Genomic DNA, 72,089 nt, shown 5'->3' with positions numbered 1-72,089 from the left:
CCCTGGTCAGCACTCCTTGTCATCATTTGTTAAAGCAACATGTCATAGTCATGGGGAGAGACATGTTGAGCAACTCTCTTTATTCAGATGAAAATGAACGGCCAAAATTGATGGCTTGCCCACTCATGTATCACTGTGGAAGGAGCCGAGATACCCTTTGAAGGGCTAGTGGATAAAGATGATTATGAAGTTCATGGAAAATAAGATGATTTCCAAATGAAAATGAAAGCCGACCAAGGGAAATATCCTATGGCTTCACTCCTATGTGGACCATGAGGAATACCATGGACATGAGTATTAGGAAGGGAAAACGAAAGGAGAAGAATTCAGACAGGGAGACGCACCAGGAGAGACTCAGGCTCTGGGGACCAAGCTGAGGGTTACAGGAGGATAGGACATGCCATAAAGAGGGAACTGGTTAATGGGTATGGAATTAGTATGGCATTGTATGAGGATGAGCACTTGGTTGTATATGCAATTAAAGAATCAGGGAACACTGTGTCAAAAAAACGTAGGATGGATGAAAGCCTGGGTTGCCGAATATATATAAAAAAAAAATAGTGAATAGAAACCCAAACAGGTCGTTGCACATGGAGATGAAGAAAGAAAGGGAAGAGAAATGAATTCTACTCTATTATCGTAATGATTAAAATGTATGAATTTCGTTTCCTATAAGGTCCTTATGTGAATTGGATCTTTGGACATTGTAAATTATAGTCTTCCCTCTTCTTACATTTTGGGAAAAGATGAGAATAGCCGACATTACCCTTAAATGTCTCAAATTATGGACCAGGGAATTGATTTGAACCTGGCTTTCTGTGAGTTGTGAGATGTTTGGGGACTTCTTCAAAAGACCCCAAAGCTGCTTCCAAAGTCATTATCTGAGAGGTCAGATATGTATGACTCATGATCTTGCCATGGTAGTGCGTATGTGTCTTGGAATTTATCCTTTTCTATCCAGTACTGCATTTGCTGGCATCCTTGTGTGGAGGGTTTTTTTAAATAAGGTTGTTAATTAATTTTTTAATTAATCAATTCTTGATAGGTAAGGAGTTAACTTATCCAGTTTGGACTATTTGTTACTTTGATTCTCTAAGCTATTGTTTTTTATGGTATTTTCTCAGAATTTTGATTCCATGAGTGCTATTCCTCACTTGATCCCTAACTTCCGTGGGACTCTTTTAAGTGTGTGTGTGTGTGTGTGTGTGTGTGTGTGTGTGTGTGTGTGTCTGTGTCTCTGTGTGTGTGTGTTTCACAAAACGCAAAAAAAAAAAAAAAAAGATATTTTAAGTGATTTGAAGCTGCTCTATTCCAGATCACAATTCACCTTCAAACACAGTGGAAACTCTCATTACATCCCGTTTGGCCACATTTCCTGCATTGAATGTCCCATTTGATCTACTTTTAGAAACGCAGAATCTGACTTCCCTGCCTGGAACAAACATCAAATTTTGTGTGCCTTGTTGGAGTCTAATTGCCTGTCACTTTCTTGCTTTTTCACAAGTTTTTTCTCCCATGAGTGAGTGAAATCGTATGGTAGTTGTCTTTCTGTGACTGACAGTTATGTCACAGCCCAATGCTCTCTCCCTTTCTGCCTCATGTCACAAGGAGAAATAATGCCTTCTTGCCTATGGCTCCATAAGAGTCCACAGTTCATTTGGAGGACAGGGAGATGGGAGAAGTGTCAGGGAGCTCCAGGCCTGTCTTCAGCCATCAGCACAACCAGAAGGTGACGACATCAATGGAAACATGGCATAAATGGACCTGAAGCCTAGAAATCACACTCAACAGAGAAAGAGAGAAGTCACAGAGGCCATGGTAGAAGGGTGTAGACAGGGCTGCTGGGAGAATTGGACGTTTGGTGCTTCAGAGGTCAGGGAGCCATGGCCACAGACAAAGGACCAGGGGAGAGAAGCACACTTAGAACCCACAATTTGAATGTTGACCCATAGATGTTGGCTAGAATTGGAGAGTGTCTGAAGGACATGAGTTATTGAAACCCAAGGGTTTTGAGGCCCGCGGATTCCAGGTCAGCATGCTTTGCAATCATATAGGCCAGAGAACACTGTATATCTCCTGTAGAGGCCACCTGCAAGCAACCAGTGAAGATAGCCTGGAAACCATGATCAGACACTATACCTGTTGACACCGTGGTAAAATTATTATTTCTGTGGGTGTATTCATGATGCACAATGTTGGTGGAGATGCCTCGATGGGCGCCATAGATACTCGGGCTCTTCGACTGCCAGCATCAAGACTGAGAAGTAGCCACATTCAGGAACGTGAGGACATTAGCTGCCCAACTTGCAATCACGATTTCCCAAACCTGGAACACTGTTGGGACTGCCTTCTTCAGGCCACGTTGCTTAGTCACAGGAGAACAGAAAATCCTGCAGGGCACTAGAAGAAATCCCTGCTCACATCCTCTCACCTGGCCACAGAATTCAGCAGGCCCTATGTTTTGTGGAGTGGATTGAAAGTTACATTTCACAGGCAAACCATATTTGGCCCAGACACCAAACACTCTGAATGGAATGCAAGGATATCCTCTGCAGAGGACGAGCCCAAGGAGAGTGGACCGCCACAACACAACAACAGAGGGCATGTCACACACACCTGAGCCTCTCTCAGGAGCCAGCCCTTGGGCACTCCACGAGCTCTTCTTCCTAAAGAAAAGATCTTCAGGTTAGATAACAGAATGCGTGTTTCGAATACAGAAAAGACAGAGACCTTTTGTAGATTCACGTTTTATTCCTAAAACTGGCCCAAAAGCCTTTTCCAATGCCTTCTCATCGGGACTGGTGCTCTAACAACATGCTCCGTTATTGCTCCTGTGAGCTCCAAACAGATGAGTCCATCCTGGGACTAAGCTTCTAGGGTGTAGGGTCGGCCTCTAATGTTTGTTCGGCTGGGAATATTGGGAGGCATTTATGGCACGATGTCTGGAGATGCAAGAAGAATTCGTGTCCTCACTGTTGAAGACTCCAGACATGTCTTTCGTATGTTTGCGGGTGTTAACTCTGAGCTTTCCTCGGAGGGCGGGGGGCGCTTTTCCTGGTCAGAAGCATCCTGATAGGGTGTGAGGGCCATGATCATGTATATGGCGTGGAGTTCCCTGTGTGAGGCTGCTTGTACTCCTGACTCTTTCTTGAACTTACCTAGGTAAGATGGAATTGTGGATTCTTGCCGTTCTCAGTAATCCAGAGGGGTGGTGGTGACAGTCACGTCCAAGACTACAAGTTCGACAATGCGGAAGGTGACCCTTAATCACTTCACAAACTCTCTTGGGGAAATCCCCAGGCGGCTCCATCTGTTTGGAGTTATTAGATACTCCTGGCTGACCCAGAACTACTCCAGACAGGTGAAGTGATGAGGCGTTGTTTGGTGAGGAGTGTTGCTAGGACCTCAGAGGTTTGTGACATCACAGAAGCTGACTTCACTGAGCAGCAAGTCCATTCTCATGATATATTAGTCCTATAGTCTATAGGGCTATAGTCAAAAGACCTTGGAAGGAACAAGAAAGAGCCTTGTTAACCTGATCATGAACTCAGGTGGTCTTTTCTGTTTCTTTCCCACTTCCAATTTCTATACAAAGAGAATAGAAAATGATGCCCTGTATACCATTTGTTAGACCAACGAATCTCCAGAGAGAGCAAGGTGTTCCTATTTCCACTGCAATTTCTAGAGATCTCAATCCACAGCGAGGCCTCTTGGCTCCCATTAGGTCTCTGGGAGGTTGGATATCCTTGGGTGAGAGGATCCATTCTTAGCTTCTGTTCACTATGTTTTCTCGGGTGTAAGGCCTGCCTTTGATGCTTGTTCAGCTTGGAAGGCGAGGGAAGGAAGAACGGAAGGAGAATCACAATTACAGGAAAATTGTCAGGGCAGGGATGCATTGTGTTGTCCGTGTCCTTATCTGCTAGTGTAATGAAACAGCAGTCCTAAGGGATGAAAGCTCGGTCTACCTGACACTACCTTAAACACCCTTGCAAAGGCTTCATGGAGAGTGAAATAATGTATGATCGCTACCCCAAAAGAAAGAGCCCTGGTCAGCACTCCTTGTCATCATTTGTTAAAGCAACATGTCATAGTCATGGGGAGAGACATGTTGAGCAACTCTCTTTATTCAGATGAAAATGAACGGCCAAAATTGATGGCTTGCCCACTCATGTATCACTGTGGAAGGAGCCGAGATACCCTTTGAAGGGCTAGTGGATAAAGATGATTATGAAGTTCATGGAAAATAAGATGATTTCCAAATGAAAATGAAAGCCGACCAAGGGAAATATCCTATGGCTTCACTCCTATGTGGACCATGAGGAATACCATGGACATGAGTATTAGGAAGGGAAAACGAAAGGAGAAGAATTCAGACAGGGAGACGCACCAGGAGAGACTCAGGCTCTGGGGACCAAGCTGAGGGTTACAGGAGGATAGGACATGCCATAAAGAGGGAACTGGTTAATGGGTATGGAATTAGTATGGCATTGTATGAGGATGAGCACTTGGTTGTATATGCAATTAAAGAATCAGGGAACACTGTGTCAAAAAAACGTAGGATGGATGAAAGCCTGGGTTGCCGAATATATATAAAAAAAAAATAGTGAATAGAAACCCAAACAGGTCGTTGCACATGGAGATGAAGAAAGAAAGGGAAGAGAAATGAATTCTACTCTATTATCGTAATGATTAAAATTGTATGAATTTCGTTTCCTATAAGGTCCTTATGTGAATTGGATCTTTGGACATTGTAAATTATAGTCTTCCCTCTTCTTACATTTTGGGAAAAGATGAGAATAGCCGACATTACCCTTAAATGTCTCAAATTATGGACCAGGGAATTGATTTGAACCTGGCTTTCTGTGAGTTGTGAGATGTTTGGGGACTTCTTCAAAAGACCCCAAAGCTGCTTCCAAAGTCATTATCTGAGAGGTCAGATATGTATGACTCATGATCTTGCCATGGTAGTGCGTATGTGTCTTGGAATTTATCCTTTTCTATCCAGTACTGCATTTGCTGGCATCCTTGTGTGGAGGGTTTTTTTAAATAAGGTTGTTAATTAATTTTTTAATTAATCAATTCTTGATAGGTAAGGAGTTAACTTATCCAGTTTGGACTATTTGTTACTTTGATTCTCTAAGCTATTGTTTTTTATGGTATTTTCTCAGAATTTTGATTCCATGAGTGCTATTCCTCACTTGATCCCTAACTTCCGTGGGACTCTTTTAAGTGTGTGTGTGTGTGTGTGTGTGTGTGTGTGTGTGTGTGTGTCTGTGTCTGTGTCTGTGTCTCTGTGTGTGTGTGTTTCACAAAACGCAAAAAAAAAAAAAAAAAGATATTTTAAGTGATTTGAAGCTGCTCTATTCCAGATCACAATTCACCTTCAAACACAGTGGAAACTCTCATTACATCCCGTTTGGCCACATTTCCTGCATTGAATGTCCCATTTGATCTACTTTTAGAAACGCAGAATCTGACTTCCCTGCCTGGAACAAACATCAAATTTTGTGTGCCTTGTTGGAGTCTAATTGCCTGTCACTTTCTTGCTTTTTCACAAGTTTTTTCTCCCATGAGTGAGTGAAATCGTATGGTAGTTGTCTTTCTGTGACTGACAGTTATGTCACAGCCCAATGCTCTCTCCCTTTCTGCCTCATGTCACAAGGAGAAATAATGCCTTCTTGCCTATGGCTCCATAAGAGTCCACAGTTCATTTGGAGGACAGGGAGATGGGAGAAGTGTCAGGGAGCTCCAGGCCTGTCTTCAGCCATCAGCACAACCAGAAGGTGACGACATCAATGGAAACATGGCATAAATGGACCTGAAGCCTAGAAATCACACTCAACAGAGAAAGAGAGAAGTCACAGAGGCCATGGTAGAAGGGTGTAGACAGGGCTGCTGGGAGAATTGGACGTTTGGTGCTTCAGAGGTCAGGGAGCCATGGCCACAGACAAAGGCCCAGGGGAGAGAAGCACACTTAGAACCCACAATTTGAATGTTGACCCATAGATGTTGGCTAGAATTGGAGAGTGTCTGAAGGACATGAGTTATTGAAACCCAAGGGTTTTGAGGCCCGCGGATTCCAGGTCAGCATGCTTTGCAATCATATAGGCCAGAGAACACTGTATATCTCCTGTAGAGGCCACCTGCAAGCAACCAGTGAAGATAGCCTGGAAACCATGATCAGACACTATACCTGTTGACACCGTGGTAAAATTATTATTTCTGTGGGTGTATTCATGATGCACAATGTTGGTGGAGATGCCTCGATGGGCGCCATAGATACTCGGGCTCTTCGACTGCCAGCATCAAGACTGAGAAGTAGCCACATTCAGGAACGTGAGGACATTAGCTGCCCAACTTGCAATCACGATTTCCCAAACCTGGAACACTGTTGGGACTGCCTTCTTCAGGCCACGTTGCTTAGTCACAGGAGAACAGAAAATCCTGCAGGGCACTAGAAGAAATCCCTGCTCACATCCTCTCACCTGGCCACAGAATTCAGCAGGCCCTATGTTTTGTGGAGTGGATTGAAAGTTACATTTCACAGGCAAACCATATTTGGCCCAGACACCAAACACTCTGAATGGAATGCAAGGATATCCTCTGCAGAGGACGAGCCCAAGGAGAGTGGACCGCCACAACACAACACCAGAGGGCATGTCACACACACCTGAGACTCTCTCAGGTGCCAGCCCTTGGGCACTCCACGAGCTCTTCTTCCTAAAGAAATGATCTTCAGGGTAGATAACAGAAAGCGTGTTTCGAATACAGAAAAGACAGAGACCTTTTGTAGATTCACGTTTTATTCCTAAAACTGGCCCAAAAGCCTTTTCCAATGGCTTCTCATCGGGACTGGTTCTCTAACAACATGCTCCGTTATTGCTCCTGTGAGCTCCAAACAGATGAGTCCATCCTGGGACTAAGCTTCTAGGGTGTAGGGTCGGCCTTTAATGTTTGTTCGGCTGGGAATATTGGGAGGCATTTATGGCACGATGTCTGGAGCTACAAGAAGAATTCGTGTCCTCACTGTTGAAGACTCCAGACATGTCTTTCGTATGTTTGCGGGTGTTAACTCTGAGCTTTCCTCGGAGGGCGGGGGGCGCTTTTCCTGGTCAGAAGCATCCTGATAGGGTGTGAGGGCCATGATCATGTATACGGCGTGGAGTTCCCCGTGTGAGGCTGCTTGTACTCCTGACTCTTTCTTGAACTTACCTAGGTAAGATGGAATTGTGGATTCTTGCCGTTCTCAGTAATCCAGAGGGGTGGTGGTGACAGTCACGTCCAAGACTACAAATTCGGCAATGCGGAAGGTGACCCTTAATCACTTCACAAACTCTCTTGGGGAAATCCCCAGGCGGCTCCATCTGTTTGGAGTTATTAGATACTCCTGGCTGACCCAGAACTACTCCAGACGGGTGAAGTGATGAGGCGTTGTTTGGTGAGGAGTGTTGCTAGGACCTCAGAGGTTTGTGACATCACAGAAGCTGACTTCACTGAGCAGCAAGCCCATTCTCATGCTATATTAGTCCTATAGTCTATAGGACTATGGTCAAAAGACCTTGGAAGGAACAAGAAAGAGCCTTGTTAACCTGATCATGAACACAGGTGGTCTTTTCTGTTTCTTTCCCACTTCCAGTTTCTATACAAAGAGAATAGAAAATGATTCCCTGTATACCATTCGTTAGACCAACAAATCTCCAGAGAGAGCAAGGTGTTCCTATTTCCACTGCAATTTCTAGAGATCTCAATCAACAGCGAGGCCTCTTGGCTCCCATTAGGTCTCTGGGAAGTTTAATATCCTTGGGTGAGAGGGTCCATTCTTAGCTTCTGTTCACTATGGTTTCTCGGGTGTAAGGCCTGCCTTTGATGCTTGTTCAGCTTGGAAGGCGAGGGAAGGAAGAAGGGAAGGAGAATCACAATTACAGGAAAATTGTCAGGGCAGGGATGCATTGTGTTGTCCGTGTCCTTAACTGCTAGTGTAATGAAACAGCAGTCCTAAGGGATGAAGGCTCGGTCTACCTGACACTACCTTAAACACCCTTGCAAAGGCTTCATGGAGAGTGAAATAATGTATGATCGCTACCCCAAAAGAAAGAGCCCTGGTCAGCACTCCTTGTCATCATTTGTTAAAGCAACATGTCATAGTCATGGGGAGAGACATGTTGAGCAACTCTCTTTATTCAGGTGAAAATGAACGGCCAAAATTGATGGCTTGCCCACTCATGTATCACTGTGGAAGGAGCCGAGATTCCCTTTGAAGGGCTAGTGGATAAAGATGATTATGAAGTTCATGGAAAATAAGATGATTTCCAAATGAAAATGAAAGCCGACCAAGGGAAATATCCTATGGCTTCACTCCTATGTGGACCATGAGGAATACCATGGACATGAGTATTAGGAAGGGAAAACGAAAGGAGAAGAATTCAGACAGGGAGACGCACCAGGAGGACTCAGGCTCTGGGGACCAAGCTGAGGGTTACAGGAGGATAGGACATGCCATAAAGAGGGAACTGGTTAATGGGTATGGAATTAGTATGGCATTGTATGAGGATGAGCACTTGGTTGTATATGCAATTAAAGAATCAGGGAACACTGTGTCAAAAAAACGTAGGATGGATGAAAGCCTGGGTTGCTGAATATACATAAAAAAAAAATAGTGAATAGAAACCCAAACAGGTCGTTGCACATGGAGATGAAGAAAGAAAGGGAAGAGAAATGAATTCTACTCTATTATCGTAATGATTAAAATTGTATGAATTTCGTTTCCTATAAGGTCCTTATGTGAATTGGATCTTTGGACATTGTAAATTATAGTCTTCCCTCTTCTTACATTTTGGGAAAAGATGAGAATAGCCGGCATTACCCTTAAATGTCTCAAATTATGGACCAGGGAATTGATTTGAACCTGGCTTTCTGTGAGTTGTGAGATGTTTGGGGACTTCTTCAAAAGACTCCAAAGCTGCTTCCAAAGTCATTATCTGAGAGGTCAGATATGTATGACTCATGATCTTGCCATGGTAGTGCGTATGTGTCTTGGAATTTATCCTTTTCTATCCAGTACTGCATTTGCTGCCATCCTTGTGTGGAGGGTTTTTTTAATTAAGGTTGTTAATTAATTTTTTAATTAATCAATTCTTGATAGGTAAGGAGTTAACTTATCCAGTTTGGACTATTTGTTACTTTGATTCTCTAAGCTTTTGTTTTTTATGGTATTTTCTCTGAATTTTGATTCCATGAGTGCTATTCCTCACTTGATCCCTAACTTCCGTGGGACTCTTTTAAGTGTGTGTGTGTGTGTGTGTGTGTGTGTGTGTGTGTCTGTGTGTTGTCTGTGTCTGTGTCTCTGTGTGTGTGTGTTTCACAAAACGCAAAAAAAAAAAAAAAGATATTTTAAGTGATTTGAAGCTGCTCTATTCCAGATCACAATTCACCTTCAAACACAGTGGAAACTCTCATTACATCCCGTTTGGCCACATTTCCTGCATTGAATGTCCCATTTGATCTACTTTTAGAAACGCAGAATCTGACTACCCTGCCTGGAACAAACACCAAATTTTGTGTGCCTTGTTGGAGTCTAATTGCCTGTCACTTTTCTTGCTTTTTCACAAGTTTTTTCTCCCATGAGTGAGTGAAATCGTATGGTAGTTGTCTTTCTGTGACTGACAGCTATGTCACAGCCCAATGCTCTCTCCCTTTCTGACTCATGTCACAAGGAGAAATAATGCCTTCTTGCCTATGGCTCCATAAGAGTCCACAGTTCATTTGGAGGACAGGGAGATGGGAGAAGTGTCAGGGAGCTCCAGGCCTGTCTTCAGCCATCAGCACAACCAGAAGGTGACGACATCAATGGAAACATGGCATAAATGAACCTGAAGCCTAGAAATCACACTCAACAGAGAAAGAGAGAAGTCACAGAGGCCATGGTAGAAGGGTGTAGACAGGGCTGCTGGGAGAATTGGACGTTTGGTGCTTCAGAGGTCAGGGAGCCATGGCCACAGACAAAGGCCCAGGGGAGAGAAGCACACTTAGAACCCACAATTTGAATGTTGACCCATAGATGTTGGCTAGGAATGGAGAGTGTCTGAAGGACATGAGTTATTGAAACCCAAGGGTTTTGAGGCCCGCGGATTCCCGGTCAGCATGCTTTGCAATCATATAGGCCAGAGAACACTGTATATCTCCTGTAGAGGCCACCTGCAAGCAACCAGTGAAGATAGCCTGGAAACCATGATCAGACACTATACCTGTTGACACCGTGGTAAAATTATTATTTCTGTGGGTGTATTCATGATGCACAATGTTGGTGGAGATGCCTCGATGGGCGCCATAGATACTCGGGCTCTTCGACTGCCAGCATCAAGACTGAGAAGTAGCCACATTCAGGAACGTGAGGACATTAGCTGCCCAACTTGCAATCACGATTTCCCAAACCTGGAACACTGTTGGGACTGCCTTCTTCAGGCCACGTTGCTTAGTCACAGGAGAACAGAAAATCCTGCAGGGCACTAGAAGAAATCCCTGCTCACATCCTCTCACCTGGCCACAGAATTCAGCAGGCCCTATGTTTTGTGTGTTTTGTGGAGTGGATTGAAAGTTACATTTCACAGGCAAACCATATTTGGCCCAGACACCAAACACTCTGAATGGAATGCAAGGATATCCTCTGCAGAGGACGAGCCCAAGGAGAGTGGACCGCCACAACACAACAACAGAGGGCATGTCACACACACCTGAGGCTCTCTCAGGTGCCAGCCCTTGGGCACTCCACGAGCTCTTCTTCCTAAAGAAATGATCTTCAGGGTAGATAACAGAAAGCGTGTTTCGAATACAGAAAAGACAGAGACCTTTTGTAGATTCACGTTTTATTCCTAAAACTGGCCCAAAAGCCTTTTCCAATGGCTTCTCATCGGGACTGGTTCTCTAACAACATGCTCCGTTATTGCTCCTGTGAGCTCCAAACAGATGAGTCCATCCTGGGACTAAGCTTCTAGGGTGTAGGGTCGGCCTTTAATGTTTGTTCGGCTGGGAATATTGGGAGGCATTTATGGCATGATGTCTGGAGATGCAAGAAGAATTCGTGTCCTCACTGTTGAAGACTCCAGACATGTCTTTCGTATGTTTGCGGGTGTTAACTCTGAGCTTTCCTCGGAGGGCGGGGGGCGCTTTTCCTGGTCAGAAGCATCCTGATAGGGTGTGAGGGCCATGATCATGTATACGGCGTGGAGTTCCCCGTGTGAGGCTGCTTGTACTCCTGACTCTTTCTTGAACTTACCTAGGTAAGATGGAATTGTGGATTCTTGCCGTTCTCAGTAATCCAGAGGGGTGGTGGTGACAGTCACGTCCAAGTTCGACAATGCGGAAGGTGACCCTTAATCACTTCACAAACTCTCTTGGGGAAATCCCCAGGCGGCTCCATCTGTTTGGAGTTATTAGATACTCCTGGCTGACCCAGAACTACTCCAGACAGGTGAAGTGATGAGGCGTTGTTTGGTGAGGAGTGTTGCTAGGACCTCAGAGGTTTGTGACATCACAGAAGCTGACTTCACTGAGCAGCAAGTCCATTCTCATGATATATTAGTCCTATAGTCTATAGGGCTATAGTCAAAAGACCTTGGAAGGAACAAGAAAGAGCCTTGTTAACCTGATCATGAACTCAGGTGGTCTTTTCTGTTTCTTTCCCACTTCCAATTTCTATACAAAGAGAATAGAAAATGATGCCCTGTATACCATTTGTTAGACCAAAAAATCTCCAGAGAGAGCAAGGTGTTCCTATTTCCACTGCAATTTCTAGAGATCTCAATCAACAGCGAGGCCTCTTGGCTCCCATTAGGTCTCTGGGAGGTTGGATATCCTTGGGTGAGAGGGTCCATTCTTAGCTTCTGTTCACTATGGTTTCTCGGGTGTAAGGCCTGCCTTTGATGCTTGTTCAGCTTGGAAGGTGAGGGAAGGAAGAAGGGAAGGAGAATCACAATTACAGGAAAATTGTCAGGGCAGGGATGCATTGTGTTGTCCGTGTCCTTAACTGCTAGTGTAATGAAACAGCAGTCCTAAGGGATGAAGGCTCGGTCTACCTGACACTACCTTAAACACCCTTGCAAAGGCTTCATGGAGAGTGAAATAATGTATGATCGCTACCCCAAAAGAAAGAGCCCTGGTCAGCACTCCTTGTCATCATTTGTTAAAGCAACATGTCATAGTCATGGGGAGAGACATGTTGAGCAACTCTCTTTATTCAGATGAAAATGAACGGCCAAAATTGATGGCTTGCCCACTCATGTATCACTGTGGAAGGAGCCGAGATACCCTTTGAAGGGCTAGTGGATAAAGATGATTATGAAGTTCATGGAAAATAAGATGATTTCCAAATGAAAATGAAAGCCGACCAAGGGAAATATCCTATGGCTTCACTCCTATGTGGACCATGAGGAATACCATGGACATGAGTATTAGGAAGGGAAAACGAAAGGAGAAGAATTCAGACAGGGAGACGCACCAGGAGGACTCAGGCTCTGGGGACCAAGCTGAGGGTTACAGGAGGATAGGACATGCCATAAAGAGGGAACTGGTTAATGGGTATGGAATTAGTATGGCATTGTATGAGGATGAGCACTTGGTTGTATATGCAATTAAAGAATCAGGGAACACTGTGTCAAAAAAACGTAGGATGGATGAAAGCCTGGGTTGCCGAATATATATATTAAAAAAAAAAAATAGTGAATAGAAACCCAAACAGGTCGTTGCACATGGAGATGAAGAAAGAAAGGGAAGAGAAATGAATTCTACTCTATTATCGTAATGATTAAAATTGTATGAATTTCGTTTCCTATAAGGTCCTTATGTGAATTGGATCTTTGGACATTGCAAATTATAGTCTTCCCTCTTCTTACATTTTGGGAAAAGATGAGAATAGCCGACATTACCCTTAAATGTCTCAAATTATGGACCAGGGAATTGATTTGAACCTGGCTTTCTGTGAGTTGTGAGATGTTTGGGGACTTCTTCAAAAGACTCCAAAGCTGCTTCCAAAGTCATTATCTGAGAGGTCAGATATGTATGACTCATGATCTTGCCATGGTAGTGCGTATGTGTCTTGGAATTTATCCTTTTCTATCCAGTACTGCATTTGCTGCAATCCTTGTGTGGAGGGTTTTTTTAAGTAAGGTTGTTAATTAATTTTTTAATTAATCAATTCTTGATAGGTAAGGAGTTAACTTATCCAGTTTGGACTATTTGTTACTGTGATTCTCTAAGATGTGTTTTTTATGGTATTTTCTCAGAATTTTGATTCCATGAGTGCTATTCCTCAATTGATCCCTAACTTCCATGGGACTCTTTTAAGTGTGTGTGTGTGTGTGTGTGTGGGTGGGTGTCTGTGTCTGTGTCTGTGTCTGTGTCTCTGTGTGTGTGTGTTCACAAAACGCAAAAAAAAAAAAAAAGATATTTTAAGTGATTTGAAGCTGCTCTATTCCAGATCACAATTCACCTTCAAACACAGTGGAAACTCTCATTACATCCCGTTTGGCCACATTTCCTGCATTGAATGTCCCATTTGATCTACTTTTAGAAACGCAGAATCTGACTTCCCTGCCTGGAGCAAACACCAAATTTTGTGTGCCTTGTTGGAGTCTAATTGCCTGTCACTTTTCTTGCTTTTTCACAAGTTTTTTCTCCCATGAGTGAGTGAAATCGTATGGTAGTTGTCTTTCTGTGACTGACAGTTATGTCACAGCCCAATGCTCTCTCCCTTTCTGACTCATGTCACAAGGAGAAATAATGCCTTCTTGCCTATGGCTCCATAAGAGTCCACAGTTCATTTGGAGGACAGGGAGATGGGAGAAGTGTCAGGGAGCTCCAGGCCTGTCTTCAGCCATCAGCACAACCAGAAGGTGACGACATCAATGGAAACACGGCATAAATGGACCTGAAGCCTAGAAATCACACTCAACAGAGAAAGAGAGAAGTCACAGAGGCCATGGTAGAAGGGTGTAGACAGGGCTGCTGGGAGAATTGGACGTTTGGTGCTTCAGAGGTCAGGGAGCCATGGCCACAGACAAAGGCCCAGGGGAGAGAAGCACACTTAGAACCCACAATTTGAATGTTGACCCATAGATGTTGGCTAGAAATGGAGAGTGTCTGAAGGACATGAGTTATTGAAACCCAAGGGTTTGGAGGCCCGCGGATTCCAGGTCAGCATGCTTTGCAATCATATAGGCCAGAGAACACTGTATATCTCCTGTAGAGGCCACCTGCAAGCAACCAGTGAAGATAGCCTGGAAACCATGATCAGACACTATACCTGTTGACACCGTGGTAAAATTATTATTTCTGTGGGTGTATTCATGATGCACAATGTTGGTGGAGATGCCTCGATGGGCGCCATAGATACTCGGGCTCTTCGACTGCCAGCATCAAGACTGAGAAGTAGCCACATTCAGGAACGTGAGGACATTAGCTGCCCAACTTGCAATCACGATTTCCCAAACCTGGAACACTGTTGGGACTGCCTTCTTCAGGCCACGTTGCTTAGTCACAGGAGAACAGAAAATCCTGCAGGGCACTAGAAGAAATCCCTGCTCACATCCTCTCACCTGGCCACAGAATTCAGCAGGCCCTATGTTTTGTGTGTTTTGTGGAGTGGATTGAAAGTTACATTTCACAGGCAAACCATATTTGGCCCAGACACCAAACACTCTGAATGGAATGCAAGGATATCCTCTGCAGAGGACGAGCCCAAGGAGAGTGGACCGCCACAACACAACAACAGAGGGCATGTCACACACACCTGAGGCTCTCTCAGGTGCCAGCCCTTGGGCACTCCACGAGCTCTTCTTCCTAAAGAAATGATCTTCAGGGTAGATAACAGAAAGCGTGTTTCGAATACAGAAAAGACAGAGACCTTTTGTAGATTCACGTTTTATTCCTAAAACTGGCCCAAAAGCCTTTTCCAATGGCTTCTCATCGGGACTGGTTCTCTAACAACATGCTCCGTTATTGCTCCTGTGAGCTCCAAACAGATGAGTCCATCCTGGGACTAAGCTTCTAGGGTGTAGGGTCGGCCTTTAATGTTTGTTCGGCTGGGAATATTGGGAGGCATTTATGGCATGATGTCTGGAGATGCAAGAAGAATTCGTGTCCTCACTGTTGAAGACTCCAGACATGTCTTTCGTATGTTTGCGGGTGTTAACTCTGAGCTTTCCTCGGAGGGCGGGGGGCGCTTTTCCTGGTCAGAAGCATCCTGATAGGGTGTGAGGGCCATGATCATGTATACGGCGTGGAGTTCCCCGTGTGAGGCTGCTTGTACTCCTGACTCTTTCTTGAACTTACCTAGGTAAGATGGAATTGTGGATTCTTGCCGTTCTCAGTAATCCAGAGGGGTGGTGGTGACAGTCACGTCCAAGTTCGACAATGCGGAAGGTGACCCTTAATCACTTCACAAACTCTCTTGGGGAAATCCCCAGGCGGCTCCATCTGTTTGGAGTTATTAGATACTCCTGGCTGACCCAGAACTACTCCAGACAGGTGAAGTGATGAGGCGTTGTTTGGTGAGGAGTGTTGCTAGGACCTCAGAGGTTTGTGACATCACAGAAGCTGACTTCACTGAGCAGCAAGTCCATTCTCATGATATATTAGTCCTATAGTCTATAGGGCTATAGTCAAAAGACCTTGGAAGGAACAAGAAAGAGCCTTGTTAACCTGATCATGAACTCAGGTGGTCTTTTCTGTTTCTTTCCCACTTCCAATTTCTATACAAAGAGAATAGAAAATGATGCCCTGTATACCATTTGTTAGACCAAAAAATCTCCAGAGAGAGCAAGGTGTTCCTATTTCCACTGCAATTTCTAGAGATCTCAATCAACAGCGAGGCCTCTTGGCTCCCATTAGGTCTCTGGGAGGTTGGATATCCTTGGGTGAGAGGGTCCATTCTTAGCTTCTGTTCACTATGGTTTCTCGGGTGTAAGGCCTGCCTTTGATGCTTGTTCAGCTTGGAAGGTGAGGGAAGGAAGAAGGGAAGGAGAATCACAATTACAGGAAAATTGTCAGGGCAGGGATGCATTGTGTTGTCCGTGTCCTTAACTGCTAGTGTAATGAAACAGCAGTCCTAAGGGATGAAGGCTCGGTCTACCTGACACTACCTTAAACACCCTTGCAAAGGCTTCATGGAGAGTGAAATAATGTATGATCGCTACCCCAAAAGAAAGAGCCCTGGTCAGCACTCCTTGTCATCATTTGTTAAAGCAACATGTCATAGTCATGGGGAGAGACATGTTGAGCAACTCTCTTTATTCAGATGAAAATGAACGGCCAAAATTGATGGCTTGCCCACTCATGTATCACTGTGGAAGGAGCCGAGATACCCTTTGAAGGGCTAGTGGATAAAGATGATTATGAAGTTCATGGAAAATAAGATGATTTCCAAATGAAAATGAAAGCCGACCAAGGGAAATATCCTATGGCTTCACTCCTATGTGGACCATGAGGAATACCATGGACATGAGTATTAGGAAGGGAAAACGAAAGGAGAAGAATTCAGACAGGGAGACGCACCAGGAGGACTCAGGCTCTGGGGACCAAGCTGAGGGTTACAGGAGGATAGGACATGCCATAAAGAGGGAACTGGTTAATGGGTATGGAATTAGTATGGCATTGTATGAGGATGAGCACTTGGTTGTATATGCAATTAAAGAATCAGGGAACACTGTGTCAAAAAAACGTAGGATGGATGAAAGCCTGGGTTGCCGAATATATATATTAAAAAAAAAAAATAGTGAATAGAAACCCAAACAGGTCGTTGCACATGGAGATGAAGAAAGAAAGGGAAGAGAAATGAATTCTACTCTATTATCGTAATGATTAAAATTGTATGAATTTCGTTTCCTATAAGGTCCTTATGTGAATTGGATCTTTGGACATTGCAAATTATAGTCTTCCCTCTTCTTACATTTTGGGAAAAGATGAGAATAGCCGACATTACCCTTAAATGTCTCAAATTATGGACCAGGGAATTGATTTGAACCTGGCTTTCTGTGAGTTGTGAGATGTTTGGGGACTTCTTCAAAAGACTCCAAAGCTGCTTCCAAAGTCATTATCTGAGAGGTCAGATATGTATGACTCATGATCTTGCCATGGTAGTGCGTATGTGTCTTGGAATTTATCCTTTTCTATCCAGTACTGCATTTGCTGCAATCCTTGTGTGGAGGGTTTTTTTAAGTAAGGTTGTTAATTAATTTTTTAATTAATCAATTCTTGATAGGTAAGGAGTTAACTTATCCAGTTTGGACTATTTGTTACTGTGATTCTCTAAGATGTGTTTTTTATGGTATTTTCTCAGAATTTTGATTCCATGAGTGCTATTCCTCAATTGATCCCTAACTTCCATGGGACTCTTTTAAGTGTGTGTGTGTGTGTGTGTGTGGGTGGGTGTCTGTGTCTGTGTCTGTGTCTGTGTCTCTGTGTGTGTGTGTTCACAAAACGCAAAAAAAAAAAAAAAGATATTTTAAGTGATTTGAAGCTGCTCTATTCCAGATCACAATTCACCTTCAAACACAGTGGAAACTCTCATTACATCCCGTTTGGCCACATTTCCTGCATTGAATGTCCCATTTGATCTACTTTTAGAAACGCAGAATCTGACTTCCCTGCCTGGAGCAAACACCAAATTTTGTGTGCCTTGTTGGAGTCTAATTGCCTGTCACTTTTCTTGCTTTTTCACAAGTTTTTTCTCCCATGAGTGAGTGAAATCGTATGGTAGTTGTCTTTCTGTGACTGACAGTTATGTCACAGCCCAATGCTCTCTCCCTTTCTGACTCATGTCACAAGGAGAAATAATGCCTTCTTGCCTATGGCTCCATAAGAGTCCACAGTTCATTTGGAGGACAGGGAGATGGGAGAAGTGTCAGGGAGCTCCAGGCCTGTCTTCAGCCATCAGCACAACCAGAAGGTGACGACATCAATGGAAACACGGCATAAATGGACCTGAAGCCTAGAAATCACACTCAACAGAGAAAGAGAGAAGTCACAGAGGCCATGGTAGAAGGGTGTAGACAGGGCTGCTGGGAGAATTGGACGTTTGGTGCTTCAGAGGTCAGGGAGCCATGGCCACAGACAAAGGCCCAGGGGAGAGAAGCACACTTAGAACCCACAATTTGAATGTTGACCCATAGATGTTGGCTAGAAATGGAGAGTGTCTGAAGGACATGAGTTATTGAAACCCAAGGGTTTGGAGGCCCGCGGATTCCAGGTCAGCATGCTTTGCAATCATATAGGCCAGAGAACACTGTATATCTCCTGTAGAGGCCACCTGCAAGCAACCAGTGAAGATAGCCTGGAAACCATGATCAGACACTATACCTGTTGACACCGTGGTAAAATTATTATTTCTGTGGGTGTATTCATGATGCACAATGTTGGTGGAGATGCCTCGATGGGCGCCATAGATACTCGGGCTCTTCGACTGCCAGCATCAAGACTGAGAAGTAGCCACATTCAGGAACGTGAGGACATTAGCTGCCCAACTTGCAATCACGATTTCCCAAACCTGGAACACTGTTGGGACTGCCTTCTTCAGGCCACGTTGCTTAGTCACAGGAGAACAGAAAATCCTGCAGGGCACTAGAAGAAATCCCTGCTCACATCCTCTCACCTGGCCACAGAATTCAGCAGGCCCTATGTTTGTGGAGTGGATTGAAAGTTACATTTCACAGGCAAACCATATTTGGCCCAGACACCAAACACTCTGAATGGAATGCAAGGATATCCTCTGCAGAGGACGAGCCCAAGGAGAGTGGACCGCCACAACACAACACCAGAGGGCATGTCACACACACCTGAGACTCTCTCAGGTGCCAGCCCTTGGGCACTCCACGAGCTCTTCTTCCTAAAGAAATGATATTCAGGGTAGATAACAGAAAGCGTGTTTCGAATACAGAAAAGACAGAGACCTTTTGTAGATAAACGTTTTATTCCTAAAACTGGCCCAAAAGCCTTTTCCAATGGCTTCTCATCGGGACTGGTTCTCTAACAACATGCTCCGTTATTGCTCCTGTGAGCTCCAAACAGATGAGTCCATCCTGGGACTAAGCTTCTAGGGTGTAGGGTCGGCCTCTAATGTTTGTTCGGCTGGGAATATTGGGAGGCATTTATGGCACGATGTCTGGAGATGCAAGAAGAATTCGTGTCCTCACTGTTGAAGACTCCAGACATGTCTTTCGTATGTTTGCGGGTGTTAACTCTGAGCTTTCCTCGGAGGGCGGGGGGCGCTTTTCCTGGTCAGAAGCATCCTGATAGGGTGTGAGGGCCATGATCATGTATATGGCGTGGAGTTCCCCCTGTGAGGCTGCTTGTACTCCTGACTCTTTCTTGAACTTACCTAGGTAAGATGGAATTGTGGATTCTTGCCGTTCTCAGTAATCCAGAGGGGTGGTGGTGACAGTCACGTCCAAGTTCGACAATGCGGAAGGTGACCCTTAATCACTTCACAAACTCTCTTGGGGAAATCCCCAGGCGGCTCCATCTGTTTGGAGTTATTAGATACTCCTGGCTGACCCAGAACTACTCCAGACAGGTGAAGTGATGAGGCGTTGTTTGGTGAGGAGTGTTGCTAGGACCTCAGAGGTTTGTGACATCACAGAAGCTGACTTCACTGAGCAGCAAGTCCATTCTCATGATATATTAGTCCTATAGTCTATAGGGCTATAGTCAAAAGACCTTGGAAGGAACAAGAAAGAGCCTTGTTAACCTGATCATGAACTCAGGTGGTCTTTTCTGTTTCTTTCCCACTTCCAATTTCTATACAAAGAGAATAGAAAATGATGCCCTGTATACCATTTGTTAGACCAACAAATCTCCAGAGAGAGCAAGGTGTTCCTATTTCCACTGCAATTTCTAGAGATCTCAATCAACAGCGAGGCCTCTTGGCTCCCATTAGGTCTCTGGGAGGTTGGATATCCTTGGGTGAGAGGGTCCATTCTTAGCTTCTGTTCACTATGGTTTCTCGGGTGTAAGGCCTGCCTTTGATGCTTGTTCAGCTTGGAAGGCGAGGGAAGGAAGAAGGGAAGGAGAATCACAATTACAGGAAAATTGTCAGGGCAGGGATGCATTGTGTTGTCCGTGTCCTTAACTGCTAGTGTAATGAAACAGCAGTCCTAAGGGATGAAGGCTCGGTCTACCTGACACTACCTTAAACACCCTTGCAAAGGCTTCATGGAGAGTGAAATAATGTATGATCGCTACCCCAAAAGAAAGAGCCCTGGTCAGCACTCCTTGTCATCATTTGTTAAAGCAACATGTCATAGTCATGGGGAGAGACATGTTGAGCAACTCTCTTTATTCAGGTGAAAATGAACGGCCAAAATTGATGGCTTGCCCACTCATGTATCACTGTGGAAGGAGCCGAGATACCCTTTGAAGGGCTAGTGGATAAAGATGATTATGAAGTTCATGGAAAATAAGATGATTTCCAAATGAAAATGAAAGCCGACCAAGGGAAATATCCTATGGCTTCACTCCTATGTGGACCATGAGGAATACCATGGACATGAGTATTAGGAAGGGAAAACGAAAGGAGAAGAATTCAGACAGGGAGACGCACCAGGAGGACTCAGGCTCTGGGGACCAAGCTGAGGGTTACAGGAGGATAGGACATGCCATAAAGAGGGAACTGGTTAATGGGTATGGAATTAGTATGGCATTGTATGAGGATGAGCACTTGGTTGTATATGCAATTAAACAATCAGGGAACACTGTGTCAAAAAAACGTAGGATGGATGAAAGCCTGGGTTGCCGAATATATATATTAAAAAAAAATTAGTGAATAGAAACCCAAACAGGTCGTTGCACATGGAGATGAAGAAAGAAAGGGAAGAGAAATGAATTCTAGGCATTACCCTTAAATGTCTCAAATTATGGGCCAGTGTATTGATTTGAACCTGGCTTTCTGTGAGTTGTGAGATGTTTGGGGACTTCTTCAAAAGACTCCAAAGCTGCTTCCAAAGTCATTATCTGAGAGGTCAGATATGTATGACTCATGATCTTGCCATGGTAGTGCGTATGTGTCTTGGAATTTATCCTTTTCTATCCAGTACTGCATTTGCTGGCATCCTTGTGTGGAGGGTTTTTTTAAGTAAGGTTGTTAATTAATTTTTTAATTAATCAATTCTTGATAGGTAAGGAGTTAACTTATCCAGTTTGGACTATTTGTTACTTTGATTCTCTAAGCTTTTGTTTTTAATGGTATTTTCTCTGAATTTTGATTCCATGGGTGCTATTCCTCACTTGATCCCTAACTTCCGTGGGACTCTTTTAAGTGTGTGTGTGTGTGTGTGTGTGTGTGTGTGTCTGTGTCTGTGTCTGTGTCTCTGTGTGTGTGTGTTCACAAAACGCAAAAAAAAAAAAAAAAAGATATTTTAAGTGATTTGAAGCTGCTCTATTCCAGATCACAATTCACCTTCAAACACAGTGGAAACTCTCATTACATCCCGTTTGGCCACATTTCCTGCATTGAATGTCCCATTTGATCTACTTTTAGAAACGCAGAATCTGACTTCCCTGCCTGGAACAAACACCAAATTTTGTGTGCCTTGTTGGAGTCTAATTGCCTGTCACTTTCTTGCTTTTTCACAAGTTTTTTCTCCCATGAGTGAGTGAAATCGTATGGTAGTTGTCTTTCTGTGACTGACAGTTATGTCACAGCCCAATGCTCTCTCCCTTTCTGCCTCATGTCACAAGGAGAAATAATGCCTTCTTGCCTATGGCTCCATAAGAGTCCACAGTTCATTTGGAGGACAGGGAGATGGGAGAAGTGTCAGGGAGCTCCAGGCCTGTCTTCAGCCATCAGCACAACCAGAAGGTGACGACATCAATGGAAACATGGCATAAATGGACCTGAAGCCTAGAAATCACACTCAACAGAGAAAGAGAGAAGTCACAGAGGCCATGGTAGAAGGGTGTAGACAGGGCTGCTGGGAGAATTGGACGTTTGGTGCTTCAGAGGTCAGGGAGCCATGGCCACAGACAAAGGCCCAGGGGAGAGAAGCACACTTAGAACCCACAATTTGAATGTTGACCCATAGATGTTGGCTAGAAATGGAGAGTGTCTGAAGGACATGAGTTATTGAAACCCAAGGGTTTTGAGGCCCGCGGATTCCAGGTCAGCATGCTTTGCAATCATATAGGCCAGAGAACACTGTATATCTCCTGTAGAGGCCACCTGCAAGCAACCAGTGAAGATAGCCTGGAAACCATGATCAGACACTATACCTGTTGACACCGTGGTAAAATTATTATTTCTGTGGGTGTATTCATGATGCACAATGTTGGTGGAGATGCCTCGATGGGCGCCATAGATACTCGGGCTCTTCGACTGCCAGCATCAAGACTGAGAAGTAGCCACATTCAGGAACGTGAGGACATTAGCTACCCAACTTGCAATCACGATTTCCCAAACCTGGAACACTGTTGGGACTGCCTTCTTCAGGGCACGTTGCTTAGTCACAGGAGAACAGAAAATCCTGCAGGGCACTAGAAGAAATCCCTGCTCACATCCTCTCACCTGGCCACAGAATTCAGCAGGCCCTATGTTTTGTGGAGTGGATTGAAAGTTACATTTCACAGGCAAACCATATTTGGCCCAGACACCAAACACTCTGAATGGAATGCAAGGATATCCTCTGCAGAGGACGAGCCCAAGGAGAGTGGACCGCCACAACACAACACCAGAGGGCATGTCACACACACCTGAGACTCTCTCAGGTGCCAGCCCTTGGGCACTCCACGAGCTCTTCTTCCTAAAGAAATGATCTTCAGGGTAGATAACAGAATGCGTGTTTCGAATACAGAAAAGACAGAGACCTTTTGTAGATTCACGTTGTATTCCTGAAACTGGCCTGAACGACTTTTCTGATGGCTTCACGTGGAGATTGGTTCTCTTGCAACATGCTCAATGCTTGCTCCTGTGAGCTCCAAACAGATGAGTACGTCCTGGGCCTAAGCTTGCACAGTGTATGGTCTGAGTTTAATAATTGGTCTGCTGGGAAAATTGGGAGGCATTTATGGCACTATTTCTGGAGATGCAAGAAGAACTCGTGTCTTCACTCCTGAAGACTCCACAGATGTTATTGGTATGGCTGCTGGTTTTAGTTCGGAGCTTTCCTCGGAGGGCGGGGGGGCCTTTTCCTGGTCTGAAGCCTCCTTATAGGGTGTGAGTATCATGAACATGTGTATTACGTGGAGTTCCTAATGTGAGGCTGCTTTTACTCCTGAATCTTTCTTAACCTTACATCGGTAAGATGGAATTGTGGATTCTTGCCCTTCTCAGGAGTCCAGAGGGGTGGTGGTGACTGTCACGGCCAAAGACTACAAAATCGGCCATGCCGAATGTGACCCCAAATCGCTTCACAAACTCTCTTGGGGAAATCCCCAGGCGGCTCCACTGGATTGGAGTGATTTTGATACTCCTGGCTGACAAAGGACTACTCCAGCCAGGTGAAGTGATGAGGTGTGGTTTGGTGAGGAGTGGTTGCTAGGACCTCAGAGTTTTGTGTCATCACAGAAGCTGACTTCACTGAAGCAGCAATCCAATTCTCATGACATATGAGTAATATGGCTTTAAGTAGAAAGACTTGGGAAGGAACAAGAAAGAGCACTGATGCATGATCATGAACTCAGGGGTTCTTTTCTGTTTCTTTCCCACTCCCATTTTCTATACAAAGAGAAAAGAAAACGATGTTCTGTAAACAGTTCTTTATACCAACATTTCTCCAGAGAGAGCAATGTGTTCCTATTTCCACTGCAATTTCTAGATATCTCAATCATTAGCGAGGCCTCTTGGCTACATTTAGGTCTCTGGGAGTTTGGATACTCTTGTGTGAGAGGGTCCATTCTTCAGTTTTGTTCCCTATGGTTTCTCGGGTGTAAGGTCTGCCTTTGGTGCTTCGTCAGCTTGGAAGTTGAGGGAAGAAAGAAGGGAAGGAAAGTCACAATGCCAGGAAAATTGCCAGGGCAGGGACGGTTGGTGCTGTCCGTATCCTTATCTGCTAGTGTCCTTAAACACCAGTCCTAAGGGATGAAGGCTCTGTCTACCTGACATTACGTTAAACACCATTGCAAAGTCTTCATAGAGAGTGAAACTCTGTATGATAACTACCCCGAAAGAAAGAGCCCTGGTCAGCACTCCTTGTCATCCTTAGTTAATGCTACATACCATAGTCACGGGGAGGTCCATGTTGAGCAACTCTCTTTATTCAGAGGAAAATGAATGGCCAACATCCATGGCCTTCCCTGCACACTATAGCATCACTGTGGGAGGAGCCGAGATACCCTTTTAAGGGCTAGTGGATAAAGATGATTATGAAGATGATGATATAGAAGATGATTTCCAAGTGAAATTGCAAGCTGTCCAAGGGAAATATCCTATGGCTTCACTCATAATTGGCCCATGAGAAATACCATGGACATTAGTAGTAGTAAGGGAAAATGGAAGGAGAAGAAGTCGGATAGGGAGACGCACCAGGATAGACTCAGGACTTTGGGGACCAAGCTGAAGGTTACAGGAGGATAAGACCTCCCATAAAGTGGGAACTTGATAATGGGTATGGAGGTGGTGTGGCATTATATGAGTGTGAACACTTGGTGGTATATGCAATTAAAAATCTGGGAACACTATATCAAAAAACATAGGATGGATGAAAGCCTGGCTAGCTGAATATAAGAAATCATAGTGAATAGAAAACAAAACTGGTCGTTTCACATGGAGAAGAAGAAAGAAATAGAAGAGAAATGAATTCTAGTTTTATTATCTTACTGATTAAAATGGTATGCAATTGGTTTCCTATAAGGTCCTTATGTTAATTGGGTTTTTGGACATTGTAAATTAGAATATTCCCTCTCCTTACATTTTGTGAATAGATGAGAAAAACAGATTACCATTAAATATCTCGAATTGTGTACCAGGAATTGATTTGAACCTGGCTTTCTGTGTGTTGTGAGATGTTTGAGGACTGCTTTAAAAGCCTCAAAAGCTGCTTCAAAAGTCATTACCTGAGACATCAAATATGTATGACTCATGATCTTGTCATTTTAGTGCGGATATGTCTTGGAATTTATCCTTTTCTGTCCGGTATTGGATTGGTTGGCAGACTTCTGTGTAAGGGTCTCTTAGGTAAAGTTGATTAATATATTAATTAACTACTTAATTACTTAATTATTTAATTAATTCTTGATAGGTAAGGAGTTAACTTATCCAGTTTGGACGGTTTGTTACTTTGATTCTCTAAGCTTTTTTTTTTTTATGGTATTTTCTGTGAATTTTGCTTCCATGAGGACTACTACTCACTTGATCCCTAACTTCTATTGGACTCTTTTAAGTGTCTCTCTCTCTCTCTCTCTCTCTCTCTCTCTCTCTGTGTGTGTGTGTGTGTGTGTGTGTGTGTGTTTCACAAAAAGCTAAAAATGATATTTTAAGAGATATGAAGTTGCTCTATTTCAGATCACAATTCATCTTCAAACACAGTTGAAAATCACATTACATCCCGTTCAGGCACATTTCCTGCATTGAATGTTCTATTAGATCCACTTTACAAAACACAGATTATGACTAGCCTGCCTGGAACAAACACCAAATTTTGTGTGCCTGCGTAGAGTCTAATTGCCTGTCCATTTTCTTGCTTTATCGTATGTTTCTTTAATTCCAGGAATGAGTGAAATCGTATGGGAGTTGTCTTTCTATAATTGACAGATATGACACAGCCCAATGCTCTCTCCCATTCTACCACATGTCAAAAGGAGCAAGAATGCCTTCTTGCCTATGGCTCTATAAGAGTGTGCAGTGCATTTGGAGGACAGGGAGATTGTAGAAGTGTCTGGGATCTCCAGAATTGTGTTCAGCCATCAGCACAACCAGAAGATGACCACATCAATGTAAACATGGCATCAATGGACCTGAAGCCTAGAAATCACACTCCACAGCGAAAGAGAGAAGAAGTCACAGAGACAATGGGAGAAGGGTGTAGACAGGTCTTAGGGGAGAATTGGACGCTTGGAGCTTCAGATGGCAGTGCCCCATGACCAAAGACAAAGTCCCAGGGGAGAGGAGCACACTTAGAACCCACAATTTGAATATTGACCCGTAGCTCTTGGCGGAGAAAAGGAGAGTGTCTGAATGACATGAGTTCTTACAACTCTGAGGTCTTGAGCCCCGTGTATTCCAGATCAGCATGCTTTGCAGACATAGACTCCAGAACTGTAGAACACTGTGTATCACCTGGAGAGGACACCAGCAAGCAACCAGGTGCAGACAGCCTGGAAACCATGATCAGAGACAATACTTGTTAACACCGTGGTAAGATTATTATTTCTTTGGGTACATTCTTGATGGGCAGTGTTGGTGGAGATGCCTTGATGGGCGCCAAAGATATTTGGGCTCTACGAACGCCAGCATCAAGACTGAGAAGTGGCCAATAGCAGGACGGTGAGGACATTAGCTGCACAACCTGCAATTCCCAAACCTGGAAAACTGTTGGGACTGCCTTCTTCAGGCCACGGTGCTTAGTCCCAGTAGAACAGTAAATCCTGCAGGGGACTAGAAAAAAGCCCTGCCCACATCCTCTCACCTGGCCTCAGAATTCAGCAGGCCTTAAGTTTCATGGAGTGGGTTTAAGTTCACGTATCACAGGCACAATATTTTTGGCCCAGACACCAAACACTCTGAATGGAAGGCAAGGAGAGACTCTGCAAAGGACTAGCTCACAGAAGAGTGGACAGCCACAACACAACCCCAGAGGGCATTCAAACACACCGGAGATCTCTCAAGTGCCAACGCTTGGGCATTCCATGAGCTCTTCTTCCTAAAGAAATTAGCTTCAGGGTAGATAACAGAATGCGCATTTCGATACAGGGAAGACAGGGACCTTTTGTAGACTCACGATGTATTCCTGAAACTGGCCCGAAAGCCTTTTCCTATGGGTTCACATGGGGATTGATTCTCTTCCAACATGCTCCGTGCTTGCCCTGTGAGCTCCAAACAGACGAGTCCATCCTGGGCTTAAGCTTCTAGGGTGTAGGGTGTGCCTTTAATATTTGGTCAGCTGGGGAGGCATTTATGGCATGATTTATGGAGATGCAAGGAGAACTCGTGTCCTCACTATTGAAGACTCCAGATATGTCTTTGGTATGGTGGCGAGTGTTAACTCTGAGCATTCCTCAGAGGGAGGGGGGCGCTTTCCTGGACAGAAGTATCCTGATAGGTTGTGAGGACAATGAACATGTGTAGGAGGTGGATTTCCCCGTGTGAGGCTGCTTGTACTCCTCACTCTTTCTTGACCTTACATGGGTAAGATGGAATTGTGATTTTTTGCCATTCTCAGGAGTCCACAGGGGTGGTGGTGACAGTCCCTCCAAAATTACAAATTCGTCCATGGAGATGGTGACCTCAAATCGCTTCACAAACGCTCTTGGTGAAATACCTAGGCGGCTTCAGCAGTTTGGAGTGATTTTGATACTCCTGGCTGACCCAAGACTACTCCAGCCAGGTGAAGTGATGAGGCGTGGTTTGGTGAGGAGTGGTTTCTAGGACCTCAGAGCTTTGTGACATCACAGAAGCTGACTTCACTGAAGCAGCAACCCCATTCTCAAGACATAAGAGTCCTATGGCCTTAATTAGAAAGACTTGGGAAGATACAAGAAAGAGCCCTGTTTGCCTGATCATTAGCTCAGGGGGTATTTACTGTTTCTTTCCCTCTTCCACTTTCTATAAAAAGAGAAAAGAAAACGATGTTCTGTCTACCAGTCTTTAGACCAACATTTCTCCAGAGAGAGCAAGGTGTTCCTATTTCCACTGCAATTTCTAGAGATCTCAATCAACAGCGAGGCCTCCTGGCTAACATTAACTCTCTGGGAGGCTGGATATCCTTGGGTGAGAGGGTCCATTCTTAGCTTCTGTTCCCTATGGTTTATCGGGTAGAAGGTCTGCCTTTGGTGCTTGGACAGCTTGGAAGGTGAGGAAAGGAAGAAGCGAAGGACAGTCACAATTCCAGGAAAATTGTCAGGGCAGGGATGCATTGTGTGGTCTATGTCCTTATCTGCTCATGTCCTGAATCACCAGTCCTAAGGGATGAAGGCTCTGTCTACCTGACATTACCTTAAACTCCGTTGCAAGGGCTTCATGGAGAGAGAAATTCTGCATGATCGCTACCCCAAAAGAAAGAGTCCTGGTCAGCACTCCTTGTCATCAGTAGTTAATGCTACATACCATAGACATGGGGAGAGCCATGTTGAGCAACTCTCTTTATTCAGATGAAAATGAACGGCCAACATCGATGGCCTGCCTTGCCCACTCTAACATCATTGTGGAAGGAGCAGCGATACCCTTTTAAGGGCTCGTGAATAAAGATGATTATGAGGATGATGATAAACATGATGATTTCCAAATGAAAATGCAAGCAGACCAAGGGACATATCCTATGGGTTCACTTATATGTGGCCCATGAGGAATACCATGGACATGACTAGTAGTAAGGGAAAACGGATGGAGAAGAAGTCAGACAGGGAGATGCACCAGGAGAGACTCAGGACTTTGGGGAACAAGCTTGGTTACAGGAGGATAAGACATGCTATAAAGAGGGAACTGGTTAATGGGTATGGAGGTGGTATGGCATTATATGAGGATGAAATTGGTTGTATATTCCATTAAAGTATCAGGGAACACTATGACAAAAAACGTAGGGTGGATGAAAGCCTGGCTTGCCGAAATTAAGGAATAATAGTGAATAGAAAGCAAAACAGGCCGATTCACATGGATATGAAGAAAGATAGAGAAGAGAAATGAATTCTAGTTTTATTATCTTACTGATTAAAATTGTATGCCATTGGTTTCCTATAAGGTCCTTATGAGAATTGGGTCTTAGGATATTGTAAATTCGAGTCTTCCCTCTTCCTACATTTTGGGAACAGATGAGAAAAGCCGACTCTCCATTAAATATCTCGAATTGTGAACCAGGGAAATGATTTGAACCTGATTTCTGTGTGTTGGGAGATGTTTGAGGACAGCTTCAAAAGCCTCCAAAGCTACTTCAAAAGTCATTACCTGAGAGGTCAGATATGCATGAATCATGATCTTTTCATGGTAGTGCATAGGTGTCTTGGAATTTATCCTTTTCTCTAAGGTATTGGATTTGCTGGCATACTTGTGTGGAGGGGTCTTTTAGGTAAGATTGTTTAATTAATTCATGAATTCTTGATAGGTAAGGAGTTAACTTATACTGTTTGGACGGGTTGATACTTTGATTCTCTAAGCTTTTGGTATTTTTTATGGTATTTTCTCTGAATTTTGCTTCCATAAGTGCTATTCCTCACTTGCTCCCTAACTTCTGTGGTACTCATTTAAGTGTATGTGTGTGTGTGTGTGTGTGTGTGTGTGTATGTTTCAGAAAATGCTAAAAATGATATTTTAAGAGATATGAAGCTGCTCTATTCCATATCACAATTCACCTTCAAACACATTGGAAACTCACGTTACACCCCATTCGGCCACAATTCCTTCATGGAATATCCCATTTGATCCACTGTTAGAAAGACAGATTCTGACTAGCCTGCCTGCGACAAACACCAAATTTTGTGTGCCTGGTTCGATTCTCATTGCCTGTACCTTTTTCTTGCTTTTTCCCATGTTTCTTTACTCCCATGAGTGAGTGATACTGTATGGTAGTTTTCTTTCTGTGACTGACAGATATGACACAGCCCAATACTCTCTCCCTTTCTGCCACATGTCACAAGGAGCAAGAATGCCTTCTTGCTTATGGCTCCATAAGAGTCTGCAGTGCATCTGGAAGACAGGGAGACCGTAGAGCTGTCTGCAAGCTCAGGCTTGTCTTAGCCATCAGCACAACCAGAAGACAACCACATCAATGTAAACATGGCATAAATGGACCTGAAGCCTAGAAATCGCAGTCCACAGTGAAAGAGAGAAGAAGTCACTGAGACCATGGGAGAAGGGTGTAGACAGTGCTTATGGGTGAATTGGACAGTTGGTGCTTCAGAGGGCAGGGAGCCATGGCCAAAAGTAAAGACCCAGGGGAGAGGAGCACACTTAGAGCCCACAATTTGAATGTTGACACATAGCGGTTGGTGGAGAAGGGAAGACTGTCTGAATGACACAAGTTCTTGCAACTGAAGGATCTTGACGGTCGGGGAAAATTGTCAGGGCAGGGATGCTTCTCCTTATCTGCTCGTTTCCTGAATCACCAGTCCTAAGGGATGAAGGCTCTGTCTTCCTGACATTACCTTAAACTCCGTTGAAAGGGCTTCATAGAGAGTGAAATGCTGCATGATCGCTACCCCTAAAGAAATGGCCTTGGTCAGCACTCCTTGTCATTATTAGTTAATGCTACATACCATAGACATGGGGAGAGCTATGTTGAGTAACTCTCTTTATTCAGATGATATGAACGGCCAACATCGTGGGCTTTCCAATGCCCACTCTAGCATCACTGTGGAAGGAGACGAGATACCTTTTTAATGTGGCCAGTGGATAAAGATGATTATGAAGATGATGATAAAGAAGATGATTTCCAAATGAAAATGCAAGCAGACCACGGGAAATATCCTATGGCTTCACTCCTATGTGGCCCATGAGGAATACCATGGACATGAGTAGTAGTAAGAGAAAACAGAAGGAGAAGAATTCAGACAGGTAGTTGCGCCAGGAGTGACTCAGGATCTGTGGGAACAAGATTAGGGTTACAGGAGGATAAGACATGCCATAAGGAGGGAAATGCTTAATGGGTATGGAGGTTGTGTGGCCTTATATGAGGATGAGCCCTTGGTTTTATATGCAAATAAAGAATCAGGGAACACTATGTCAAAATCGTAGGATGGATGAAAGGCTGGCTTGCCGAATATAAGGAAAAATAGTGAATAGAAAGCAAAACAGGCTGTTTCACATTGAGATGAAGAAAGAGAAGAGAAATGAATAATAGTTTTATTATTTTACTGATCAAAATGGTATGCAATTGGTTTTTATAAGTTCCTTATGTGAATTGGGTCTTTGGACATGGTAAATTAGAGTCTTCCCTCTTCCTATATTTTGGGAATAGATGAGAAAAGCCTACCTTACCATTAAATGTCTCGAATTGATTTGAGAAGGGTGTAGACAGGGCTTATGGGAGAATTGGACGGTTGGTGCTTCAGAGGGCTGGGAGCCATGGCCAATGACAAAGGACCAGTAGAGAGGAGCACACTTAGAACCCACAATTTGAATGTTGAACCATAGATGTTGGATGAGAAAAGGAGAGTGTCTGAATGACACGAGTTCTTACAAACCAAGGGTAAGAGTTCCAGGGATTCCAGATCAGCATGCTTGCAGACATAGACTCCAGAGAACACTCTGTATCTCCTGCAGAGGACATCAGCATGCATAGGGGTGCATACACTGTGTATATCCTGGAGAGGACACCATCAAGCAACCAGGTGCAGACATCCTGGAAACCATGTTCAGAATCAATACCTGTTGACACCGTGGTAAGATTATTATTTCTTTGTGTGCATTTGTGATGGGCAATGTTGGTGGAGATGCCGAGATTTTCACCAAAGGTACTTGGGCTCTACGAACGCCAGCATCCAGACTGAGAAGTGGACACAGGCAGGACGGTGAGGACATTAGCTGCCCAACCTCAATCACGGATTCCCAAACCTATAACACTGTTGGCACTGCCTTTTTCAGGCCAGGTCGCTTAGTCCTAGGCAACAGAAAATCCTGCAGCAGACTAGAAAAAGCCCTGTCCACATCGTCTCATCTGGCCAGAGAATTCAGCAGGCCTTAAGTTTTGTGGAATGTGTTGAAAGTCACGTTTCACAAGCACACCGGGCCCACGATGATTAACCTCACCATAATTGGCCCAGAAACCACACATTTAGAATGGAAGGCCAGATGAGCCTCTGCAGAAAATGAGCCCACAGGAGAGTGGACCGCACTAGAGGGCATGTACACACACGTGAGACTCTTTCAAGTGCCAGCACTTGGGCACTCCATGAGCCCCTCTTCCTAAAGAATTTATCTTCAGGGTAGATAACAGATAGCACGTTTCAAATTCAGAGAAGACAGAGACCATTTGTAGATTCACGTTGTATTCCAGAAACTGGCCCGAAAGCTTTTTCAGATGGCTTCACATGGGGATTTTTCTCTTCCAACATGCCCCATGCTTGCTCCTGTGAGCTCCAAAGAGATGAGTCTGTGCAGGGCCTAAACTTCTAGGGTGTAGGATCTGCTTTAATGTTTGGTCAGCTGGGAAAATTGGGAGGCATTTATCGCACTATTTCTGGAGATGCAAGAAGAACTCGTGTCCTCACTGTTGAAGACTCCAGACATGTCTTTGGTATGGTTGCGGGAGTTAACTCGGAGCTTTCCTCAGAGTCCGGGGGGCGCTTTTCCTGGTCAGAAGCATCCTGATAGAGTGTGAGGACCATGAACATGTGTATGGCGTGGAGTTCCCCATGTGAGGCTGCTTGTACTCCTGACTCATTCTTGATCTTACCTAGGTAAAATGGAATTGTGGATTCTTGCCTTCCTCAGGAGTCCAGAGGGGTGGTGGTGACAGTCACGGCCAAAGACTAAAAATTCGGCCATGGAGAAGGTGACCCCAATTCGCTTCAGAAACTGTCTTAGTGAAATACCAGTGGCTCCTGCGGTTAGGAGTGATTCTGATACTCCTGGCTGACCAAGAACTACTCCAGCGAGGAGAAGTGATGAGTGCTGGTTTTGTAAGGAGTGATTGCTAGGACCTCAGAGCTTTGTGATGACACAGAAGCTGACTTCACTGAAGCAGTAATTCCATTCTCATGACATATGAGTCCTATGGCTTTAAGTAGGAAGACCTTGGAAGGAACAAGAAAGAGCCATGTTAGCCTGATCATAAACTCAGGTGGTCTTTCCTGTTTCTTTCCCACTTCCACTTTCTATAAAAAGAGAAAGGAAAATAATGTTCTGTATACCATTCTTTAGACCAACATTTATCCGGAGAGAGCACTGCAATTTCTACTACAACTGTGAGGCTTCTTGGCTACCATGAGGTCTCTGGGAGGTTTGATATCCTTGGATGAGAGGGTCCATTCTTAACTTCTCTTCCCTATGTTTTCTCGGGTGTAAGGTCTGCCTTTGGCTTGGTCTGATTGGAATGTGGGGGAAGGAAGAAAGGAAGGAAAATCACAATTCCAGGAAAATTGCCAGGGCAGGGATGCGTTGTGCTGTCCATGTCCTTATCTGCTAGTGTCCTGAAACACCAGTCCTAAGGGATGAAGCTCTATCTACCTGACATTACCTTACACACCGTTGCCAAGGTTTCATGGAGAGTGAAACTCTGCATGATCGCTACCCCTAAAGAAAGAGCCCAGGGCAGCACTCCTTGTCATCATTAGTTAATGCTACATGCCATAGTCATGGGGAGAGCCATGTTGAGCAATGCTCTTTATTCAGATGAAAATGAATGGCCCACATCGATGGCCTGCCATGGCCACTCTAGCATCACTGTGGAAGGAGCCAAGAAACCCTAGTATCTAGTAAGGACTAGTGGATAAAGATGATTATGAAGATGATGTTAAAGAAGATGATTTCCAAAGGAGTCAAGATGGCAGGGAAGAAGGAGGAGGGACTGTTTCAACCTGTACCCTAAAGTGAGCTGATTACCTACCAAAGAATTCCGACCACCCATAAAATCAGCCTGTGATCAGAATTATACATGTCTGGATCTCTACAGGAGCAGAAGATGCTGGTGGCAGGTAAAGCGGACTGGGATCGTTGGACTGATTTCAGAAGATAAACCAAAGGGGGTGGGAGCCTCCAGAGGTGACTGTTTGGAAAGCAATACACCAATATGTGAGTGCCCTGCCTCTGGGGACCAGTATTAACTTGGAGTCTGGTTGAAAGCACTCAAAAAACAAAGAGGAAAGAATCGCAGGGGGAAATAGTAGGAACCTGGGCGGTTAGCGTCAGGGACCTAAGTCCCTGGACCCAGGACAGCCTCTCCTGGTGCTGAGCTAGAGAGAGTGCAGCAGAGAAATCGGGTCTCCATCCCTGAGCCTCCAGTGTCCCTGAACGCCAGCGTGCCCTAGAATGAGTGGGGTCTGGCTCCCATGATGGCTGGGAGCCTGGCCAGATGGCAATCCTGAAACGCACACGTCCCACACCCACCTATCCTGAGGATAGGTGCTCATAGGCGCTAGCTTAGAGCTCTGGCATCCAGAAAAACCAGACATTCCCAGCCCGGGACAGCGGGAAAATCTCAATGTGTGATCTCTGCTCGGAACCTCTCTGGTGGTCTGGAGCTGCCCAGACAGCCACCGCTGCCCTGGTTTTGGGTACAACGAGGAGCTCCTGCATCCCCAGGGACAATGACTTAGAACCGACTCTGCCAGCAGCTCTTGCAAAACATACTGAGGCTTCTCTCTGAGAGGGAGGTCTCCTCTAAACCTCCAAAAACCATCAAAAGCTGTCAAGGCGAGAGAAAGCAGATGAAAGAACATAAAAAACCCCCAGAGAACAAAAGCCTGAAAAAAACAGTTTCCTAAGAGCCCACCCCCTTGAGGGGAGTGGGAGGACATAACTCAGGGAACATCATCTTCTGAAAACCCACGTGGTAGGCTCCTCCCCAGAAAACCAACCAGGAAGGAAGAAAAAAAAAAAAGATTACAAGAGAACAACCACCACTACTTCATAAATACAACTTTTATTTTTAACTCTTTACCAATATTCTGGTTCTTTTATTTTAATACATACAGATAATTTTTTAACCTATTTACCACCACACTGAGATTTCCAGGACATCAAATTCTTTAATAACCTTCTAACCTGAACTTTTTCGTACATATACCCATGTTTTTCTTTTGCTTTTCTATTTTTTTTAATTCTTTTTTTAATTTTAACTTAGTTTAGTCTAGTTTATTCTTTTTAATTTATATTTTCTACTATATGAAAAATATGAAAATTTTATTTTCTACTATTTATTTTATTTTATTTTCTACTATACATATAGAGTTAAACTTCAAGGTAATCCCCTTTACCAAATCAATGCTACCCTTATAGGCAAACCAGTTTCTAATCCCCCTGTAACTTAGGAAATTTGAATCCCTTAACAAAAACATCAAGATACATTCAGGAAGAGTCAAAATATACTTCCACACCACACTGAGAATTTATAACCACTCTCCTAAATTTTCCTTCTGTCAGTGTTTCTGTGAATTTGTGTTTGTCCTGATAATATATAAATCTTATACTTGGGGTTCTTTCTGATGAGATTCTTCCTTTTTTTTGCTTATATATATATATAAGGGAATCATATATATATATATATATATATATATATATATATATATAAAAAGGGAATCATATATATATATACAAAAAAGGGAATCATAGATATATAATATATATATACATATAATCATATATATATCATATATATGAATCCGTTTTTGTGTATATATATATATTTTTTTTTCTCTTGTTATAAACTTTTATCACTCTTTTTGTTTGTCTGTTTTTGTTTGCATACTTCACAAATCTTACCTTGTGGCCCATCTGGGCTGAGCCTTCCTTTATCTTCCCTTTTTTTCCTATCTCTCTCTCTCTCTATCTTTTTTTTTCCTTTTTTCTTTTCCCTTTTTTTTCTTTCTTCTTCTATATTTCTTTTTCTTTTCTTTTTTTCTCTCATTTGGGTGGGGAATCCTGATTGCACAGAAGCGTTCCAGGGTGCACATTGACTGCACCACAATCGATAAGTCCAGGTGCATCTGTTCAGTCATCTCTTGCCAAAATGACGAGGAGGAGGAATACCCAACAGAAGAAAAATAGAGAGGATGGGCCTTCTGCAACAGAGCTAATGGTTACCCACATAGACAATATGTCAGAAAAGGAATTCAGACTAGCAATTATCCAGGCAATAGCTAGTTTGGAGAAAGCCATGGATGACCAAACAGAATTGATTAGGGCAGAACTGAAAGCCACCAGGGATGATGTTCACAACGTTAGGGCAGAACTGAAAGCCAATAGGGATGATGTTCAAAATGCTCTCAATGAGTTCCACTCTAATCTAAATTCTCTAAAAGCTAGGGTAACTGAGACAGAAGATAGAATTAGTGATCTGGAGGACAAACAGATAGAGAGAAAGGATCAGGAGGAAGCCTGGAACAAACAGCTCAGAAGCCACAAAAACAGAATCAGGGAAATAAACAATATCATGAAACATTCCAACGTCAGAATTATTGGAATCCCTGAAGGGGAGGAAAAAGAAAGAAGTCTAGAAGATAAAGTGGAAGAAGTTGTCTATGAAAATTTTCCCAATCTCATGAATGGAAACAACGTTCATGTACTAGAGGCAGAGCGATTTCCTCCCAAGATTTTAAATTCTCAAAAGTCCTCACGACACCTTATAGTTAGAAAGAGGAATTGTGTTTCAAGAGAGACCCTCTTAAAAGCAGCTAGGACAAAAAAGCTCCTTATGTACAGAGGAAAGCCCATTAGAATAACGTCAGACCTTTCCACAGAGACCTGCAACCCAGGAAGGGCTGGCAAAATATATTCAGAGTACTAAATGAGAAGAACATGCAACCAAGAATACTCTATCCAGCAAGACTGACATTTAAAATGGATGGAGAGATAAAGAGTTTCCAAGAACGGCAAGGCTTAAAAGACTATGCAACCACCAAGCCGACACAGCAGGAAATATTAAGGGGGGTCCTATCAAAGAGAAAAAATTCTAAGAATATCATTGAACAGAAATATAGAAATAATCTATAGACAGAAAGACTTCAAAGGCAACACGATGTCAATAAAAAACTATCTCTCAAGAATCACTCTCAATGTGAATGACCTAAATGCGCCCATAAAATGACACAGGATTGCAGATTGGATAAAACGGCAGGACCCATCCATATGTTGTCTACAAGAGACCCATTTTGAACCTAAGGATACACCCAGACTGAAAGTGAAGGGATGGAGAAGCATCTTTCATGCCAATGGGCCTCAAAAGAAGGCTGGGGTAGCATTTCTCATATCAGATAAATTAGATCTTAAACTAAAGACTGTAGTCAGAGATACAGAAGGACACTACATAATTCTTAAAGGGACTATCCGACAAGATGATCTAACAATTGTGGATATCTATGCCCCCAATATGGGAGCACCCAGTTACATAAGAAAACTATTATTCAAGATAAAGAGTCCCATATTGATATAAATACAATAATAGTAGGAGATTTTAATACACCTCTCTCAGAAATAGACAGACCATCGAAGCAGAAAATTAATAAAGAAATAAGAGCATTGAATGAAACATTGGACCAGATGGACCTCATCGACATATACAGAACATTCCACCCTAAAACAACAGAATACTCATTATTCTCAAGTGCACATGGAACCTTCTCCAGAATAGACCACAGAATGGGTCACAAAGCAGGACTCAACCGATACCAAAGAACTGACATTATTCCCTGCATATTCTCAGATCACAATGCTTTGAAAATGGAACTCAATCACAAGGAAAATTTCAGAAGGAACTCAAACACCTGGAAGCTAAAGACCACCTTGCTTAAGAATGCTTGGATCAACCAGGAGATCAAAGATGAACTTAAACAATTCATGGAAACCAATGAGAATGAAGACACCTCGGTCCAAAATCTATGGGATACAGCAAAGGCAGTTCTAAGGGGGAAATACATAGCCATCCAAGCCTCCCTCAAAAACATTGAAAAATCCAGAATACACCAGCTGTCTCTACACCTTAAAGAACTGGAGAATCAACAACAAATCAAACCAACTCCACATGCAAGAAGGGAAATAATCAAGATTAGAGCAGAGATCAATGAGGTAGAAACGAGAGATACAGTAGAACGTATCAATGAAACTAGAAGCTGGTTTTTTGAAAGAATCAATAAGATTGACAAACCATTGGCCACACTAATCCAAAAGAAAAGAGAGAAAGCCCAAATCAATAAAATTATGAATGAAAAGGGAGAGATCACAACTAACACCAAGGAAATAGAAACAATCATCAGAAATTATTACCAACAGTTATATGCCAATAAGCTGAGCAACCTAGATGAAATGGATGCATTCCTGGAAAACTATAAACTCCCAAAATTGAACCAGGAAGAAATTGACAACCTGAATAGACCGATATCTAGTAACGAGATTGAAGCAGTGATCAAAAACCTCCCAAAAAACAAGAGTCCAGGACCTGACGGATTCCCTGGGGAATTCTACCAAACTTTCAAAGAAGAAATAACCCCAATTCTCCTGAAGCTCTTCCAAAAAATTGAAGCAGAAGGAAAACTTCCAGGCACTTTTTATGAAGCCAACATTACCCTGATCCCCAAACCAGGAAAAGACCCTACCAAAAAGGAGAGTTTCAGACCAATATCACTGATGAATATGCATGCAAAGATTTTCAACAAGATCCTAGCAAACAGGATCCAACAGCACATTAAAAAGATTATCCACCATGATCAGGTGGGATTCATCCCTGGCTTGCAAGGTTGGTTCAACATTCACAAATAAATCAATGTGATAGAACAAATCAATAAGAGAAGAGAGAAGAACCACATGGTCCTCTCAATTGATGCAGAAATAGCATTTGACAAAATCCAGCATCTGTTCCTGATGAAAACTCTTCAAAGTATAGGGATAGAGGGAACATTCCTGAACTTCATAAAATCTATCTATGAAAGACCCACAGCAAATATCATCCTCAATGGGAAAAAGCTTGCAGCCTTCCCGTTGAGATCAGGAACATGACAAGGATGCCCACGCTCACCACTCTTGTTCAAAATAGTATTAGAAGTTCTAGCAACGGCAATCAGACAACAAAGAGAAATAAAAGGTATCCAAATTGGCAAGGAAGAAGTCAAACTCTCTCTCTTCGCAGATGACATGATTCTTTTTTTTTCCATTTTATTTATTTTTTCAGCGTAACAGTATTCATTCTTTTTGCACAACACCCAGTGCTCCATGCAAAACGTGCCCTCCCAATTACCCACCACCTGTTCCCCCAACCTCCCACCCCTGACCCTTCAAAACCCTCAGGTTGTTTTTCAGAGTCCATAGTCTCTTATGGTTCGACTCCCCTTACAAATTTTTTTTTTTAATAAACATATAATGTATTTTTATCCCCAGGGGTACAGGTCTGTGAATCGCCAGGTTTACACACTTCACAGAACTCACGATAGCACTTACCCACCCCAATGTCCATAGCCCCCTCCCCTATCCCAATCCCACCTCCCCCCAGCAACCCCCAGTTTTTTTTGTGAGATTAAGAGTCATTTATGGTTTGTCTCCCTCCCAATCCCATCTTGTTTCATTTATTCTTCTCCTATCCCCCTAACTCCCCATGTTGCTTCTCCATGTCCTCATACCAGGGAGATCATAAGATAGTTGTCTTTCTCCGATTGACTTATTTCACTAAGCATGATATGCTCTAGTTCCATCCACGTCGTCGCAAATGGCATGATTTCATTTCTTTTGATGGCTGCATTGTGTTCCATTGTGTATATATACCACTTCATCTTAATCCATTCATCTGTTGATGGGCATCTAGGATCTTTCCATAGTTTGGCTATTGTAGACATTGCTGCTATAAACATTCGGGTACACGTGCCCCTTCGGATCACTATATTTGTATCTTTAGGGTAAATACCCAGTAGTGCAATTGCTGGGTCATAGGGTAGTTCTATTTTCAACATTTTGAGGAACCTCCATGTTGTTTTCCAGAGTGGTTGCACCAGCTTGCATTCCCACCAACAGTGGAGGAGGGTTCCCCTTTTTCCGCATCCTCACCAGCATCTGTCATTTCCTGACTTGTTAATTTTAGCCATTCTGACGGTGTGAGGTGATATCTCATTGTGGTTTTGATTTGTATTTCTCTGATGCCGAGTGACGTGGAGCACTTTTTCATATGTCTGTTGGCCCTCTGGATGTCTTCTTTGCAGAAATGTCTGTTCATGTCCTCTGCCCATTTCTTGATTGGATTGTTTGTTCTTTGGGTGTTGAGTTTGCTAAGTTCCTTGTAGATTTTGGATACTAGCCCTTTATCTGATATGTCGTTTGCAAATATCTTCTCCCATTCTGTCAGTTGTCTTTTGGTTTTGTTAAATGGTTCCTTTGCTGTGCAAAAGCTTTTGATCTTGATGAAATCCCAATAGTTCATTTTTGCCCTTGCTTCCCTTGCCTTTGCCATTGTTCCTAGGAAGATGTTGCTACAGCTGAGGTTGAAGAGGTTGCTGCCTGCATTCTCCTCAAGGATTTTGATGGATTCCTTTCTCACATTGAGGTCCTTCATCCATTTGGAGTCTATTTTCGTGTGTGGTGTAAGGAAGTGGCCCAATTTCATTTTTCTGCATGTGGCTGTCCAATTTTCCCAGCACCATTTATTGAAGAGGCTGTCTTTTTCCATTGAACATTCTTTCCTGCTTTGTCGAAGATTAGTTGACCATAGAGTTAAGGGGCGATTTCTGGACTCTCTATTCTGTTCCACTGATCTATGTGTCTGTTTTTGTGCCAGTACCATGCTGTCTTGATGATGACAACTTTGTAATAGAGCTTGAGGTCCGGAATTGTGATGCCACCAACTTTGGCTTTCTTTTTCAATATTCCTTTGGCTATTCGAGGTCTTTTCTGGATCCATATAAATTTTAGGATTATTTGTTCCATTTCTTTGAAAAAAATGGAAGTTATTTTGATAGGGATTGCATTAAATGTGTAGATTGCTTTAGGTAGCATAGACATTTTCACAATATTTATTCTTCCAATCCAGGAGCATGGAACATTTTTCCATTTTTTTGTGTCTTCCTCAATTTCTTTCATGAGTACTTTATAATTTTCTGTGTATAGATTCTTAGTCTCTTTGTTTAGGTTTATTACTAGCTATCTTATAGTTTTGGGTACAATTGTAAATGGGATTGACTCTTAATTTCTCTTTCTTTAGTCTTGTTGTTGGTGTACAGAAATGCAACTGATTTCTGTGCATTGATTTTATATCCTGACACTTTACTGAATTCCTGGACAAGTTCTAGCAGTTTTGGAGTGGAGACTTTTGGGTTTTCCACATATAGTATCATATCATCTGCGAAGAGTGATAGTTTGACTTCTTCTTTACCAATTTGGATGCTTTTAATTTCTTTTTGTTGTCTGATTGCTGAGGCTAGGACTTCTAGTACTATGTTGAAAAGCAGTGGTGATAATGGACATCCCTGCCGTGTTCCTGACCTTAACAGAAAAGCTTTCAGTTTTTCTCCATTGAGAATGATATTTGCGGTGGGTTTTTCATAGATGGCTTGGTAATATTGAGGTATGTGCCCTCTATCCCTACACTTTGAAGAGTTTTGATTAGGAAGGGATGCTGTACTTTATCAAATGCTTTTTCAGCATCTATTGAGAGTATCATATGGTTCTTGTTCTTTCTTTTATTAATGTGTTCTAACACATTGATTGATTTGCGGATGTTGAATCAACCCTGCGTCCCTGGAATAAATCCCACTTGATCGTGGTGAATAATCCTTTTAATGTACTGTTGAATCCTATTGGCTAGTATTTTGGCGAGAATTTTTGCGTCTGTGTTCATCAAGGATATTGGTCTGTAGTTCTCTCTTTTTTTTTTAAATTTTATTTCTTTATTTGACAGAGAGAGATCACAAGTAGATAGAGAGGCAGGCAGAGAGAGTGAGAGAGAAGCAGGTCCCCGCCGAGCAGAGAGCCCGATGCGGGACTCGATCCCAGGACCCTGAGATCACGACCTGAGCCGAAGGCAGCGGCTCAAACCACAGAGCCACCCAGGCGCCCCTCTTTTTTGATGGGATCCTTGTCTGGTTTTGGGATCAAGGTGATGCTGGCCTCATAAAATGAGTTTGGAAGTTTTCCTTCCATTTCTATTTTTTGGAACAGTTTCAGGAAAATAGGAATTAATTCTTCTTAAAATGTTTGGTAGAATTCCCCTGGGAAGCCATCTGGCCCTGGGCTTTTGTTTGTTTGGAGATTTTTGATGACTGTTTCAATCTCCTTACTGGTTATGGGTCTGTTCAGGTTTTCTATATCTTCCTGGTTCAGTTGTGGTGGTTTATACGTCTCTAGGAATGCATCCATTTCTTCCAGATTGTCAGATTTGTTGGTGTAGAGTTGCTCATAATATGTTCTTATAATTGTTTGTGTTTCTTCGACGTTGGTTGTGATCTCTCCTCTTTCATTCATGATTTTATTTATTTGGGTCCTTTCTCTTTTGTTTTGATGAGTCTGGCCAGGGGTTTATCAATCTTATTGATTCTTTCAATGAACCAGCTCCTAGTTTCATTGATTTTTTCTATTGTTTTTTTGGTTTCTATTTCATTGATTTCTGCTCTGATCTTTATGATTTCTCTTCTCCTGCTGGGTTTAGGGTTTCTTTCTTGTTCTTTCTCCAGCTCCTTTACGTGTAGGGTTAGGTTGTGTACTTGAGACCTTTCTTGTTTCTTGAGAAAGGCTTGTACCGCTATATATTTTCCTCTCAGGACTGCCTTTGCTGTGTCCCACAGATTTAGAATCATTGTGTTTTCATTATCAGTTGTTTCCGTGAATTTTTTCAATTCTTCTTTAATTTCCTGGTTAACCCATTCATTCTTTAGAAGGATGCTGTTTAGTCTCCATGTATTTGGGTTCTTTCCAGCTTTCCTCTTGTGATTGAGTTCTAGCTTCAGAGCATTGTGGTCTGAAAATATGCAGGGAATAATCCTAATCTTTTGATACCGGTTGAGACCTGATTTAGGACCCAGGATGTGATCTATTCTGGAGAAGGTTCCATGTGCACTAGAGAAGAATGTGTATTCTGTTGCTTTGGGATGAAATGTTCTGAATATATCTGTGATGTCCATCTGGTCCAGTGTGTCATTTAAGGCCTTTATTTCCTTGTTGATCTTTTGCTTGGATGATCTGTCCATTTCAGTGAGGGGAGTGTTAAAGTCCCCTACTATTATTGTATTATTATTGATGTGTTTCTTTGATTTTGTTATTAATTGGTTGATATAGTTGGCTGCTCCCATGTTAGGGGCATAGATATTTAAAATTGTTAGATCTTCTTGTTGGACAGACCCTTTGAGTAGGATATAGTGTCCTTCCTCATCTCTTCTTATAGTCTTTGGCTTGAAATCTAATTGATCTGATATAAGGATTGCCACCCCAGCTTTCTTCTGATGCCCATTAGCATGGTAAATTATTTTCCACCCTGCCACGTTAAATCTGGATGTGTCTTCACATCTAAAATGAGTTTCTTGTAGGCAACATACTGATGGGTTTTGTTTTTTTATCCATTCTGATACCCTGTGTCTTTTGATTGGGGCATTTAACCCATTAACATTCAGGGTAACTATTGAGAGATATGAATTTAGTGCCATTATTATCCTGTAAGGTGACTGTTACTGTATATTGTCTCTGTACCTTTCTGATCTACTACTTTTAGGCTCTCTCTTTGCTTAGAGGACCCTTTCAATATTTCCTGTAGAGCTGGTTTGGTGTTTGCATATTCTTTCAGGTTTTGTTTGTCCTGGTAGCTTTTTATCTCTCCTTCTATTTTCAATGATAGCCTATCTGGATAGAGTATTCTTGGCTGCATGTTTTTCTCGTTTAGTGCTCTGAATATATCATGCCAGCTCTTTCTGGCCTGCCAGGTCTCTGTGGATAAGTCTGCCGCCAATCTAATATTTTTACCATTGTATGTTACAGACTTCTTTTCTCGGGGTGTTTTCAGGATTTTCTCTTTGTCACTAAGACTTGTAAATTTTACTATTAGGTGACCGGGTGTGGACCTATTCTTGTTGAATTTGAGGGGGGTTCTCTGCATCTCCTGGATTTTGATGCTTTTTCCCTTTGCCATATTAGGGGAATTCTCTCCAATGATTCTCTCCAATAGACCTTCTGTTTCCCTGTCTGTTTCTTCTTCTTCTGGAATCCCAATTATTCTAATGTTGTTTCATCTTATGTTGTCACTTATCTCTCGAATTCTCCCCTCATGGTCCAGTTGCTGTTTGTCCCTCTTTTGCTCGGCTTCCTTATTCTCTGTCATTTGGTCTTCAATATCACTAATTCTTTCTTCTGCCTCATTTATCCTAGCTGTGAGAGCCTCCATTTTTGATTGCACCTCATTAATAGCTTTTTTTATTTCAACGTGGTTAGATTTTAGTTCTTTAATTTCTCCAGAAAGGGCTTTAATATCTCCAGAGAGGGTTTCTCTATTGTCTTCCATGCCTTTTTCGAGCCCGGCTAGAATGTTCAGAATCGTCATTCTGAACTCTTGATCTGACATATTACCAATGTCTGTGTTGATTAGGTCCCTAGCCTTCGGTACTGTCTCTTGTTCTTTTGTTTGTGGTGATTTTTTCCGCCTTGTCATTTTGTCCAGATAAGATGATATGAAGGAGCAAATAAACTATTAAAAGTGTGGCAAAGACCCCAGAAAAATGCGCTGTAACCAAATCAGAAGAGACCCCTAATTGTGGGGGGGAGAAAGGGGATAAAACAGGTTCTGAAAAAAAAAGGAAAAAAAAGAAAAAAATTTAAAAAATAAAAAATATAAAAAAGAAAGAAAACATAAATATATATATTTAGATGAACTAGTCAAAAAACGTTAAAAAAGAAAAGGGTAAAAGTTTTAAAAAATTTAGCAGAAGAAGAAAAAAGAAAAAAGAAAAAAAAATTGAAAAAAGAAAAAAAATTTGAAGTAGCCGCAAGACTAAAGAATCATGGTGAGAAAGCCATGAGTCCGGGCTTTGCTTTCTCCTCCTCTGGAATTGCTATGATGTCTTAGGAATATAACCTGCTTTCTCCTTGATAGATTAACTTCATCCTGGCTGGATATTTTGTTCATATTCTGGGGGAGGGGCCTGTTGTAGTGACTCTCAAGTGTCTGCCCGAGGCGGGATTGCACCGCCCTTACCGGCGGCCGGACTAAGTAATCGGCTCGGGGTCGCTTTTGGGAGCTTCTGTTCCCTGAATGCTTTCCGTAGAGTTCCGGAGGATGTGAATGAAAATGGCGGCCTCCCAGTCTCCGGCCCGGAGGAGTCGTGAGCCCGGGGCCCCACTCCTCAGTGCGCCCCCAGAGGACAGCACCCAATCACTCCCGCATCCCCAGCCTCCAGCCGCGCTCCGAGCTCACCCAGCCCCTGACCAGTTCAAGGTAACCCCGAGCTGAGAGTTCAGTCCTGGGCTCTGTCTCTGCAGCCAGCTTCTCCATTCTAATACCTGCGAGCTCTCCGATACTCTGACACCCCCGATCCTTCTGTGACCCTGCGGGGCCTGTGGCCACACTGACCCCGCGTGGGCTTCACACTGGTTTAGCCTCTGGAGCAATGTCCCTCAGTGGAACAGACTTTTAAAAGTCCTGATTTTGTGCTCCGTTGCTCCGCCACTTGCCGGGAGCCGGCCCCTCCCCGCGCGGTCTATCTTCCCGTCATTTTAGATTCACTTCTCCGCCAGTCCTGCCTTTCAGAAAGTGGTTGATTTTCTGTTTCTAGAGTTGCTGTTCTTCTTCTCTTTGCTCTCCTGTTTGATTTGTAGGTGTTTGCAATGTTTAGATAAGCTATCGAGCTGATCTCTGCTACCTGATGTAGTCTCAGGCTGCTACTTCTCCGCCATCTTGACTCCTCCCTCTGACATGATTCTTTATATTGAATATCCCAAAGACTCCACCCCCAAACTACTAGAACTCATACAGCAATTCAGTAACCTGGCAGGATACAAAGTCAATGTACAGAATTCCGTGGCTTTCTTATACACTAACAATGAAATACAGAAAGGGAAATTAGAGAATTGATTACATTTACTATAGCACCAAGAACCATAAGATACCTGGGAATAAACCTAACCAAAGAGGTAAAGGACCTATACTCAAGGAACTACAGAACACTCATGAAAGAAATTGAAGAAGACACAAAGAGATGGAAGACTGTTCCATGCTCTTGGATTGGAAGAATAAACATTCTTAAAATGTCTATACTGCCTAGAGCAATCTATACTTTTAATGCCATTCCGATCAAAATTCCACCGGTATTTTTCAAAGAGCTGGAGCAAATAATCCTAAAATTTGTATGGAATCAGAAGAGACCCTGAATTGCTAAGGAAATGTTGAAAAACAAAAACAAAACTGGCTGCATCACGTTACCCGATTTCAAGCTTTACTACAAAGCTGTGATCACCAAGACAGCGTGGGACTGGCATAAAAACAGACACATAGACCAGTGGAACAGAGTGGAGAGCCCAGATATGGACCTCAACTCTATGGTGAAATAATCTTTGACAAAACAGGAAAAAATATTCAATGGAAAAAAGGCAGTCTCTTCAATAAATGGTGCTGGGAAAACTGGACAGCGATATGTAGAAGAATGAAACTTGACCATTCTCTTACACCGTACACAAAGATAAACTCGAAATGGATAAAAGACCTCAACGTGATACAGGAATCTATCAGAATTCTAGAGGAGAACATAGGCAGTAATCTCTTCGATATCAGCCACAGCAACTTCTTTCAAGATATGTCTCCAAAGGCCAAGGAAACAAAAGCAAAAATGAACTTTTGGGACTTCATCAAGATCAAAAGCTTCTGCACAGCAAAGGAAACAGTCAACAAAACAAAAAGGCAACCCACGGAATGGGGAAGATATTTGCAAATGACAGTACAGACAAAAGATTGATATCCAGGATCTATAAAGAACTCCTCAAACTCAACACACCCAAAACAGATAATCATATCGAAAAATGGGCAGAAGATATGAACAGACACTTCTCCAACGAAGACATACAAATGGCTATCAGACACATGAAAAAATGTTCATCATCACTAGCCATCAGGGAGATTCAAATTAAAACCACATTGAGATACCACCTGACACCAGTTAGAATGGCCAAAATTAGCAAGACAGGAAACAACGTGTGTTGGAGAGGATGTGGAGAAAGGGGAACCCTCTTACACTGTTGGTGGGATTGCAAGTTAGTGCAGCCACTTTGGAGAACAGTGTGGAAACTCATGAAGAAATTAAGAATAGAGCTTCCCTATGACCCTGCAATTGCAGTGCTGTGTATTTACCCCAAAGATACAGATGTAGTGAAAAGAAGGGCCATCTGTACCCCAATGTTTATTGCAGCAATGGCTATGGTCGCCAAACTGTGGAAAGAACCAAGATGCCCTTCAATGGATGAATGACTAAGGAAGTTGTGGTACATATACACAATGGAGTATTATGCCTCCATCAGAAAGGATGAATACTCAACTTTTGTAGCAACATGGACGAGACTGGAAGAAATTATGCTGAGTGAAATAAGTCAAGCAGAGAGAGTCAAGTATCATATGGTCTCACTTATTTGTGGAGCATAACAAATAACATGGAGGACATGGGGAGTTGGAGAGGAGAGGGAGTTGAGGGAAACTGGAAAGGGAGATGAACCAAGGGAGACTATGGACTCTGAAAAAAAAAACAGAGGGTTTGTAGGGGCGGGGGGGGGGGTTGGGGGTGGGAGGTTGAGGAACCAGGTGGTGGGTAAGAGGGAGGGCACGTACTGCATGGGAGCACTGGGTGTGATGCCAAAACAATGAACACTGTTATGCTGTAAATAAACAAATAAATGAAAAATAAATAAATAAATAAATAAATAAATAAATAAATAAACAAATAGAAAGTCTTGGGAAGGAACAAGAAAGAGCCATTTTATCCTGATCATGAACTCAGGTGGTCTTTTCCATTTCTTTCCCACTACCACTTTCTATACAGAGATAAGAAAATGATGTTCTCTATACCATTCTTTAAACCAACATTTCTCCAGAGAGAGCATGGTATTCCTATTTCCACTGCAAATTCTAGAGATCTCAATCAACAGCGAGGCCTCTTGACTACCATTAGGTCTCTGGGATGTTGATAGCCTTGGGTGAGATGGTCCATTCTTAGCTTCTGATCCCAATGGATTCTCAGGTTTAAGGACTGCCTTTGGTGCTTGGTCAGCTTGGAAGGTGATGGAAGGAAGAAGGAAGGAGAGTCACAATTCCAGGTACATTTCCAGGGCAGGGATGGATTGTGCTGTCCTTGTCCTTATCTGCTAGTGTCCTGAAACACCAGTCCTAAGGGATGAAGGCTCTGTCTACATGACATTACCTTAAACACCGTTGCAAAGGCTTCATGGAGAGTGAAACACTGCATTATCGCTAGCCCTACAGAAAGATCCCTGGTCAGCACTCCTTGTCATCTTTAGTTAATGCTACATGCCATAGTCATGGGGAGATCCATGTTGAGCAACTCTCTTTAATCAGCTGAAAATGAACGGCCACCATCGATGGCCTGCCATGTCCACTCTAGCATAACTCTGGTAGTAGCCGAGATACCCTTTTAAGGGCTAGTGGATAAAGATGATTATGAAGATGATGATAAAGAAGATGATTTCGAAATGAAAATGCAAGCAGATCAAGGGAAATATCCAATGGCTTCACTCTTATGTGGCCCATGAGGAATACCGTGGACATGAGTAGTAGTAAGGGAAAACAGAAGGAGAAGAAGTTAGACAGGGAGATGCACCAGGAGAGACTCAGGACTTTGGGGACCAAGCTGAGGGTTACAGGAGCATAAGACTTGCCATAAAGAGGGAACTGCTTAATGGGTATGGAGGTGGTGTGACATTATATGAGGATGAGCACTTGGTGGTATATGCAATTAAAGAATCAGGGCACACTATGTCAAAAAACGTAGGATGGATGAAAGGCGGTCTTGCCGAATATAAGAAAAAATAGTGAATAGAAAGCAAAACAGGCCATTTCACATGGAGAAGAAGAAGGAAAGCGAAGAAAAATGAATTCTAGTTTTATTATCTTACTGATTAAAATTGCATGCAATTGGTTTCCTGTAAGGTCCTTATGTGAATTGGGTCTTTGGACATTGTAAATTAGAGTCTTCCCTCTTCCTACATTTTGGGAATAGATGAGAAAAGCCGACATTACCATTAAATGTCTCGAATTGTGGACCAGGGAATTGATTTGAACCTGGATTTCTGGGTGGTGGGAGATGTTTGAAGATGGCTTCAAAAACTTTCATCATAACCTGAGACGTTAGATATATATGAATCATGATCTTATCATGGAAGTGCATATGTGTCTTGGTATTTTTTCTTTTCTCTCCAGTGTTGGATTTGATGCATGTATTTGATGTATCAAATACATTCACACCCTTATGTGTGTAAGGGTCTTTTAGTTAAGTTTTTTAATTAATTAATTAATTATATAATTAATTCTTGATAGGTCAGGAGTTAACGTATCCAGTTTGGACGCTTTGTTACTTTGATTCTCTAAGCTTTGTTTTTTTATGGTATTTTCTCTGAATTTTGCTTCCATGAGTGCTATTCCTCACTTGCTCCCTAAATTCTGTGGGACTCTTTTAAGTGTGTGTGTGTGTGTGTGTGTGTGTGTGTGTGTGTGTGTTTCACAAAACGCTAAAAATGACATTTTAAGAGATATGAAGCTGCTCTATTTCAGATCACAATTCACCTTCAAACACATTCGGAACTCACGTTCCATCCCGTTTGGCCACATTTCCTGCATTAAATGTCCCATTCAATCCAATTTTGGAAAAGCAGATTCTGACTCGCCTGCCTGGAACAAACACCGAATTTGGTGTGCCTGGTTAGAGTCTAATTGCATGTCCTTTTTTTTTTTTTTTTTCTCATGGTACTTTACTTCCAAGAATGAATGAAATCATATGGGAGTTGTCTTTCTGTGATTGACAGATATGATACAGCCCAATGCTCTCTCCCTTTCTGCCACATATCACAAGGAGCAAGAATGCCTTCTTGCTTATGGCTCCATAGGAGTCCGCAGTACATTTGGAGGACAGGGTTATGGTAGACGTGTCTGGGAGCTCCAGACTTGTCTTCAGCCGTCAGCACAACCATTGATGACGACATCAATGGAAACATGACATAAATGGCCCGGAAGCCTAGAAATCACACTCCACAGCAAAAGAGAGAAGGGTGTAGACAGGACTTATGGGAACATTGGACGGTTGGTGCTTTAGAAGACAGGGAGCCATGGATAAATCCAAAGGCCCATTGGAGAGGAGAACACTTAGAACCCACAGTTGGAATGTTGACACATAGCTGTTGGTGGAGAAATAGAGAGTGTCTGAATGACATGAGTTCTTGCAACCCAAGGGACTTGAGGCCCGGGGATTCCAGATCAGCATGCTTTGCAGACATAGACTCCAGAGAACACTGTGCATCTCCTGGAGAGGACACCAGCAAGCAACCAGGAGCTGACAGTGTGGAAAATTTGATCAGAGACAATACCTGTTGACACAGCGGTAAGATTATATTTCTTTGGGTGCATTCGTGATGGGCAGTGTTGGTGGAGATGCCTCGATGGGCGCCAAAGATACTTGGGCTCTACGAACGCCAGCATTAAGACTGAGAAGTGGCCACACTCAGGACGGTGAGGGCATTAGCTCCTCAACCTGCAATCACGGATTCCCAAACCTGGAACACTGTTGGGACTGCCTTCTTTAGGCCACGTTGCTTAGTCCCAGGAGAAGAGAATATCCTGCAAGGGACTAAAAGAAAGCCCTGCCCACATCCTCTCCCCTATCCACAGCATTCAGCAGACCTTACGTTTTGTGGAGTGGGTTGAAAGTCACATTTCACAGGCAAACCATATGTGGCCCAGACACCAAACACTCTGAATGGAATGCAAGGATATCCTCTGCAGAGGACGAGCCACAGGAGAGTGGACAGCCACAACACAAACCCAGAGGGCATGTCACACACACCTGAGACTCTCAAGTGCCAGCCATTGGGCACTCCATGAGCTCTTCTTCCTAAAGTTATTATCTTCAGGGTAGATATCAGAATACGCTTTTTGAATACAGAGAAGACAGAGACCTTTGTAGATTCACGTTGTATTCCTGAAACTGGCCTGAAAGCCTTTTCCGATGGTTTCATGTGGGGATTGGTTTTCTTCCAACATGCTCCGTGCTTGCTCCTCTGAGCTCCAAACAGGTGAGTCCGTCCTGGGCCTAAGCTTTTTGGGTGTAGGGTCTGTCTTTAATGTTTCAACAGCTGGGAAAATTGGGAGGCATTTATGGCACGACTTCTGGAGCTGTAATAAGAACTCTTGTCCTCACAGTTGAAGACTACAGACATGTCTTTGGTATGGTTGCGGGTGTTAACTCTGAGCTTTCCTCCTAGGTTTGGGGCGTTATTCCTGGACAGAAGCAGCTAACTTATCCAGATTGGATGGTCTGTTACTTTGATTCTCTAAACTTTTTTTTTTATGCTATTTTCTCTGAATTTTGCTTCCATGAGTGCTATCCCTCACTTACTCCCTAACTTCTTGGGACTTTTTCAGTGTTTGTGTGTGTGCATGTGCGAGTGTCAGTGCGTGTGTGTGGTTCACATAATGCGAAAAGTGATCTTTTAAGAGATATGAAGCTGCTCTTTGCCAGATCACAATTCACGTTCAAACACAGTGGAAACCCACATATCATCACCTTCAGCAACATTTCCTTCATTGAATATCCCCTTTTTATCCATATTAAGAAACGCAGATTCTGACTAGCCTTCCTGGAATAAACACCAAATTTTGTGTGCCTGGTTAGAGCCTAATTGCCTGTCCCTTATTCTTGCTTTTTCACATGTTTCTTTACTTCCATGAGTGAATGAAATCTTATGGTAATTGTCTTTCTGTGACTGACAGATATGACACAGTGCAATGCTCCCTCCTTTTCCGCCAAATGTCACAAGGAGCAAGAATGCCTTTTGCATATGGCTCCATAAGAGTCCACAGTGCATTTGGAGGACAGGGAGATGGTGGAAGTGTCTGGTAGCTCCAGGCTTGTCTTCAGTCATCTGCACAAACCGAAGATGACTATATCAATGTAAACATGGCATAAATTGACCTGAAGTCTGGAATCACACTCCACAGTGAAAGAGAGAAGAAGTCACAGAGACCATGGGAGAATTGTGTAGAGGGCTTAAGTGAGAATTGTACAGTTGGTGCTTCAGAAGGCAGGGAGCCATGGCCAAAGACAAAGGCCCAGTAGAGAGGAGCACACTTAGAACCCACAATTTGAATTTTGAACCATAGCAATTGGCGGCGAAAAGGAGAGTGTCTGAATGACATGAGTTCTTGCAACTCAAGGGGCTTGAGGCCAGAGAATTCCAGATCAGCATGCTTCGTAGACAGAGAGTCCAGAGAGCACTGTTTATCTCCTGGAGAAGACAGCAGCAAGCAACCAGGTGCAGACAACCTGTAAACTGTGATGAGAGAAATACCTGTGAACACCGTAGTAACATTATAATTTCTTTGTGTGCATTCATGATGGGCACTGTTAGTGGAGATGCCTCGATGGGCACGAAAGATACTTGGGTTCTACGAACGCGAGCATCAAGACTGAGAAGTGGCCACAGGCAGGACGGTGAGGACATTAGCTTCCCAAACTCCAATCACGGATTCCCAAGCCTGGAACACTGTTGGGAATGCATTCTTCAGGCACGTTGCTTAGTCCCAGGAAAACAGAAAATCCTGCAGGGGACTAGAAGAAAGCCCTGCCCACATCCTCTCACCTGACCACAGAATTCAGGAGGCCTTATGTTTTTGGAGTGGGTTGAAAGTCACGTTTCACAGGCACATTGGACCCACGAAGCTTAACCTCACCATATTTGACCCAGACACCAAACACTCTGAATGGAAGGCAAGGAGAGCCTCTGCAGAGGACGAACCCACAGGAGAGTGGACAGCCACAACACAACCCCAGAGGGCATGTCACACACACCTGAGACTCTCTCAAGTGCCAGAACTTGCGCACTCCATGATCTCTTTTCCTAAAGATATTAGCTTCAGGGTAGATACGAGAATGAGCATTTCGAATACAGAGAAGATAGAGACCTTTTGTAGATTCACGCTGTATTCCTGGAACTGGCCCAAAAGTCTTTTCCAATGGCTTCACATGGGAATGGCTCTCTTAAAACATGCTCCGTGCTTGCTCCTGTGAGCTCCAAACAGTTGAGTCCGTCCTGGGACTAAGCTTCCAGGGTGTAGGTTCTGCTTTAATGTTTGGTCAGCTGGGAAAATGGGGAGGCATGTATGGCACGATTTCTGGAGATGCAAGAAGATCTCGTGTTCTCACTGTGAAGACTCCAGACATGTCTTTGATATGATTTCGCGTGTTAACTCTGAGCTTTCCTTGGAAGGAGGGTGTGCTTTCCTCGTCAGAAGCATCCTCATAGGGTCTGAGGACCATGAACATGTGTATGGCGTGGAGTTCCCAGTGTGAGGCTGTTTTACTCCTGACATTTCCTTGACCTTACGTGGGTAAGATGGAATTGTGGATTCTTGCCCTTCTCAGGAGTCTAGAGTGGTGGTGGTGACAGTCATGGTCAAGGACTACAAATTTGGCCATGGACAAGGTGACCCCAAATCGCTTCACAAACTGTCTTGGGAAATACCCAAGTGGTCCAACGGTTTGGAGTGATATTGGAGCTCCTGGGTGACCCAGAACTACTCGACCCTAGTGAAGTGATGAGGCGTGGTTTGGTGAGGACTGGTTGCTAGGACCTCAGAGCTTTGTGACGTCACAGAAGCTGACTTCACTGAAGCAGCAACATCATTCTCATGACATATGAGTCCTATGGCTTTAAGTAGTAAGATTTTAGAAGGAACAAGGAAGATTGCTGTTAGACTGATCATGAACTCAGGTGGTCTTTTCTGTTTCTTTCCAACTTCCACCTTCTATACAAAGAGAAAAGAAAACGATGTTCTGTATACCATTCTTTAGACCAACATTTCTCCAGAGAGAGCAAGGTGTTCTATTTCCACTGACATTTCTAGAGATCTCAATCAACAGCGATGACTCTTGTCTCCCATTAGGTCTCTGGGAGGTTGGAAATCCTTGGGTGAGAGGGTCCATTCTTAGCTTCTGTTACCTATGGTTTCTCTGGTGTAAGGTAGGTATTTGGTGCTTGGTCAGCTTGGAAGCTGAAGGAAGGAAGAAGGGAAGGAAAGTCACAATTCCAGGTAATTTGCCAAGGCAGGGATGTGTTTTGCTTTCATGTCCTTATCTACTAGTGTCCTGAAACACCAGTCCTAAGGAATGAATGCTCTGACTACCTGACATTACCTTATAAACTTTTTCAATGGCTTCATGGAGAGTGACTATGCATGATCGCTACCCCTAAAGAAAGATCCCTAGTCAGCACTCCTTGTTATCATTAGTTAATGCTACATGCCATAGACATGGGGAGAGTCATGTTGAGTAATGCTCTTTATTCAGATGAAAATGAACAGCCAACTTCAATAGCATGTGATGCCCACTCTAGCAGCAATGTGGAAGGAGCTGAGATACCCTTTTAAGGGCTAGTGGATAAAGATGATTATGAAGATGATGATAAAGAAGTTGATTTCCAAATGAAAATGCAAGCAGACCAAGGGACATATCCGATATCTTCACTCTTATGTGTCCCATGAGGAATACCTTGGACATGAGTAGTAGTAAGGGTAAACGGAGGAGAAGAACTCAGACAGGGAGATGCACCAGGAGTGACTCAGGACTTTGGGGACCAAGCTAAGGGTTACAGGAGGATAAGACCTGCCATAAAGAGGGAACTGGTTATTGCGTAGGGAGGTGGTGTGGCACTATATGAGGATGAGCTCTTGGTGGTATATGCAATTAAAGAATCAGGACACACTATGTCAAAAAACGTAGCATGGATGAAAGGCTGGCTTGTGGAATATAAGAAAAAATAGTGAATAGAAAGCAAAAGAGGTCATTTTACATGGAGATGAAGAAAGAAAGAGAAGAGAAATGAATTCTAGTTTTATTATTTACTGATTAAAATTGTATGCAATTGGTTTCCTATAATGTCCTTTTCTGAATTGGGTCTTTGGACATTGTAAATTAGAGTCTTCCCTCTTCCAACATTTCGGGAATTGATGAGAAAATCAGACTTACCATTAAATGTCTCAAATTGTGGACCAGGGAATTAATTTGAACGTGGATCTGTGTGTGTTGGGAGATGTTTGAGAACTGCTTCAAAAGCCTCAAAAGCTGCTTCAAATTCATTACCCGAGACATCAGATATTTATGACTCACGATCTTGTCATGGTAGTGCGTATGTGTCTTGGAATTTATCCTTTTCTCTCCGGTATTGGATATGTTGGCATACTTTTGTGTAGGTGTCTTTTAGGTAAGGTTGTTTAATTAAGTAATTAATTCAAAAATTAATTAATTAATTCTTGATAGGTAAGGAGTTAACTTATCCGGTTTGGACGGTTTGTTACTTTGATTCTCTAAGCTTTTCTTTTTTATGGTATTTTCTCTGAATTTTTCTTTCATTAGTGCTATCCCTCACTTGCTCCCTAAGTTCTGTGGGACTCTTTAAGTGTTTGTGTGTGTGCGTGTGCATGTGTCAGTGTGTGTGTGTGTTTCACAAAATGCAAAAAGTGAACACTTAAGAGATATGAAGCTGCTCTATTCCACATCACAATTCATTTTCAAACACAGTGGAAACTCACCTTCCCTCCCAGAGACCTACTGGTAGCCAAGAAGCCTAGCTGTTGATTGAGATCTCTTGAAATTGCAGTGGAAATAGGAACACCTTGCTCTCTCTGGAGAAATGTTGGTCTAAAGAATGGTATACAGAACATCGTTTTCTTTTCTCTTTGTATAGAAAGCAGAAGTGGGAAAGAAACAGAAAAGACCACCTGAGTTCATGATGAGGCTAACATGGCTCTTTCTTGTTCTTTCCCAGGTCTTTCTACTTAAAGCCATAGGACTCCTATGTCATGAGAATGGGATTGCTGCTTCAGTGAAGTCAGCTTCCGTGACGTCACAAAGCTCTGAGGTCCTAGCAACCATCCTCACCACTTTACCAGCTGGAGTAGTTTTGGGTCATCCAAGAGTATGAAAATTACTCCAAACCGCTGGAGCCGTCTGGGGATTTCCCCAAGAGAGTTTGTGAAGCGATTTGGGGTCACCTTCCCCATGGCTGAATTTGGAGTCTTTGGACGTGACTGCTACCACCACCCCTCTGGACTTCAGAGAAGGGCAAGAATCCACAATTTCATCTTACCCACATAAGGTCAAGAAAGAGTCAGGAGTACAAGCAGCCTCACACGGGGAACTCCTCACCATACACATATTCATTGTCCTACACCCTATCAGGATGCTTCTGACCAGGAAAAGTGCCCCCAGCCCTCTGAGGAAAGCTCAGAGTTAACACACGCAACCATATCAAAGACATGTCTGGAGTCTTCAACAGTGAGGACACGAGTTCTTCTTGCATCTCCAGAAATCGTGCCATTAATGCCTCCCATTATTCCCACCTGACCAAACATTAAAGGCAGACGCTACACCCTAGAAGCTTAGGCCCAGGAAGGACTCATCTGTTTGGAGCTCACAGGAGCAAGCACGGAGAATGTTAGAAGAGAACCAATCCCCATTTAAAGCCCTCTGAAAAGGCTTTCGGGCCAGTTTCAGGAACACAACGTGAATCTACAAAATGTCTTTGTCTTCTCTGTATTCAAAACGCACATTCTGTTATCTTCACTGAAGATAATTTCTTTAGAAAGAAGAGCTCATGGAGTGACCAAGGGCTGGCACTTGAGAGAGTATCAGATGTATGTGACATCTTTTGGACCCATCGAGCCATCTCCACCAACACTGTCTATCATGAATGCACACAAAGAAATAATAATCTTTCCAAGGTGTCAACAGGTATTGTCTCTGATCATGGTTTCCAGGCTGTCTGCACGTGGTTGCTTGCTGGTTTCTTCTCCAGGAGATACACAGTGTTCTCTGGGTCTATGTCTGCAATGCTGATCTGTAATCCACGGGCCTCACGATCCTTGGGTTGCAAGAACTCATGTCATTCGACACTATCCTTTTCTCCGCCAACAGCTATGTGTCAAAATTCAAATTGTGTGTTCTAAGTGTGCTCCTCTCCCCTGGGCCTTTGTCTTTGGCCATGGTTCCCTGGCCTCTGAAGCACCAACCGTCCAATTCTCCCATAAGCCCTGTATACACCCTTCTCCCATTGTCTCTGAGACTTCTTCTCTCTTTCTCCGTGGAGTGTGATTTCTAGGCTTCAGGTCCATTTATGCCATGTTTACATTGATGGGGTCATCGTCTGGTTGTGCTGAAGGCTGAAGACAAGCATGGAGCTCCCAGACACTTCTACCATCTCCCTGTCCTCCAAATGGAGCCATAAGCAAGAAGGCATTCTTTTTTTAAAGATTTTATTTATTTATTTGACAGAGAGAGAGATCACAAGTAGGCAGAGAGGCAGACAGAGAGAGAGGAGGAAGCAGGCTCCCCGTGGAGCAGAGAGCCCGATGCGGGCTCTAACCCAGGACCCTGAGATCAAGACCTGAGCCGAAGGCAGCGGCTGAATCCACTGAGCCACCCAGGTGCCCCACAAGAAGGCATTCTTGCTCCTTTTTACATCTGGCAGAAAGGGAGAGAGCATTGTGCTGTGTCATATCTGTCACAGAAAGACAACTACCATACGATCTCACTCACTCATGGAAGTAAGGAAAATGTGAAAAATCAAGAAAAAGGACAGGCAATTAGACTCTAACCAGGCACACAAAATTTGGTGGTTGTTCCAGGCAGGCTAGTCAGAATCTGCGTTTCTAAAAGTGGATCAAATGGGACATTCAATGCAAGAAATGTGGCCGAACAGGATGGAACGTGAGTTTCCACTGTGTTTGAAGGTGAATTTTGATCTGTCATAGAGTAGCTTCATATCTCTTAAAATATCATTTTTAGAATTTTGTAAAACACACACACACACACACACACATACTTAAAAGATTCCCACAGAATTTAGGGATCAAGTGAGGAATAGCTCTCATGGAAGCAAAATTCAGAGAAAATACCATAAAAAAGAAAAGCTTAGAAAATCAAAGTAAACACCATCCAAACTGGATAATTTAACTCTTACCTTACAAGAATTATTAATTAGGGGGAGGAGTAAAGATGGCGGAGAAGTTGCAGGCTGAGACTACATCAGGTAGTAGGAGATCAGCTCGATAGCTTATCTAAACATTGCAAACACCTACAATGTGTAGGGAGATCGAAGAGAAGAAGAATAGCCACTCTAGAAACAAAAAATCAACCACTTTCTGAAAGGTAGGACTGGGGGAGAAGTGAATCTAAAACGACAGGAAGATAGACCACGGGGGCACGGGCCAGCTCCCAGCAAGCGGCGGAGGAACGGAGCACAAAATCAGGACTTTTAAAAGTCTGTTCCACTGAGGGACATTGCTCCAGATGCTAAACCAGGGTGAAGCCCACGCAGGGTCAGCGTGGCCCCAGGTCCCGCAGGGTCACAGAAGAATCGGGGTGTTGGAGTGTCGCAGAGCTCACAGGTATTAGAACCGAGAAGCCGGCTACAGAGACAGAGCCGAGGACTGAACTCTTAGCTCGGGGTTACCTTGAACTGGTCGCCGGCTGGGTGAGCTCGCAGAGTGGCTAGAGGCTGGGGATACGGGAGTGATTGGGTGCTGTCCTCTGGGGGCGCACTGAGGAGTGGGGCCCCAGGCTCTCGACTCCTCCAGGCCGGAGACTAGGAGGCCGCCATTTTCATTCCTGTACTCTGGAACTCTACGGAAAGCGTTCAGGGAACAGAAGCTCCCAAAAGCGAACCTGAGCTGATTAATTAGTCCGGCCACCGGTAAGGATGGTGCAATCCCGCCTCGGGCAAAGACACTTGAGAGTCACTACAACAGGCCCCTCCACCAAAAGATCAACAAAATATCCAGCCAGGACGAAGTTCATCTATCAAGGAAACCAGGTTCACTTCCTAAGACAGCAGCACAATTTCAGAGGAGGAGAAAGCTAAGCACGGAACTCATGGCTTTCTCCCCATGATTCTTTAGTCTTGCAGCTAATTCATTTTTTTTTCTTTTTTCAATTTTTTTTCTTCATCTGCTAAATTTTTTAAAACTTTTACCCTTTCCTTTTTTAACGTTTTTTGACTAGTTTATCTATATATATATATATATATATATATATATATATATATATAACAATTTTTCTTTGTTTTATTTTTTAAATTTTTTTATTTTTTTTTCTGAACCTCTTTTTATCACCTTTCTCCCCCCCACAATTTGGGGTCTCTTCTGATTTGGTTACAGTGCATTTTTCTGGGGTCTTTGCCACCCTTTTAGTATTTTATTTGATCCTTCATATCCTCTTATCTGGACAAAATGACAAGGCGGAAGAAATCACCACAAACAAAAGAACAAGAGACAATACTTAAGGCTAGGTACCTAATCAACAAAGACATTAGTATTATGTCAGATCAAGTGTTCAGAATGACGAACCTGAACGTTCTAGCCGGGCTCGAAAAAGGCATGGAAGATATTAGAGAAACCCTCTCTGGATTTATTAAAGCCCTTTCTGGAGAAATTAAAGAACTAAAATATAACCAAGTAGAAATCAAAAAAGCTATTAATGAAGTGTAATAAAAAATGGAGGCTCTCACTACTAGGATAAATGAGGCAGAAGAAAGAATTAGTGATATAGAAGAACAAATGGCAGAGAATAAAGAAGCCGTACAAAAGAGGGACAAACAGCTACTGGACCACAAGGGGAGAATTTGGGAGATAAGTGACACCATAAGATGAAACAACATTAGAATACTTGGGATTCCAGAACAAGAAGAAACAGAGAGGGGAGCAGAAGGTCTATTGGAGAGAATTATTGGAGAGAATTTCCCTAATATGGCAAAGGGAACAACATCAAAATACAGGAGATGTACAGAACGCCCCTCAAAGTTAACAAGAATAGGTCCACACCCCGTCACCTAATAGTAAAATTTAAAAGTCTTAGTGACAAAGAGAAAATCCTGAATGCAGCCCAAGAAAAGAAGTCTGTAACATACAATGGTAAAAATATTAGATTGGCAGCAGACTTACCCACAGAGACCTGGCAGGCCAGGAAGAGATGGCATGATATATTCAGAGCGCTAAATGAGAAAAACATGCAGCCAAGAATACTCTATCCAGCTAGGCTATCACTGAAAATAGAAGGAGAGATCAAAAGCTTCCAGGACAAACAAAAACTGAAAGAATTTGCAAACACCAAACCAGCTCTACAGGAAATATTGAAAGCGGTCCTCTAAGCAAAGAGAGAGTCTAAAAGTAGTAGATCAGAAAGGTACAGAGACAATATACAGTAACAGTCACCTTACAGGATAATAATGGCACTAAATTCATATATCTCAATAGTTACCCTGAATGTTAATGGGCTAAATGCCCCAATCAAAAGACACAGGGTATCAGAATGGATAAAAAAATGAAACCCATCAGTATGTTGCCTATAAGAAACTCATTTTAGACGCGAAGACACCTCCAGATTTAAAGTGAGGGGGTGGAAAACAATTTACCATGCTAATGGGCATCAGAAGAAAGCTGGGGTGGCAATTCTTATATCAGATCAATTAGATTTTAAGCCAAAGCCTAAAATAAGAGATGAGGAAGGACACTATATCCTACTCAAAGGGTCTGTCCAACAAGAAGATCTAACAATTTTAAATATCTATGCCCCTAACGTGGGAGCAGCCAACTATATCAACCTTTTAATAACAAAATCAAAGAAACACATCAATAATAATACAATAATAGTAGGGGACTTTAACACTCCCCTCATTTCAATGGACAGATCATCCAAGCAATAGATCAACAAGGAAATAAAGGCCTTAAATGAGACACAGGACCAGATGGACATCACGGATATATTCAGAATATTTCATCCCAAAGCAACAGAATACACATTCTTCTCTAGTGCACATGGAACATTCTCCAGAATAGATCACATCCTGGGTCACAAATCAGGTCTCAACTGGTATCAAAAGATTAGGATCATTCCCTGCATATTTTCAGACCACAATGCTCTGAAGCTAGAACTCAATCGCAGGAGGAAAGCTGGAAAGAAGCCAAATACATGGAGACTAAACAGCATCCTTCTAAAGAATGAATGGGTCAACCAGGAAATTAAAGAAGAACTGAAAAAATTCATGGAAACAAATGATAATGAAAACACAATGGTTCAAAATCTGTGGGACACAGCAAAGGCAGTCCTGAGAGGAAAATATATAGCGGTATAAGCCTTTCTCAAGAAACCATAAGGTCTCAAGTACACAACCTAACCCTACACATAAAGTAGCTGGAGAAAGAACAGGAAAGAACCCTAAACCCAGCAGGAGAAGAGAAATCATAAAGATCAGAGCAGAAATCAATGAAATAGAAACCAAAAAAACAATAGAAAAAATCAATGAAACTAGGAGCTGGTTCATTGAAAGAATCAATAAGATTGATAAACCCCTGGCCAGACTCATCAAAACGAAAAGAGAAAGGACCCAAATCAATAAAATCATGAATGAAAGAGGAGAGATCACAACTAACACCAAAGAAATACAGACAATTATAAGAACATACTATGAGCAGATCTACGCCAACAAATATGACAATCTGGAAGAAATGGATGCATTCCTAGAGACGTATAAACTACCACAACTGAACCAGGAAGAAATAGAAACCCTGAACAGGCCCATAACCAGTAAGGAGATTGAAACAGTCATCAAAAATCTCCAAACAAACAAAAGCCCAGGGCCAGACGGCTTCCCAGGGGAATTCTAACAAACATTTAAAGAAGAACTAATTCCTATTCTCCTGAAACTATTCCAAAAAATAGAAATGGAAGGAAAACTTCCAAACTCATTTTATGAGGCCGGGATCACCTTGATCCCAAAACCAGACAAGGATCTCACCAAAAAAGAGAACTACAGACCAATATCCTTGATGAACACAGATGCAAAAATTCTCACCAAAATACTAGCCAATAGGATTCAACAGTACATTAAAAGGATTATTCACCACGATCAAGTGGGATTTATTCCAGGGATGCAGGGTTGATTCAACATTCGCAAATCAATCAATGTGTTAGAACACATTAATAAAAGAAAGAACAAGAACCATATGATACTCTCAATAGATGCTGAAAAAGCATTTGACAAAGTACAGCATCCCTTCCTAATCAAAACTCTTCAAAGTGTAGGGATAGAGGGCACATACCTCAATATTACCAAGCCATCTATGAAAAACCTACCGCAAATATCATTCTCAATGGAGAAAAACTGAAAGCTTTTCCGCTGAGATCAGGAACACGGCAGGATGTCCATTATCACCACTGCTATTCAACATAGTACTAGAAGTCCTAGCCTCAGCAATTAGACAACAAAGAGAAATTAAAGGCATCCAAATTGGCAAAGAAGAAGTCAAATTTTCACTCTTTGCAGATGATATGATACTATATGTGGAAAACCCAAAAGACTCCACTCCAAAACTGCTAGAACATGTACAGGAATTCAGTAAAGTGTCAGGATATAAAATCAATGCACAGAAATCAGTTGCATTTCTGTACACCAACAACAAGACAGAAGAAAGAGAAATTAAGGAGTCAATCCCATTTACAATTGCACCCCAAACTATAAGATACCTAGGAATAAACGTAACCAAAGACGCTAAGAATCTAAACGCAGAAAATTATAAAGTACTCATGAAAGAAAGGAAGGAAGACACAAGGAAGGCAAAAAAAAAAAAAAAAGGAAAAATGTTCGATGCTCCTGGATTGGAAGAATAAATATTGTAAAAATGTCTATGCTACCTAAAGCAATCTACCCATTTAATGCAATCCCTATCAAAAGAACTTCCATTTTTTTCAAGGAATGGAACAAATAATACTAAAATTTATATGGAACCAGAAAAGACCTCAAATAGCCAGAGGAATATTGAAAAAGAAAGCCAAAGTTGGTGGCATCACATTTCCGGACTTCAAGCTCTATTACAAAGCTGTCATCATCAACACAGCATGTTACTGGCACAAAAACAGACACATAGATCAGTGGAACAGAATAGAGAGCCCAGAAATCGACCCTCAACTCTATGTTCAACTAATCTTCGACAAAGTAGGAAAGAATGTCCAATGGAAAAAAGACAGCCTCTTCAATAAATGGTGCTGGGAAAATTGGACAGCCACTTGCAGAAAAATGAAATTGGACCACTTCCGTACACCACACACGAAAATAGACTCCAAATGGATGAAGGACCTCAATGTGAGAAAGGAATCCATCAAAATCCTTGAGGAGAACACAAGCAGCCACCTCTTTGACCTCAGCTGCAGAAACATCTTTCTAGGAACAACGGCACAGGCAAGGGAAGCAAGGGCAAAAATGAACTATTGGGATTTCATCAAGATCAAAAGCTTTTGCACAGCAAAGGAACCAGTTAACAAAACCAAAAGACAACTGACAGAATGGGAGAAGATATTTGCAAACGACATATCAGATAAAGGGCTAGTATCCAAAATCTATAAGGAACTTAGCAAACTCAACACCCAAAGAACAAACAATCCAATCAAGAAATGGGCAGAGGACATGAACAGACATTTCTGCAAAGAAGACATCCAGAGGGCCAACATACACATGAAAAAGTGCTCCACATCACTCGGCATCAGGAAAATACAAATCAAAACCACAGTGAGATATCACCTCACACCAGTCAGAATGGCTAAAATTAACAAGTCAGGAAATGACAGATGCTGGCGAGGATGCGGAAAAAGGGGAACCCTCCTCCACTGTTGGTGGGAATGCAAGCTGGTGCAACCACTCTGGAAAACAGCATGGAGGTTCCTCAAAATGTTGAAAATAGAACTACCCTATGACCCAGCCATTGCACTACTGGGTCTTTACCCTAAAGATACAAACATAGTGATCCGAAGGGGCATGTGTACCCGAATGTTTATAGCAGCAATGTCTACAATATCCAAACTATGGAAAGAACCTAGATGTCCATCAACAGATGAATGGATAAAGAAGAAATGGTATATATACACAATGGAATACTATGCAGCCATCAAAAGAAATGAAATCTTGCCATTTGCAATGACGTGGATGGCACTAGAGCGTATCATGCTTAGTGCAATAAGTCAATCGGAGAAAGACAACTATCATATGATCTCCCTGATATGAGGACATGGAGAAGCAACATGAGGGGGTAGGGGGATAGGAGAAGAATAAATGAAACAAGATGGGATTGGGAGGGAGACAAAACATAAATGACTCTTAACCTCACAAAACAAACTGGGGGTTGCTGGGGGGAGGTGGTATTGGGAGAGGGGGAGGGGGTTATGGACATTGGGGAGGGTAAGTGTTATCGTGAGTGCTGTGAAGTGTGTAAACCTGGCGATTCACAGACCTGTGAATATAATATTATAAACATATAATGTTATAAAAAAAAATTGGAAGGGGAGGGAACCATAAGAGACTATGGACTCTGGAAAACAACCTGAGGGTTTTGAAGGGTCAGGGGTGGGAGGTTGGGGGAACAGGTGTTGGGTAATGGGGAGGGCACGTTTTGCATGGAGCACTGGTTGTTGTGCAAAAACAATGAATACTGTTACGCTGAAAAAATAAATAAATTAAAATTTAAAAAATAAGAATTATTAATTAATTAATTAATTAAACAACCTTACCTCAAATACCCCTACACTCAAGTATGACAGCAAATCCAATACCTAAGAGAAAAGGATAAATTAAAGCCACATAGACACTACCATGACAAGATAAAAACTCATAAATATCTGACGTCTTCGGTAATGACGTTTGAAGCAGGTTTGAGGCTTTTGAAGCAGTCCTCAAACATCTCCCAACACACAGAAAGCCAGGTTCAAATCAATTCCGTGGTCCACAATTCGAGACATTTAGTGTAATGTCGCCTTATCTCATCTATGCCCAAAAAGTAGGAGGAGGGTAAACTCTAATTGACAATGTCCAAAGAACCAATTCAGATAAGGACCTTAGAGGAAACCAATTTCATACAATTTTAATTTAGATAATAAAACTAGAATCTATTTCTCTTATCTTACTTTCTTCATCTCCTTGTGAAATGGCCTGTTTTGCTTTCTATCCAATATTTTTTTTTTATATTTGGCAAGCCAGCCTTTCATATCTCCTAAGTTTTTGGATATAGTGTTCCCTGATTCTTTAATTGCATATACCACAAAGTGCTAATCCTCATGTAATGCCACACCAACTCCACACCAATCAACCAGTTCCCTTTTATGGCAGGTCTTATCCTCCTGTAACCCTCAGCTTGGTACCCAAGTCCTGAGTCTCTCCTGATGCATCTGCCTGTCTGACTTCTTCTGCTCCCATTTTCCCTTAGTACAACTCATGTCCATGGTATTCCTCGTGGGCCACATAGGAGTGAAGCCATAGGATATTTCCCTTGGTCTGCTTGCATTTTCATTTGGTAATCATCTTCTTTATCATCATCTTCATAATCATCTTTATCCACTAGCCCTGAAAAGGGTATCTCGGCTCCTTCCACAGTGATGTTAGAGTGGGCATGGCAGGCCATCGATGTTGGCTGATTATTTTCATCTGAATAAAGAGAGCTGCTCAACTTGGCTCTAACCATGATTATGGCATGTAGAATTAACTAATGATGACATGGAGTGCTGAACACGGCTCTTTCATTCGGGGTAGCGATCATGCAGAATTTCACTCTCCATGAAGGCTTTGCAACGGAGTTTAAGGTAAAGTCATGTAGACAGAGCTTTCAACCTTAGGACTGGTGGTTCAGGACACTAAAAGATAAATAAACGGACAGCACAATGCATCCCTGCCCTGGCAATTGTCCCTGGAATTGTAACTTACCTTCCCTTCTTCCTTCCCTCACCTTTCAAGCTAACCAGGCACCAAAGGCAGAAATTACACTTGAGAAACCATAGGAAACAGAAGCTAAGAATGGACCCTCTCACCCAAGGATATCAAACCTCCCAGAGACCTAATGGTACCCAAGATTCCTCGCTGTTAATTGATTTCTCTAGAAATTGCAGTGGAAACAGGACCACGTTGCTCTCTCTGGAGAAAGGTTGGTTTAAAGAATGGTATACAGAACATCGTTTTCTTTTCTCTTTGTATAGAAAGTTTAAGGGGGAATGAAACCTAATAGATCACATGTGTTCATGATCAGGCTAACAGGGCTCTTTCTTGTTCCTTCCCAGGTCTTTCTACTTAAAGCCTAGGACTCATATGTCATGAGAATGGGATTGTTGCTTCAGTGTAGTCAGCTTCAATGACGTCACAAAGCTCTGAGGTCCTAGGAACCACTCCTCAAAAAAATACGCCTCATCACTTCACCTATCTGGAGTAGTCCTTGGTCAGCCAGGAGTATCAAAATCACTTCAAACTGCTGACGCTGACTGGGTATTTCAACAAGACAGTTTGTGAAGAGATTTGGGGTCCCAATCTCCATGGCTGAATTTGTAGTCTTTGGCTGTGACTGTCACCAACACCCCTCTGGATTCTGGAGAAGGACAAGAATACACAATTCCATCTTACCCACGTACTGTTAAGAAAGAGTCAGGAGTACAAGCAGCCTAACACGGGGAAATCCACGCATTACACAGTTTCATGGTCCTCACGCCCTATCAGGATGCTTCTGACCAGGAAAATCGTCCCCCACCATCTGAGTAATGTTCAGTGTTAACACCCGCAACCATACCAAAGACATGTGTGAAGTCTTCAACAGTGAGGATAATATTTTATCTTGCATCTCCAGAAATCGTGACATAAATACCTCCCAATTTTCTCAGCTGACCAAATATTAAAGGCAGACCCTACACCCTAGAAGCTTAAGCCCAGGCCGGACTCATCTGTTTGGACGCACAGGAGCAAGTATGGAGCATGTTGGAAGAAAACCAATCCCCATGTGAATCCATTTGAAAAGGCTTTTGGGCCAGTTTCAGGAATACAACGTGAATCTACAAAAGGTCCCTGTCTTCTCTGTATTCAAAACACACATTCTGTTATCTACTCTGAAGATAATTTCTTTAGGAAGAAGAGGCCGTGGAGTGCCCATGGGCTGGCACTCGAGAGAGTCTCAGGTGTGTGTGACATGCCCTCTGGGGTTGTGTTGTGGCTGTCCACTCTCCTGTGGGCTCGTCCTCTGCAGAGTCTCTCCTTGCCATCCATTCAGAGTGTGTGGTGTCTGGGCCAAATTTGGTGAGGTTAAGCTTCGTGGGTGTCTTGTGCCTGTGAAACGTGATCTTAAACCCACTCCACAAAACATAAGGCCTGCTGAATTCTGTGGCCAGGTGAGAGGATGTGGGCAGGGCTTTCTTCTAGTCCCCTGAAGGATTTTCTTTTCTCCTGAGACTAAGCAATGTGGCCTGAAGAAGGCAATCCCAACCGCGTTCCAGGTTTGGTAATCCGTGATTGAAGGTTGGGCAGCTAATGTCATCATAGTCCTCCTTGTGGGCACTTCTCAGTCTTGAGGCTGGCGGTTGTAGAGCCCAAGTATCTTTCGCGCCCCTCGAGGCATCTCCACCAACACTCCCCATCCCGAATTCACACAAAGAAATAATAATCTTACCATGGTGTCAACAGGTATTGTCTCTGATCATGGTTTCCAGGCTGTCTGCACCTGGTTGCTTGCTGGTGTCCTCTCCAGGAGATACACAGTGTTCTGCAGTTCTGGAGTCTCTGTCTGCACTGCATGCTGCTCTTGAATCCCCAGGCCTCAAGACCCTTAGGTTGCAAGGACTCATGACATTCAGACACTCTCATTTTCTCTGCCAACAGCTATGGTCAACATTCAAATTGTGGGTTCTAAGTGTGCTCCCCTCCCCTGGGCCTTTGTCTTTGGCCATGTTTCCCTGTCCTCTGAATCATCAACTGTCCAATTCTCCCATAAGCCCTGTTTAAAACCTTCTCCCATTATCGTTCTGACTTCTTCTCTCTTTCGCTGTGGAGTGTGATTTCTATGCCTTAGGTCCATTTATGCCATGTTTACATTGATGCAGTCATCTTCTGGTTGTGCTGATGGATGAAGAAAAGCCTGGAGCTCCCAGACACTTCTACCATCTCCCTGTACTCCAAATGCACTGCGGACTCTTATGGAGCCATAAGCATGAATGCATTCTTGCTCCTTGTGACATGTGGCAGAGTGGGATAGAGCATTGGGCTGTGTCATATCGGTCAGTCACAGAAAGACAACTCCCATATGATTTCACTCATTCTTGGATGTAAAGAAATATGTGAAAAAGCAACAATAAGGACAGGCATTGCGACTCAAACCCGGCACACAAAATTTGGTGTTTGTTCCAGGCAGGCTAGTCAGAATCGTCATTTCTAAAAGTGGAACAAAAGGGACATTCAATGCAGGAAATGTGGCTGAACGGGACATAACGTGACTTTCCACTGTGTTTGAAGGAGATTTGTGATATGGAATAGAGCAGCTTCATATCTCTTAAAATATGATTTTTAGCGTTTTGTGAAAAACACACACACACACACACACACACACACACACACACACACACACACTCTTAAAAGAATCCCAAAGAAGTTAGGGAGCAAGTGAGGAATAGCACTAATGGGAGCAAAATTCAGATAAAATACCTTAAAAAACATAATCTTATAGAATCAAAGTTTCAAATCGTCCAGACTGGATAAGTTAACTCCTTACCTATCAAGAATTAATTAATTAATTAATGAAATAATTAATCAACCTTACCTAAAAGACCCCTACACACAGGTCTGCCAGCAAATAAAATACCGGAGAGAAAATGATAAATTCCAAGACCCATACGCACTACCATGACAATATCATGAGTCATACATATCTGACGTCTCAGGTACTGACATAAGCTTTTGAAGCAGTCTCAAACATCTCCCAATACACAGAAATCCAGGTTCAAATCAATTCCCTGGTCCTCAGTTCGAGACATTTGCTGGTAATGTCGGCTTTTCTCAACTATTCCCAAAATGAAGGAAGAGGAAAGACTCTAATTTACAATGACCAAAGACCCAATTCAGATAAGGACCTTATAGGAAACCAATTGCATACAATTTTAATCAGTAAGATAATAAAGCTAAAATTCATTTCTCTTCGCTTTCTTTCTTCATCTCCATGGGAAACGGCCTGTTTTGCTTTCTATTCACTATTTTTTTCTTATATTCGGCAAGCCAGCATTTCATCCCTCCGACATTTTTTGACATAGTGTTCCCATATTCTTTAATTGCATATACCAACAAGTGCTCATTCTCATATAATGCCACACCACCTCCATACCCATTAACCAGTTCCCTCTTTATGACATGTATTTTCCTAATGTAACCCTCAGCTTCGTCCCCAAAGTCCTGAGTCTCTCCTTGCATGTCTCCCTGTCTGACTTCTTCTCCTTCCGTTTTCCCTTACTACTACTCATGTCCATGGTTTTCCTCATGGGCCATATATGAGTGAAGCCATATGATATTTCCCTTGGTGTCCTTGCATTTTCATTTGGAAATAATCTTCTTTACCATCATCTCCATCATCATCTTTATCCACAGCCCTTAAAGGGTATCTCGGCTCCTTACACACTGATGCTAGACTGGGCCTGGCAGGCCATTGATGTTAGCCATTCATTTTCATCTGTACAAATAGAGTTGCTCAACATGGCTCTCCCCATGAATATTGCATGTAGCATTAACTAATGATGACAAGGAGTGCTGACCAGGGCTCTGCCTTTAGGGTTAGAGATTATGCAGAATTTCACTCTCGATGAAGCCTTTGCAACGGAGTTTAAGGTAATGTCAGGGAGACAGAGCCTTCATCATTTGGGACTGGTGTTTCACGACACTAGCCAATAAGGACATGGACAGCACAATGCATCCCTGCCCTGGCAATTTTCCTGGAATAGTGACTTTCCTTCCCTGCTTCCTTCCCTCAGCTTCCTAGCTGACCAAGCACCAAAGGTAGACCTTACACCTGAGAAACCATAGGGAACAGAAGCTAAGTATGGACCCTCTCAGCCAAGGATTTCCAACCTCCCAGAGACCTAATGGTAGCCAAGAGACCTCGCTTTTGATGGAGATTTCTAGAAATTGCAGTGCAAATAGGAACACAATGCTCTCTCTGGAGAAATGTTGGTCTAAAGAATGGTATACAGAAGATCGTTTTCTTTTCTCTTTGTATAGAATGTGGAAGTGGGAAAGAAACAGAAAAGACCATGTGAGTTCATGATCAGGGTAAAGGGCTCTTTCTTGTTCCTTCCCAGGTCTTTCTTCTTAAAGCCCTAGGACTCATATGCCATGAGAATGGGATGGCTGCCTCAGAGAAATCACCTTCTGTGACATCGCAATGTTCTGAGGTCCTAGAAACCACTCCTCACCGAAACACGCCTCATCACTTCACCTGGCTGGAGTAGCTCTGGGTCAGCCATGAGTATCAAAATCATTCCAAACCGCTCTAGCTGCCTGGATATTTCCCCCAGACATTTTGTGAAGTGATTTGGGGTCAACTTGACCATGACCGAATTTGTAGTCTTCGGCCGTGACCGGCGAATATAAGAAAAAATAGTGAATAGTAAGGAACAGGCCATTTCACATAGAGATGAAGAAAGAAAAAGAAGAGAAATGAATTCTAGTTTTATTATCTTATGATAAAATTTGTATGCCATTGGTTTCCTATAAGGTCCTAATGTGAAATGTGTCCTTGGACATTGTAAATTAGAGTCTTCCCTCTTCCTATATTTTTTGAATAGATGAGAAAAGCCGACATTACCCTTAAATGTCTCGAATTGTGGACCAGGGAATTGATTTGAACCTGGCTTTCTGTGTGTTGGGAGATGTTTGAGGACTGCTTCAAAAGCCTCAAAAGCTGCTTCAAAAGGCATTACCTGAGACTTCAGATATGTATGTCTTATGATCTTGTCATGGTAGTGTGTCTGTGTCTTGTAATTTATCCATTTCTTTCCAGTATTTGATTTGCTGGCATACTTGAGTGGAGGGGTCCGTTAGTTAAGGTTGTTTAAAATATAAATAAATAAATTAATTAATAAATAAATTAATTAATTAATTCTTGATGGTAAGGACTTAACTAATCCAGTTTGGATGGTTTGTTACTTTGATTCTCTGAGCTTGTGTTTTTTATGGTATTTTCTCTGAATTTTGCTTCCATGAGTGCTACTTCTCACTTACTCCCTAAATGTCTGTGTGTGTGTGTGTGTGTGTGTGTGTGTGTGTGTGTGTTTCACAAAACACTAAAAATGATATTTTAAAAGATATGAAGCTGCTCTATTCCAGATCACAATTCACCTTCAAACACACTGGAAATTCACGTTACATCCCATTCAGCCACATTTCCTGCATTGAATGACCCATTTGATCCACTTTAAGAAACACAGATTCTGAGTAGCCTGCCTGGAAGAAACACCAAATTTTGTGTGCCTGGTTAGAGTCTAATTGCCAGTCACATTTTCTTGCTTTTCCACATGTTTCCTTGCTTCCATGAGTGAGTGAAATCGTATGGTAATTGTATTTCTTGACTGACAGAAATGACACAACCCAATGCTCTCTCCCTTTCTGCAACATGTCACAAGGAGCAAAAAGGCCTTCTTTCTTATGGTTCCATAAGAGGCTGCAGTGCATTTGGAGGACAGGGAGATGGTAGAAGTGTCTGGGAGCTCCAGGCTTGTCTTCAGCCATCAGCCCAACCAGAAGATGACCACATCAATGGAAACATGGCATAAATGGACCTGAAGCTTAGAAATCACACTCCACAGCGAAAGAGAGAAGAAGTAAAAGAGACCATGGAAGAAGGGTGTAATCAGGTCTTATGGGACAGTTGGACAATTGGTGCTTCAGAGGGCAGAGAGCCATGAGGAAAATCATGGACATGAGTAGTAGTAAGGGAAAACGGAAAGAGAAGTAATCAGAGAGGGAGACACACCAGGAGAGACTCAGGAGTTTGGGGACCAAGCTTGGTTACATAAGGATAAGACATGCCATAAAGAGGGAAATGGATAATGTGTATGGAGTTGTTATGGCATTATATGAGGATGAGCACTTGGTGGTATATGCAATAAAAGAATCAGGGAACACTATGTCAAAAAACGTCGGTTGGATGAAAGACTGACTTGCCGAATATAAGAAAATATAGTGAATACAAATCAAAACAGGTCGTTTCACATGTAGGTGAAGAAAGAAAGAGAAGAGAAATGAATTCTAGTGTGATTATCTT

Source organism: Meles meles, chromosome Y (assembly GCF_922984935.1).
Source record: "Meles meles chromosome Y, mMelMel3.1 paternal haplotype, whole genome shotgun sequence".
Lineage (NCBI taxonomy): Eukaryota > Metazoa > Chordata > Mammalia > Carnivora > Mustelidae > Meles > Meles meles.
Note: the sequence above shows the minus strand (reverse complement) of the source record.